The sequence below is a fragment of the Phragmites australis genome, chromosome 7 (assembly GCF_958298935.1).
Source record: "Phragmites australis chromosome 7, lpPhrAust1.1, whole genome shotgun sequence".
In the NCBI taxonomy this organism is placed as follows: Eukaryota; Viridiplantae; Streptophyta; class Magnoliopsida; order Poales; family Poaceae; genus Phragmites; species Phragmites australis.
In genome coordinates, this window is record NC_084927.1 from 34,345,716 (window position 1) to 34,412,519 (window position 66,804).

Genomic DNA, 66,804 nt, shown 5'->3' on the forward strand with positions numbered 1-66,804 from the left:
AAAATTCTTGATCCCGCCACTCCGCAGGAACTGCAGCATTACCCTCCTCATCAGAAGAATCCCCATCGGCAAGGCCTTCCTCTAACTCTTCATCCTCCAAATCCATATCTTCAATGATGCTAGGGATGTGCTCCCCTTCATCAGCTACACCCATCGGCTCCAGGTCTGGAGCATCACCAACCTCCTCTCTGGACCCTACATTAGCCGCCTCTGACTCATCTTCCACTGCCTCACTTGGTCATGCTACTGCTTCTTCAGAATTCACCTCATTTTGATCTTCCAGGTACGCCGCAGCTAATAAAACAAGCAGCATGCCACGTTCACAGCATATATCTACATACTGCCTCCAAGTTGATGTGGCTTTGATGGGAACAAGCTCACCAAAGTATCCATGACTAGCACGGCTCAGAACACCTTTCAACTTCAGCTCATATTGCTGCGGATCCAGTTGGAAAAACCGCATGAGCCATTTGCAAACCCCCACAATAGTCCTCTCATTAGCCTTACTAAGCCCCTTCATAACATGGCGAAATCCAGAGAGATCTACACCGTTGGGACCGTACATAATTTCACCCTCACCATAATATATCTGAAAAATTAATTTATCTCTCATTCCTGGAAACACCCGCAAACATAACACATGTTAAGACAACAAACTATATTTCTGATTATCGGATAAAATGGTTTTTAAATGCTACTCTAGGTTCGCAAATTATCATCTACTGTTCACTCATACGTCTGCATGTACAAGTAATATACTATAAACTATATACTACAAACAACATACTGAAAATAATATACTACAAATAATATACTACAGGTAACAAATTGAAAATAATGTACTAAAAATAATATTCTATATTCAACTATTATCGTGCAATTTTCTAACTAAATTTTACAATTTTCTAAACCCTAGATCTAACTATCTAAAATCTATGTCATATACTACTACTGCACTAATTAACAACAATAAAAAGGATAAAAAGATTGACCTGAATTTTTTTTCCAAATCCGCAGCCCAAATGCAGCAGGGCTTCGCCGATCTCTCTTCCTCCCCTCTCCTCTCCTCTCTTCTCCTCTCTCTTCTCAACTTTTCTTTTTTTCCGAATTTTCTGATTTTTTCTCTAATTTTCGGGGTTTTTATAGACTCAGGGCGCAGGGGGGCCGGCGCGGGGCGGCGGGCGGGAGGAGCTCTTACCGCCCCCTCAGGACCTCTACCCGCCCCCTGAGGGGGCGGTAAGCAGGGGGGCCCGGGCGGGAAGGCCTACCGCCCTCTCAGGGGGCGGTTAGCCCCGTACCCGCCCTCTGAGAGGACGGTGAGCGCCTACTTTTGCAAATCTTTTCGCCGGAAATCTATTTATTTAAATTTAAACTCGAAAAAATATAAAAATAAAAAAAACTCCGTGAAAACAGGCGTAGAGCCGTAGACCGCCCCCCACGGCCCGGCCTCGGCCTTCTCTTCCCTAGCTAGCTACCTCTCGCTTTATATCCCTGCCCGTTTCAGTTCCCGGCGGCGGTTAGTTGTTCCATCCCCTGGGCCGGCCGGCTAAATTCCTCAGGCGGCGATGGACGTTGGCGGCGTGGGGTCGATCGCCAAGGTCGTCAAGCTGACCGGTTCACTCACGGTGAATGCCTGCTGCCACTTGGGCGGCCACCGCCTCACCTCGTCGCCTTTCGGGACGATGCCGACGCAACTGATCAGAGCCTCGCGCCCTAGGGTGGACAGAGGTACAGTCTTGTCACCCTGTTGCTCCCATTTCCTGTTCTGTTTCCTTATTAAGAAAAAAAGACACAACGGAGGGGAGGGGACGACGTCCTTCGTATTTCATTGACTAACCACGACTGGCCAGGTGGAACCTTCATTCCGTAATCATTGTACCTCTTGCATTTCCTCGAAAAAAATATACCGTTTTATTATGTTTATATACATTTTTTACCCTCTATTTTACAATATAGTCTGTCAGGAAGAATGTCCTAAGATATTTATCGACGTGCGGTGATAATCTGTAGTGATTATAGTATCCTAATTATCATATCACATGTAAATAGGTGAAAGACTCAAAGTATTCTCCTGTATACCTGACTGTTACATTATATCTTAGAGGCAGATTGGTAATTTTTCTCTCCATACGACACAGACTCTTTCTCCCTTCCTCTCCTAAAGCTATACACCATCTTCAAGCTTGAGTAATCCTTAGTGAGTATGAATCTGGTTGTATTCTATTCGGAGCATATTTCTCGTGCGCCAATAGTGATTTCGTCTGTCGGGATCCTGATAAAAAAGCCACGAGGGAAAAGTAGTTGAGAAACATCAAGAGAGCAGAACATGTTCTCGGATTGGCTCGTACTTGTGCTGCTTGAAGGAGACATCGGCGACGGCAACAACGCGGGCTCCGCAAAATCTGCGTGTCGCCCAGGACGTCTCCAGACCCTGAGGCACGCCAAGAATGAATCCATTATTGACTTCGCGTAACCCGCGCATGAGGAGCCCATCATCGTGCAGGCGGCATCCAAGAGGCCAGCGCCGCCGTCGGTCGCCAAGTCGTCGCCACACCCCAAGCGGATGCGATGTGCGTGCCGCTCTTCGCTGCCTCGACAATGGATACGGGAAAGCGGCAACAAGCGCAGCTCCACGCATGTGACCCACGCAGGGAGCCGTTGTGGTCTCGTCGGTCCCGTCGCTAGGCACGGCAGACCCAGGTGAGCTCCCTCACAGAGCACTTTCTTATCATCTGCTGGGCAGCGCGCGGGTCTGCAGGCTGAGACGACGGCCAGGGTCGCAAACAAGCATAGAACTGTACGTATGTCCAAGGTCCTACCCATATCTCACGAGATTCTTTCCTAGTTCGGTTACTAGCTAGAGCAAGAGCAGCAACCCTAAACGGTATAACTACTAGCTGCGAGACAGCCCTGCCATGCCTATCTGGATGAGATTCGTCAACACATGCCTCGATCGTCGGTGCGTTCGTTCCGGCGATTGGTTTTGGTTCCGCGACGCCCGCGCGTTCCTTTCATCCGAACATGTGGAGGCACGACGCGACAGCATAACGTGCGTAGCAGTGCCATGAATTGTCCCACCCTTTTTCTTCTGTGTAACCGTGCCATGCATTGCCCCACCGACATGCGTGCAGCGTGCTCGCGTAGTCCAGGACCGTACCGCAGTATATAGGGCCCTGTGCAAAATTGAAATTACACTCTCAGAAAAGAAGACATCTTTTCTCGAATACAATTGTACGTGTACCGTTAAAAATAGAATTAATATTATATGTGGTCAATATTTATAATAAAAGAGGAATATTTGAGAAATTCATAAAAATATAATAATGTCCAATCTAGGAGAGTTGTGATTTGTGAAGAGTCTATTTATATTCTATATGCTATACATAGCGTTCAATTTGAACGGGTGATTAAATTTCAGTTGCACCTAAAGGCTAAAACATGCTTAGTACTAGTCGTATAGTTCTATTTAATCTTCACACAAAAATTCATAAGACGTAGCTGTTCGCAGTGAGATAAATGGCCAAGTTAATATGATGTTGACCTAATTAATAATCTAAAATTATAGAAATTAATTTTAGTAAGGTAGGATTGATAGTCACATAAGGCCCCTTGCAGGGTGGAGGCCCTGTGCGGTCGTCCACCCTGCACTTGCTAATAGACAGCCCTGGCGTAGTCCGATCCGGCGAATAGCCAGGTCTAAACATGGCCGGGAGTGCACCGGACACGACGGACAGCTCGCCCGCGCGCGGACCCCTCTCGCGGGGCTGCCGGGAATGGCGTCCTGGAATCATCCCCTCGACCTACGCTGCTGGAAACCGAGTGCGGCAATCCCCTCCTTCACTCGGGTTAGGGTTAGAGATGGGTTGGCCTGGATTTAGAGGGATAGACGAGGCCGGCGACCGAACCGATGTTGGCAGCGGCATAGCGGTGTGGCGGTGTGGCGAGGCGGCGACGGTGACGCTAGAGCCACCAGAGGAAGGAGGACGGTGAGTGATGCCAGCAGCGGGGGAGTCAAGGAAACGGCCTGATAGCAACCCCAGGTTAGCGCGACAACGGGCGGCAGAAGATCCAGTGGTGGAACGAAGGAAGGGGGCGGCAGAGCGATGATTAGCTCGCCGGGGACGATGGCCAAGGAGGCATGTCGCAAAGGGGCTTGCCGGAGGGAGAGAGGGCGGGAAGGAGGATGGGGAAGAAGGTGAGAGGGGGTGTGCGGCGGCAGAATAGAGAAGGCCCAGCGGGCCCTAACAGGCCAGTGGCGTCACCTAGCACAGCACAGAAGACTCACATGCATCACACGTGAACTTCCATTGCTAGCATTCGTCCAAAAAAATTCATTATTACTAGATTGGTAAGTTCTTTGAGTGAGAGAGAATCTAGATTCGGAAATTGGAACAGAGACAGCACAGCAGCGCTAGCCTCCCAATATAGCAAAGCAACACGTACCAGCGGGCAGCGGCAGTCTGCCACTACAGCGCGTGGAGGCGTGGCCAGCTAGCTTCTCAGTTTACCCGCCGCCACCGTCTCCTCGGCTCGTCGACGTCGTCTCCCTGTTTCGAACGTCCCCGGACGGCTAAATTGCTCCAGCGACCCACTGATGGCGGCGGCCTCTACTCCCCGCAGCTTGGGATGGCCAAGCTGTCCGGTTCCCTTCCACCAAATGCTTGCTGCTACTCGGGCTGCCAACACTTTCACCTCGTTGCCTTGCGGTGTGATGTCGACGCAGTTGAGCCGAGCCTCGCATCTAGGGGTCACTAGAGGTACACTGGCAATCGGCATCATCGTCTAGCTTGGTTCCATTATGTCATCCTGTGTTTTTTGGGGGAAATGATGTCCTTTGTTCTTCTGTCCCATTAACAAAATCTGCCTGTCCATCTGTATTCTCTCCATTTCACAGTGCAAGTCTGACAAATATTTCTTGAAAATGGTTGTTTCACGATGTTTTAGTCTTCCACAGGAAATCCTTCTCTCTCTTGTTCACAGTATAAGTGCATTCCTATTGACTGGTGACACGTGACACCCATCTTGTTTTCTTTTCTTAAAGTTGCACAAGTTCAGAAGACGTTGGAAGTAGGAGAATGTGCAACCAAGCCTGCAAAGCGTGGTACAAATCTCTTGCTGATCATTGGAGTAGTTTCCTGTGATAAAATTTCAAACCCATGTCATGAAGCTCTTGTTTCAGTTAGCCATAGCAGTGGCATGCAGCATAAGAAGGGAGAAGAGACTAGATTAATAAGGAAGCAGCTCCAGGGCGTCGAATTACCGCCATCTTACTACGACACGGCATGGGTGGCCATGGTGGCCTTACAAGGTTCCCCCCATGTTCCGCGCTTCCCACAATGCGTTGAATGGATACTACAACACCAAGAGGAGGATGGATCCTGGGGACGTCGCGACCAATTCGACTCCTCGGTCAGCAAGGATGTCCTCTCATCCACGTTGGCTTGTGTTCTTGCACTTGGGAGATGGAATGTTGGCAGGGAGCATATCATGAGAGGTATAAACATACATAGATGCATTTACCTGTCAATAGTGTTTTAGTTTTTTGGGGCTATAATTTAGGTTTGAAATGGTTTGAGATGACAAAGGTGATGGTGATGACAGGGCTGCATTTTATTGGAAGGAATTTATCTATTGTTATGGATGATCAGATAGTTGCTCCTATTGGTTTCAACATCACATTTCCCGGTATGCTTAGCTCCGCAATTGAGATGGGTTTGGAAGTTCCAATTCTTCAAACCGACATCGATAGGATCCTTCGCCTCCAGGAAATGGAGTTGACAAGGTTTACAAAATTACATTCTGTTTCGGCATTTTATTAATTTTAGTAGTTCATCAAAATAGTCATTCTTTTAGCAACCATGATTTCTTGTATTTTGTTCACCAAATGAATCCGGAAGTCTCAATTTATTTTGTATCTCTAAGTTGACAAACCAAAAAACAACTTGATATTTTACAGAGACACTGGGATCAGCTCGTATGGAAGAAAAGCATATCTAGCGTATGTCACGGAAGGATTAGGAAATAAGCAGGACTGGAGTGAAGTTATGAAGTTCCAAAGGAAGAACGGATCGCTGTTCAACTCGCCTTCCGCTACTGCTGCTGCACTATTACACAACCATGACACTAAAGCCCTCCAGTACATAGATTTTCTCATAGACAAGTTTGGCAGTGCAGGTCAGTTCGCAAATTTTCCCTGATAAGAAATTCATGTAGTATATACTGCTATTGATAAATGATAAGTACCTAATTCCTGCTTTAAAACACCTAATGCTATCTCATTTCTGCAGTACCAACGGCATATCCGAAAAATATCCACAGCCAACTTTCCATGGTGGATGTGCTTGAGAATATGGGAATTTCTCGGCATTTCACTGGTGAGATCAAGTGTATCCTGGACATGACGTACAGGTATTAATCTTGAGTAAATATTAGCCGTCCATTATTCTCTTTAAAATTCATGTACCTGACAGCAGCCATTTTACAGCTGCTGGTTACGGAGAGATGAGGAAATTATTCTGGATGCGACAACCTGTGCTATAGCATTTCGTATTCTACGGATGAACGGATACAATGTTTCTTCAGGTATTTTCCAGTGCTGGAAATTTCTGCATTGTTAACTCATAATGTTTTTTTTTTTGAGTGAACAGTAGGATCGTCCCCTACTGGTTAACTCATAATGTTTGATTCCTCTGGCCCTCATTCAACACACTGATCCACCTGAAAACTTTGTTCAGATGAGCTGTCTCATGTTGCTGAAGCTTCTGGTTTCCATAATTCACTTGAAGGATATTTGAATGATACCAGATCCTTATTAGAATTACACAAGGCTTCTAAAGTCAGTATCTCAGAAGACGAGTTTATCCTGGATAGCATAGGCTCCTGGTCAGGTTGCTTACTGAAGGAACAGCTGAGATCTGGTGCACTGCAGAGAACTCCACTCTTTAGAGAGGTATATTCGTGACTTTGTGAGTGTACTATCCCTGTCACATTTGACATTTGGGAATTTGCTTATGCTTAATGCGATGTTGTGTATTTTCAGGTGGAACATGCTCTGAACTGTCCCTTCTACACCACATTGGATCGTCTAGACCACAGAAGGAACATCGAAAATTTTGACGTTACAAGGCACCAGATGCTAAAAACATCATACTTGTAGGTTTCTAATTCCAAAAGGTACGGTTAATTCCATGAAATCATTGTAATGTAGATACTTGATGTCAACGTTAAATATTTTGCCGAAACAGGTCTTGTCATACCAACCAAGATATTCTAGCGTTGGGTGTCAGAGATTTCAGTTCCTCTCAGTTTACTTACCAGCAAGAACTTCAGCATCTCGACAGGTATATCCGACTGTCATCCTCCCTTGTGTCATGAGCAAACCAACAACCTTCAGCAGTTCAGCTTATTTGTGGGTTGCAAAATTTGTTGCTGTAGCTGGGTGAAAGAGAGCAGGCTGGACCAGTTACCATTCGCACGGCAGAAGTTGGCATATTTCTACCTTTCTGCTGCTGGCACTATATTCCCTCCGGAACTGTCTGATGCTCGCATTTTATGGGCCATAAATGGTGTGCTCACAACCGTTGTCGATGACTTCTTCGATGTCGGAGGATCAAAGGAAGAACTGGAAAACCTTGTCACATTAGTCGAGATGTATGATCCTCAACCTTTACACTTTTTAGGGGATCCGCATCCTTTACAGTGATGTCTTATGCTTGCTCTTTCTTTCTTAAGCAATGGTGGTTTCTTCTGCTAGTTCAACACTTCAACTTTCCCTTTTTTTCGATGGTTTCGACAGGTGGGACGAGCATCACAAAATTGAGTTCTACTCTGAACAAGTAGAGATTGTGTTTTCTGCAATTTACACTTCAGTTAACCAACTTGGAGCAAAGGCTTCTGCGGTACAAGAACGCAATATTACCAAACATCTAGTAGAAACAGTAAGTTTCATGCAGGATCGCATCTGCAGATTTTTTTTTCTCTCTTCAGTTTTGAGTATTGACATATTAAATGGCCTTTGTAGTGGTTGGATTTGCTGAGGTCTATGATGACCGAGGTAGAATGGCGGGTAAGCAAATACGTACCGACAGCAGAGGAATACATGAAAAATGCGTTCATGACATTTGGATTAGGCCCCATTGTTCTCCCAGCGTTGTATTTTGTTGGACCAAAGATCTCGGAGTCTGTTGTTAGAGATCCAGAATACAACGAGTTGTTCAGGCTGATGAGCACATGTGGCCGTCTCCTGAATGATGCTCAAACCTACGAGGTATGTTGCTGTCTACCAACTCTTAAGAGATGTCGCACTTTAAAATTTGAACTTCTGCGACCATCCCTTGAAAAAAAAAGTAAACCAATGAAAAAAATGTGCTATTATTAGGTAAAAAGAAGTCTATATCAATCTCTTGAATTTTCATGACAAGTTTTGGCACACTCATGAAAATAAGTAAATAACAGTGTCATAGACTCATAGGTGAAAAGAATGGGTTTCATTCTCCAAATGTTGCAGTTATTTGAACAGAGAATGGTAAATTTCATTTGCAGAGAGAGAGAGAGAGAGAGAGAGAGAGAGAGAGAGAATGGTAAATAGTAAGCTTTTATTGAAAGATGGCGGCAGTTGACACACTAACGATGCAGAGGGAGGACAGCGAGGGCAAGGTGAACAGCGTTTCTCTCCTCGTTCTTCACAGTGGCGGCTCCATGTCCATAGAAGAGGCTAGAAGGGAGATGCAGAAGTCCATCGACACCTGCAGGAGAGACCTGCTAAGATTGGTTCTCAAGGAAGAAAGTGCTGTTCCTAAGCCCTGCAAGGAGCTGTTCTGGAAGATGTGCAAGGTGTGTCACTTCTTCTACTTCCAGAGTGATGGGTTTAGCTCATCGGAGGAGAAGGCCGGAGAAGTAGATGCGGTGATCAATGAGCCGCTACAGCTCAAAGGGAGTAGCGCACATGTTTCTGTTTGGTGACAAAAATCGAGCAATGATACAATGCTAGTACTCAATTGGTTCTGGTGTTACTGCGGTTGTGTCATCAGCATAGGTGTAAAAATAGTAGGGTAAATAGGGAACATTGTTTTACGGATGAAGTGATCCAGGCCCAAGGTTTTTACAGAGTAGTGTTGTTCGAGTGAAAATTTGTCCTACTATTTTGATGTCTTGATCGAATTCTGAACCTATTGGACCGCAGTGTTCATTCTGTGGTGCTGCAAGCTTCATTCCTCTGTCGCCGGAACGAAGAGGAAACAAGAAATACACAACGGAACTGAAGATAATCAGGCACTGCTTCATGCCCGAAATGAGGTAGAAAAAAGAAGAACTGAAGATATACAGGTGACCTCCCCTTTATCCCTCGGTGGGAGTCGGCGGCTCCATTCCTACTCATTCCGGTTTGTCGTCAGGTTCGCGAGCTGCCTTGGGAAAGAGAAGGAGGCTAGCCGCAGAGCATCCAGGACGCTGCCCGCAAGTGGGAGTGGTGGATCTACGGCCAACGGCCGCGGCGGCAGTAGTGGAGCCGTCGTGCCACGCTGCGACAAATAGGCCCGGTCTGAACCGCGGCGGCGCGCACGGCGGGAGGAGGTCCTCGCCATCGTCGTTCCTCAGTTCTCCACCCCCTCGCCCTGGTCGTTATTTCATTCACCCACCGCCCCGATCACATCTGTGCGGCGTGACTTCGTGAGTTGAACAGGTGGAGAGATCGGAGGTGCGTTTTTGCGTGGCCCTGGGCTTACTCGTTGTCATCTGTTTGCACTCCGGATTTGAGCCGAGGTTGGAATCCATACTGATTGCACGGCCCATACTGATTGTTTAATCCAATGTCCAAACAGTAATTTTGGGCCTCAAAGCCAGCCTAAAGGTCTGATGGGTTGCCCATATGGATGTCTCTAGGCCTGATAGTCCGACGGATGTAAATATACGTCTGCAGTCTGATCCGATAAATACAGACTCCTGCATCTGTTCCTCCAAACGGACCTACTTATTAATGTCACAAAATTACATTCATACAAACAACCAGTCACAATCTTAACTCTTATATCCGCTCATACGACCTCAGGTTGGATCAACTAAATAGAAACCCAGCTCAATATATTCAGACAGATACAACCAACTAAACACTTTTCTTTTTAACAAATATAATTTCACTCAATATGCTTTCTCTCAATCTGTATATATAATCCATACGAAAGGGCAACCAATCACACCCAAATGGACCGGAACCGCAGCCGCCATCTTCTCCGTTTCCGGTGCTCGCTCACACAGTTCGGCAAGTTGAGCTTCACCTAGAGACACACCACCACAGCTTGATCAGAGCTCGCAACCTTTCAAGCATTGCAAGCATAACTGGCCGCCTGGAGATATCTGGAAAAAAAAAGACCAATTGCCCATCTAGATGCATATTCCAATTTTACCGGTCCTGCGCATGACGATGATGGTGCATGCATGCCGTCATATTAAGGGTCTGTTTGTTTCGGATTCTGGATTCTATATTATGTTCCACATTCAGATTATGCAAATAAATGTACGGATTCTAGAAGTAGATTATAGCAATCTAGACTTAGATTATAACACAATTCATAATTTATCTCAAAATAACTTCTACAATCCACACTCCAAAATCTAAATTATCACAATCCACATAAAAAAAACAAACAGACTCTAACTACATGACAAACGGCAGCCTTGAAGGATCCCCCAACCGAGGCCGTCAAATGCTACATTCCCACGAACCGATCGACTGCAACATCACATGCCGTCTGATGGAGCGAGCCGCCTACAGGGACGAATCGTACAGATCGGTGCAGATAAGAGTATCTACAATATCTTAAACCTTCTGAGTTTAAGCATGTGAGCCACGTCCCAGCTCGCTGTCAGCTACGTCGTCTATTCCATTTCGCCTGTACGGAAGAGAGGGACATATATGCTCTCTTTTTTAACGAAAAGGACAGGAGTGATAAAGAAAGAAAAAAATGAGTTTATGATATAGAAGATGGGCTGAACCACACCATCAACCTAAAGGGGCAAATATGCTAAAAGTGATAGAGAGGGATAATATATAGACTCCGAGCCTCAGAGGTAAAGAAAAGTCCAGAGGTGAATCTCGATCGGTGAAAAACTTCGGAGGATGTGCCGAGATATATGTGATATGAGATAAATGGTATAGATCGAAGCCATTGTAGCACTACCGGGAAACAGTTTTTCCCTGACGGGTACAAACCGTCAGAAAGGCCAACAAAACAGTCAGGAATAGGCTATTCCTGTCGATTTCCGAGCGTCGGGAATGAAAGGGGGTGATATCTGGTGTGTTGGGATTGCTTGTATAAAAACTTTTGGTTGATGCGCTAGTTTCTACACGGGCATTGTTCCATGCCATGTATGTAATTTTTCCGTACATATATGTATTAGTTTGTGGAATGCCAAGAACCTACACACAATCGATCATTTTATATCAAGTTTGGCAGTTGGCACGTTGAGGCACACACATGGAACGTGATTGCGTGGGTGCTCATGTGTACATCCAATTAAGAAGACATTATACTATTGTAGTTCCATATAAACATTGATTACTTTTCAAATGTACTATTTCCTCTTGTTCTACATTTCCAAACACTAGCTAGTTCGTCGTGCACGTGTAATACATGTCTATTAATTTTGCGTTCTTTAAAAAAAAAATCAATTAGGTCATGCTTCATCTAGTCACAAACACTTATAGCTAGCCATGCATAGTGAACACTAAGATTTTTTTTTCAAATACTATAATTTTATTATGATTTAGTACTGTACTATGATAGAAGATACAGAGGCCGGAATATTTTTTTCCATTATTTAAAAAGAAAATTGATCGTAGAAGTTTCATTATGTGTTTGTATGCTTGAGAGTAATGTTTCATCCACGACCGATTTCCTAATCGATTGATGTCTGATTCTGGTACCTAACTCCATCCTTCCTTAGAACAGCGAAAGATGGGAAGAGTAGTGTTGGCAGCATAAAGAAACCCTAATTAGTATATTGCAATCCTGCAAAACGTGGTGCGGGTCCCTGTCTCCGTGATTACTTACTTTTTTTTTTTGATTACTTACTTTATTTGAGCACCAGAAAGCAGCTTCCCTGCCTCCGACGCCTTCCCTATATAGATATAGCAGCACATCACACGGTGAGGCAGGCAGCATGCAGCAGCCAGTAGCAGCACTAGGCACTAGCTAGCTTTTGCAACCGGCTCCATGCACGGACGTACGTGAAGGCGTCGGCGGCCCTCGGCCGGCAGTCTCTCGATCGTCCTCTTCTCTTCCCGCCTCTCCGGCTCCGCCATTTTCAGCTCCTCCCCTGATACTCCCCGCAGCGTGCACGGGAACGATGGCCAATGCCGTCAAGCCGACCGGCTCCCTCCCGCCGAACGCTCGCTGCTACTCCGGCGGCCAACACTTCAGCTTGTTACCTTGCCGGATGATGTCGACGCGACCGAGCAGAGCCTCGCGCTTGCGCCTTGGGGTCGCCAGAGGTACACTCTTGTTGTCGATCGATGATCGTCGTCTTCGTGCATGGCCCCATTCAATCTGTTTTTCTGTTTGGTCGTGAGATCAACCATGCCATATGTTTCATGCATGCTCTTGTTTCAGCTAGCCGTTGCAGCAGCATGCAGCATGAGAAGGGAAGAGAGACTAGGTCAGTTGGAAGCCGCTTTTGTTCGAAGTAGTTTTTCTTCTTTCAGGAGCCGTAATTTTCAGCAAAACAGATAGTATTATTATGTTCTCATTTCTTCACTAAAATGAGCCTAGAAATCTTAATTTACTAGCATCACACAAGTTTCTTTTTGGACTAAAAATCCTTGATATTTGACAGAGATGCTGGGAGCAACTCCAGTATAAGAAAAGCATATATGGTGTATAGTTCAGAAGGACTAGGAAGCACGCAGGACCGGAGTGTAGACAAGTCTGGCAGTGCAGGTCAGTTTGCAACTTTCTCCTGACCAAAACTTCATACACTAGTATATACTACTGCTGCAGGTAAGTACCTAATTCTAGCTGATATTTGCAGTACCAGAGGCATACACGAGAAATCTGCACTGCCAACTTTCCACGGTCGATGTGCTTCAGAATATGGGGATTTCTCGGCATTTCGCCGGTGACATCAAGAGAATCCTGGACATGGCATACAGGTACTTATCTTGATTCTTGAGTAATCCATTTTTCCCTTTAGCAGCTGCAGCTCACATCCCTGACACCAGCCAGTTTGCAGCCGCTGGTTACAGAGAGACGAGGAAATTATGCTGGACGTGGCAACATGTGCCATGGCATTTCGTATTTTTCGGATGAATGGATATGATGTTTCTTCCGGTATTCTCTACTGCTGCAGATTTCTGCATTGCTGACTCCCCCAACCTTCGGAGAAGTTCTCTGGTGCTCCTCTTAATAAAAAAAAATTGAGAATCTCAAAGCAAAGTACTTGTTAGTGATTAGGGGTAAACCGGTACTAATAACAAAAATTCATTAACGAAATACTCGTTACGAGTAAATACTTATCGCTTTAATCAAGATCCCATCAAACTTTTAGAACTTTAACTATCAATAGCTTCCAAAATATTTAGTTTGAAAACATAAAAATCACACGTATAGATTTATCTTTAAAAATATTTTCATAGTATTATATTTTTATTATATACTATAACTATATTCTAATAAAAAATAATAGTCAAAGTTTCACGTTGAAGACCATAAAAAATAAAAAATGATAAGTATTTATGATCAAAGTGAGTATCTCTTGGTACCATGTTTTTGTTATGTATAGAATCAAACTGTGCGACTGCACAAGCTAGAAATTTAGCTTACAGCTGACTTATAGATATTTGTGTTAATAATAGTTGTAGGCTAAGATACATCAGCTATCTTATATTTACTAATTGGAGGCTCCTTTTGGTGCCTCCACATTAATCCTAAAAAAATCCTAAAAATTCTCATAAAAAAGCAAAATATCTAACCGTCAAATTGATTGATTGACTAACTATAACTATGGATCAACAAACAGACGAAATAACATAGAAGATTAAAAACAAATCATAGAGTCCAGCCCTAAGATTACTTCTTACCTTTCCTTTCCTTCTTTTTTTTGTTATAAATACCCTTTGTCAATAAGGTTACGTTAGCAAACTCCAACTTAGTTACGTTAGCAATCAACACATTTTTCCAAATCAATTAAAATATGCCAATTAAATATGCGTGTAATCAAATATTACAAAATTAAAATAACAGAATGTAAACATATTACGGATTATCACATAAAAATAATATCAAAGAATTTATAATGTAAAAATAATATGAGATACGGTGATGACATTAAAAATAATAATAATTTCAAAAAATCAAGAAACAAATAAAAATCAATTTGCATAACACATAAAATGAAAATTATAAATTAGATCTATTCACAAATAATAAACATGATTCCAATATTATGAAAAAAAATTACATTTATATTTTACATTCTAATATTTAAATATAAATAGCTGACGTATCTTAGCATACAACCATTATTAATATAAATATCTACAATTCAGCTGTAAACTAAATTTCTAGCCTGTGCAGTCGCACGGGTTGATGCGCTAGTTTATATTTAAGTATTAGAATGTAAAATATAAATATAATTTTTGTTCATAATATTGGAATCATGTTTATTATTTGTGAATGGCTAATTTATAATTTTCATTTTATGTGTTATGCAAATTGATTTTTATTTGTTTCTTAATTTTTTTGAAATTATTATATTTTTTTATGTCGTCACCGTATCTTTCATTTTATGTGTTATGCAAATTGATTTTTATTTTTTTCTTGATTTTTTGAAATTATTATTATTTTTTATGTCATCACCGTATCTCATATTATTATTTTTGAAAATACATTATAAATTCTTTAATATTATTTTTATGTGATAATCTGTAATATGTTTGCGTTCTATTATTTTAATTTTGTAATATTTGATTACACGTATATTTTAATTGATTTGGAAAAGTGTGTTTATTACTAACGTAACTAAGTTGGTGTTTGCTAACGTAATCTTGTTGCACAAATGGTATGTATAACAAAAAAAGAAGGAAATGTAAGGCAAGGAGTAGTTTCGAGGGACTCTATGATTTGTTTTTTTAATCTTCTATATTATTTTGTCTGATTGTTGATTTATGGTTATAGTTAGTCAATCAATCAATTTGATTGTTAGATATTTTACTTTTTTATGAGAATTTTTAGAATTTTTCTAGAATTAACGTGGAGTACCAAAAGAAACCTCTAATCAGTAAATATAAGATCCTTAGAATCAAGGGATCAGAGCCATGCATGCAAACTAAGTTCGTTTATTTATATATCCTCTCGTTGACAATCTGCCATGGCCTCTACTCTCGGACGTGCCAAAGCATGAGTCTAGAATTGATGACACGGCAATAACGAAGACGAAGCCAATTCATCATTGCCGACTTGTCGTTTTGCCTAGAACACAACATTGCCCTTTTGGATATATCTGTCGTAGGATTGGTGACTTGGTGGGGACTTTTGCTATATTCAGACGATTTTCAGTATTTGGAGGAACAGTCGTGGGATTTAGAAGAAATCGGGGAGAGCTAGTACACCAGCAAGCTTCACTGAGGGAAACCCATGAAGAAATTTCGTTAATTAATTTTGGTTAATTACTAAGTACACATTCACCCCTAATCACTAGTAAGTATTTTTGCTTTGAGATTCACAAAAAAAAAAATATTAAGAGGACTACCGGAGCAGTTCTCTAATCTTTAACTCTCTTTTGGCTCTCGCTTTCAACACACTGATCCACCTGAAAAATAAAAAATTGTGGCGCAGATGAGCTGTCTCATTTTGCTGAAGCCTCTGCCTTCCATAATTCACTTGAAGGATATTTGAGTGATACAAGATCTTTACTAGAATTACACAAGGCTTCAAAGGTCACTATCTCAGAAGATGAGTTTATCTTGGATAGTATAGGCTCCTGGTCAGGTTTCTTACTGAAGGAACAGCTGATATCCAGTGATGCGCAAACAACTCCACTCCTCAGAGAGGTATACTGGCACTTGTGCGAATGTGAATGTACTATATATTCATGTGTCTCCATATTCATAATTCTGCTTATGCCTAATTCTATGCTGTGTGTATTTGTAGGTGGAGTATGCTCTAAACTATCCCTTCTACACCACATTGGATCGTCTAGACCACAGGAGGAACATCGAAAATTTTGACGTTACAGGCCATCAGATGCTAATAACATCATTATTGTAAGTTTTTTGTCTCCCAAAGTATAGTCCTATCAAATCCGAGTAATGTACGTACTTGATTCCAATGCCTAACATGTTGCTGAAACAGGCCTTTTCATACCAATGAAGATATATTAGCTTTGGCTGTCAGAGACTTCAGTAGCTCTCAATCCATTTACCGGGAAGAACTTCAGCATCGTAGCAGGTATATTTGAGACGGTCATGCTCTCCTTTTTCTTTGCAAACCAACAACAACATTCAGCAGTTCATCTTATTTGGGTGGGTTGCGGAATTTGTTGCTACAGATGGGTGAAAGACAGCAGGTTGGATCAGTTTTTGAGTATTGACAAGTTGTATGGGCTCTGCAGTGGCTGGATTTGCTGAGGTCTATGATGACCGAGGTACAATGGCGGATGAGCGAATATGTGCCAACGGCAGAGGAATACATGACAAATGCTGCTTTGACATTTGCGTTAGGCCCCATTGTACTGCCTGCATTGTATTTTGTTGGGCCAAAGATACCGGAGTCTGTTGTCAGAGATCCAGAATACTGCGAGTTGTTCAGGCTGATGAGCACATGTGGCCGTCTCCTGAATGATGTTCAAAGCTACGAGGTACATTTGCCGTCTGCCAAATCTTAAGAGAAATGTTGGTCTTCAAATTTATTTATGGTTCACGGTATACCGCTATATATATAGTTAATACTAGTTTTTTAATGCCAACAAGTAGTATGTGTCAACCTCTTTGATTTTCATGATAATTTCCGGTTTGTTACACCGATTAAAATAGCTGTGTGATATCTGAAAGACAAGTGGTCATTCTCAGTCTCCAATGTTGCTCCCCTGCCATCTTATATTTACTAATTAGAGTTTCCTTTTAATGTCTGCATATTAATCTTAGAAAAATTCTTATAAAAAAATAATATATCCAACCGTTGAATTGATTGATTGACTAACTGTAAGCAGTAGGGGACGATCCTACTGTTTCATCAAAAAAAAAAACTAACTATAAGCATAGATCAACAAAGAAACAATATAGAAGATTAAAAAATAAATCATAGAGTCCAACCTTAAGACTACTTCTTGCCTTGCATTTCTTTCTTTTTTTTATAGATACCTTTTGCCTAACAAGGTTACATTAGCAAACTTGAACTTAGTTACGTTAGCTATCAACATATTTTTCCAAATCAATTAAAATATAACAATTAAATATGCGTGTAATCAAATATTACAAAATTAAAACAACAGAATGCAAACATATTATGGATTATCACATAAAAATAATATCAAAGAATTTATAATGTATTTCCAAAAGTAATATGAGATACGGTGAAGACATTAAAAATAATAATATTTTCAAAAAATCAAGAAACAAATAAAAATCAATTTGCATAACACATAAAATGAAAATTATAAATTAGATCTATTCACAAATAATAAACATGATTCCAATATTATGAACAAAAATTACATTTATATTTTACATTCTAATATCTAAATATAAATAGCTGATGTATTTTAGCATACAACTATTATTAACACAAATATCTACAATTCAGCTGTAAGCTAAATTTCTAGCCTGTGTAGTCGCACGAGTTGATGCGCTAGTTTGACAAGAGCATAATAAATACCATTTTATCCTTGATTGCAAGCTTTGTTATTGGCGGGTGATGACAATTGACACACCGGTCTCCTGATCCAGAGGGAAGACAGCCAGGGCAAGCTGAACAGTGTCTCTCTGCTTGTTCTTCACAAGGGCGGCTCCATGTCCACAGAGGAGGCCAGAAGGGAGATACAGAAGCCCATAGACACCTGCAGGAGAGACCTGCTAAGATTGGTTCTCAAGGAAGAAAGTGCTGTTCCTAGGCCCTGCAGGGAGCTGTTCTGGAAGATGTGCAAGGTGTGCTTCTTCTTCTACTCCCGGACTGATGGGTTTAGCTCATCGGTGGAAAAGGCCAGCGAGGTGAACGCAGTGATCAACGAGCCGCTGCAACTCGATGGAAGCAATGGATCTCTGTCTCTGTCACTATAAGGTGGTGTAACTGCGTCGATGCCTCACCAGAGGTGGTAGGAATGTCAGGGGAAATACGGAATATTGTTGTACGGACGGGCTGATCGAGGCTCAAGGTTTTTTTTAAAGAAAGTTCATATTACTCTCTGAACTATTTTTTATGTATGAATAATCCTCTAAATTTTAAAACTGTTTATTTAATCTTTAAATTTTAAATATTGAATCACATAACCTATTAGAGTGGTTTTTCTTAGTAATTTTGCTGAGGTAATAGTAATGATGTCATTTTCGTTGATATGATAGTGCATACATAGTAAACAGGCACGTATGCCGCCATCTCCATTCCCGGCCCATCGCCTTCTTAATTTCAGCTGAAATTCATCTGAAACGCCAGGCAGACAGCTCCACGCCTCCACCTAAACTGCTAGCGGTCGCAACCTTGGGAGCACCAGCAGTCCAAGCGTGGCCGTAGAGAACAGTCGAAAAGACGGCACTGCTGTTGGTGTTGCTTGATGGCGTGCTACTGTTCACCTGTTGCCTACCGAGCTTTCTTTGACACTGCACATGATGCACGCCCCACAGGATAAGTTTCAGGTGGGAAGGACCTTCCAGCTGACACCGTCAGATGTTACATTTCTATATGCTCCGAGAGGGACGACGCGAACGTGAAATCCGTTTGCGCTCCCCTGCACCAAACTGCCGCATGCCTCGTGCCTGAATGAATCGATCTTCGTACTGGTGTGATGCTTTGTCATGCGGCTCCGGGGGTTCAGTGCTGAATGTTAGGTGGCGCTCCACGCTGATGTGAAAAGGATGGATCGTTACTGGTGCCGCGTGCTGGCCGGTGAGCAGGCAGGGGCGAGCGCGCTTTGGTGCTCTCTCCGGCAGGGCCGAGCGTTACGGTCTTCTTTTGTTATTTGCATTTGGGGTAAAGCTTATCTTCTAGCCGCTGAGATCGCCGAGACTAGAGTTTGTGAAGGTGACCTTACTGGGGAAAATTTTGGTGCAAATCAAAATGACGAGCAACTATAGCTAGCAAACGATGAAAAAGGTATGGGAAGGTTTATTTTTGTGTGATGCGTTTTAGAGACCGGAGTGTTTGAAGAGGAGGAGGAGGAGCCGTGAGCGCAGGACTTCGAGTAGGACCCTCCCGAGGTCGTCAGCGGAGGCAAGTCTCAATCTGTTTTCCCTCGTTGATTATATTATACCTAACTTTTATCACCACAACATGTAACAGTCGTTTCTCATGAAATAATTGCATAAAATATTATTTGTCGGTATAATTTAAATTGTTGATATAGTAATGCCCTAATTGTAGATTGGCCAGACTGATTGCTAACGACTTGAATATTAATTTGATAACCCTAGAATTATCATCTCGGTAATATTAACTACGCTAAGACGAATCTCTTGTTACTAGTATGCTTAGAACTTTGTATTACTCTGTTATTTCATGCTTAATCATAATTAGTTTTATGAAATGTGTGAAACTCGATGCTTAGTATTTTGTGGGTTATCAGGATGGGAAGCCTCGTTAGAGAGATATTAACAAAAGAGAACATGTTAGAGCTAGAGCAAATCAGGATTCCCACCGGGAATGCCTCGGAAGTCTAAGTGTTGCCTGTGTGGCAGACTTAATATAGAGATATTTACCTTGGTTCGATTAAGCACCGAGTTGATATGATATCTTACCTAGTCTTTATAGTACATCCGCACGACCCTACATATGGCAAGGCTTAGTCTAAACCCCGTTAGCTAGTCTTGTAGTCGTTCGGAGGTAGGAGTGTAATGGGAGACTATGGAGCAGGTGTAGACTTGTCGAGCCGATCGGAGGCCTGGCTTGTAGACCATGAACCATTGGTTAGTGCTTGTAGGCAACTAGTGGGATAATGCTATAGTGGGTAATGTCTTTATTGAGTCGTACTGTCACGATGGTGGTATGCTACCAAACTAAATTTATGGGTAAAGTGTACCACTCTGTAGAGGTAAAATTATTTGAATAGTTGTGTCCATGATCACAGATGAACTATGATTCAGTCACAACGACTAATATATGTTGTGTGTGTTTTCTTGGGGTCTAAGTCAGCAAGGTGTGCCTATTTTTAGGAAATATGTTTGGTAGTATGTCGTTGGTTGCTATGGACGGAGTGTTCGACAGCATTAAAACTTAGGCCCTGTGACCTTCCACCATGGCCGAACACTCCTTCATTTAATAATGATGTTATGGTTTTTCACAAAATCCGCTTTATGAAAATAAATCATTTCATATGTAAACTTGGTATTTCTGCAAAATTCAACTTATAGCCATGTCCTTATCAATATTATATGCATGTATTTATATCCCCTTGATGTAGGACTAGGATTGAAATTTGTTGAGTAAGTTTGTATTCACCCTTGCTTATGATTTCAGAGGAAGATTCAGACTTCACTGACATCGACGGTGAGACTGACGAATAAATCTTGATTGTGTTCACACCTGAGTTGCCTGGCATGTTCTCATGTTGATCCTGTTGTGTCTTCTGGTGTTGTGGACTACGTTGCTCATGAGCCTTTGTGAAATCTTTTATGTATTGTTAGCTTGATGGATTTATTTTATCATTCCTTTTGTTGTATGACTATGATATCATATGTTGTAAGACTTGTATTTATTTGCGATTGATTCAGGGACTGGTATAATAAAATTTTAAGCACCGAGGATGACCTGGCGTGCTTCACCTTGAGATATCCTTTATGCATCTATCAACACCTTGAAGTAGTATAGACTTGTTGAGTAACTTTCGTACTCATTATTGCTATCACTCAGATGAAAAAGCAGATGCCGACTTCGCTAGAGATGAAAGCAAAGATGAGGTGTAGATTAGTGGTCGCGTTCACACCCTAGATGTCTATAGCTTTGGGTTGTTGTTTTGTTAGCTTATTGGTCAGGCTTGTAATACTCTATGGTTTAAGACATTTGTATTATTGTAACCTTAATACTTTTATATATTATGTATGATTGTGATGCTATAATTATTGTACTATGATTGTGATGCTATAATTATTGTACTATGCGTATTAGGTATTTGATTCAGAGACTGGTATAGGAGGCATAGGAGATCTCGAGAATTGGGTCTTACACCACCTACACCTGACATCTCGACTAACTTGGAAGATGTAATCTGCCTGTTGTCCAAGTCAACCACTTAATTTCCTGTAATTCAAAGCGCCTATCAGAGGGAGCAGAATTCCTAGTAAAAAAAATCCTTGATCGTTCCACTTAGATGAAAATGAATTTTTCCAATAGAGTCATCAAATCCTGAGTGGTTATGGTTGTACCTCCTCTTCCTATTCCTAAGGCTATAACTAGAAGTTAGTTGTAAGGGACTATAGATCAAGTAAGAGTGGGCTATATGAAAATGTTAGGGCAAGGAAGCAAGAGGGAGGGCAATCTTTCCATTCAAAACATGAGTTTAGAAAGTTGGAGTATGTTAAGCAAGTTCTTTTGTCAAAATGAATGAAATCCTAATTCCGTACCTGCCGCAAAGCCAGTTTTTTCTCCCTAAATTGATAGATCAGGGCATTTTGTCAACTTGAAGAGTTGCCATTAGTATTTCTTGAATCTTTTTTTTAATCAAGAGAAAAAATAATGCCTAAATTATAAACGAAAGTAGAAGTTCAAGGTTTGTTGTCGAAGTCAACCACTTGAGGTGCGTTTGATTGGAGGGTACGGTTGGATGGGATAGAACCATCTCTGTTTTTTAGATATAATAATCTAATTTTCTATTTGGTTGAATAGATGAGATAAATCAGTTTTCTGTTTGGTTAGTGAGATTAAAATTGATAGGTTGAGCCAATTTTCTATTTGATTGGATGAATTGGATTATCTGAGTTGATTATGATGATTGCAATTTTGCGCATGTTTGAATTTGGTTGAATTCAAATTAAATTAAAAAGAGAATATCATATGAATTGATAAAAATACATATAAATAGATCATTACAAATGAACTTATTTTTTCACTAAATAACCTAGAGTTAGAATTATTTTTATAAAGTAGTACATCACGTGAGAAGAATATTAGTGATTTTTCTAGATATTTAAGGAATTTATTTGAGGAATTAAAAATTCCTAACATTTATAAAAGGAGACTTCTTTGGAGAATTTTAAATAAATATTAGCTTAGGTTTTTAAATAAAACCAATTAATGAGCTACTAGTGAGTTCTAATTTACTCATAAAAATATTTTAAAAAAATTAATCATTTATATACTTTTAGATAAAATCAAGAGTTAAATAGAAAATATGAACATACTTACAAAGCTACTAGAGCAAGCAGCTTCGTTGAGAGAGCACGCTGCTGCCTAGTCACGGACGGAACGGAACACGGACTGCCTCATCCGGCTTTTTTAGAGGGATGGACTCGTCCCGAATGAAACCATATATTCTCCGATCCTTGGATGCCCCATCCAGTCTCATCCGCAAACCAAACATCGGATGAGCTCAAAATCATGGATGGAGCGATCCCATCCAGGTTCGTACGTCTAAACACTGCCTTAATTTCCTGTAATTTATTAAGGGTCCGTCTTGGTGGGTTCGCTCCATCCGGGAGACCGTGGTATTTGATTCGCCGCTCGGGTGGATGGAGCGGTCAGCTTCGTAGAATATTTGATGTAGATGCTGGATGGCTTGATTCTGTCTAATCGGTCGCGGATCGCTCCATTCACATTCGTGCTTGTCCCGTGCTCGTATGTGTGTACGTGTGTATTGTGACTTTTTATTTAACTCATGATTTTATTTAAAAGTATAAAAGTGGTCTAACAACTTTAAATGTTTTATAAGTAAACTATAGCATACTAGTAACTCATTTTAAAATGGTTTGATAAAAAACATGACGTAATATTTAATTAAAATTCTTAAAAAGTCTACTTTTGTAACTTAAAGTAATTTTTAATATCTTAAATAATTTTCTAAAAATATGAGAAAATTCACTAATTTTTTTCCTTATGTGATATACTATAAATATGAATAGATTATCATATCCACTCTAACCCCACCCATCAAACAAAAAACTGACCCATCGTATCCACTCATCCCACCAACTAAACAAAAAACTAGCTTATCTCATCCATCCTAACCAAATAAAAAAATAATAATTCATCACATAAAAAACATAAATAATTTTATCCTATCTAATCTTACCTTTCAATCAAACACACACTAATACACTTATCAGAAAGTTGCGGCAAGGGACAACCCACCCATATACAGACAGATTCTCGGAGTTGGCGTGGGCATGAAGTTAGCACAATTGACTTAAATAATTGGACAACGAAAGTTGAAAGTTAAAAAGAGGACAAGGAAAACCCTGCCTAAGATCTTGTATAACAAATGTGTCAAGGAATCACCTTTCGGCTTCGTACAGTATTAGACTTACGAGAATCCAAAATCATGATGCTACCGAAGAGCTAGTTACAAAATCTGCAGTTGTGTGGCCTAGAAGCAAATAATGGAATAACCCCGAACAAACTTTGGAAAATTTTGGACATCTGCAGTCTGTTCTGCTGCACATCCCCGTAGGCCCGTACCCTCATAGAAGGTTGAATTTGCACTTCTCATAGCCTGCAGAGATGAGATGGAATACTATGATTAGAATCCAAATCAAATAGAAATTAGAGGAAAAGTGCAGTAGGGTTCAGTGTTGTCGTGCTGAAGTTACACCTACACAACAAGAATACCAATGAATTTCAAAGGAAACAATTCGATTCCTAAGGAATCTGGAAAAATACCCACGTTCTAAAATAGGGCCTAAGCCAATATTGGGAAGGCAAGAATCTAACTGAAGTTCAGTCAGAAGCTCAGAGCAACGCACTAGACTAGTCGCATAAAGCACTGTAGTTTGACCAAAGCCAAGTGCCTGTTTCCTTTCTTTTCTTTACCTGTTTTAGCAGGTAGTACTATATACCTACAGACTACAGCATGCACCATGTATGCAAGGCAATCTGAACTCCAGGAACACTAACAGATAGCTCTATCTTGATCACTGATCAGTAAAGGCTAAACAACATCCTAGAGAAAAATTCATCAAGCAGAATAAAAAGGAGAATATGAAGGAAAAACCATGTACATTTGCAGTAAGAAGAAGAAATGCATCCAAATTCGAAAAGAGGTGGGCAAAAACCAGGTACTTTTGCAGTAAGTAGAAGAAACGCTCCCCAATTTATTTATCTGACATAGAACATGGAAGCCGAGTCGATGCTTACTTGGGTCTCTGGTGACAATAGTGGCGGTGCCGCCGAAGTCGCAGGTGCCTCCGGCCGCCCTGGTCTGCTGCCAGTAGCTGTTGAATGCGAAGGAAGCGTGCGCGAGCACGGTGTCGGGCTGGTAGCACGCGCCGCTGGGCTGGATGGACCCGCACTCGGCGCCCGAGCCGCACGCGTAGTCCATCGCCTCCTGGATGATCGGGTCCGGCACCGTCGGCTTCGCCACGCACCACAGCGGCTGCCCGGCTCCCGGCAGCAGCGGCGGCGCCAGCGGAGGCGGGTACACGATCGGCGGCAGGAACGTGCCGCCGGAACCCGAGCCGGAGCCGGAGCCGGGCGGGCTCGGCACCACGACGATGGGGCTCGGCGGCACCATTCCGAATGGCGTGTTTGGGCTGTTCTGCGGCGGGTTCGGCGTCGTGGTCGCTGGTGGACCTTCTTGACCTCCCTGTCCTCCCGGGGTGCTGCTGTCCGGCGGGCTCGGCTCGAAGGACGGCGGCACGGGGGTGATCGGCGGCAGCGGCGGGGGCTGATCCGGGATGGAAGGGGTGGACGGTGTCGAGGAGAAGGGAGGCGTCGTCGTTGATGGAGGGTCTGGGGGATTGACGCAGAACGGCGTGTTGCTGCCATCGCCGCCGTCGGCAGCGGCGAGGCTCGCGGCGTCGGCTTTGCCGGTAGGAGGGGGCAGGTGCGATGGCTCCACTGTCCTGATGAAGTTGAGCTTGAACAGCGCGTTGAGCAGCGGGTTGCTTTTGGTTTGCAATCGCCTCATGGATCTTGCTTCTGCTCCATGCATGAACAACAAGACTCTTAATCAATCCGTGTACATTGCAAGCAAAATCAAATTGGAATTTGTGGCTGTAAATCTCAGTTTTCTTAACAAGAAAACTGATGGATTGTACAAAACTAGATTAATTGGCGATATAGTATGATACATGGGAAAATGGCGTCAGAATTAGTCATGCATGGGAGCGCGTGAGCTTCACTTACCACAGCGAATGGTGCAGACCAGGAGCAGCAGCGTCACCGCCACCAACCTGATGATCGCTCTGTTCTCGCGTGCCATGGCTGCCTCTGCCCTGCTCTCCGATCGACACTGGCGCCAGCGCCCGGTGCAGCAGCAGCAGCAGCAAGGGCTGTTATATATGTGGCTTCCGCGAGGCTAAAGGAGTAGCAGCAGTGTAAATCGGCCATGGATCTCCAAAGCGAGTTGGGGAAAGAGAAAGCAAACGTACGTGCTCTTCGTTCGAGCGTGACGATGTGGTGCGCTGGGTTGTTACAGGAGCCAGTGTGGCCACCGGCAGATGCAGAGCCATCAAATAGGTACGCTTCTTCTTTTCTTCTTTATTTCCTTCTTCTATATCAAAACAAAAATTAAAAGAGGCTTTCGTCTCAACGATGGATCCAGAAATAAATTCTTTATGATTTGATCCTACAAAAAATTATCTCTTCTACGATGATACGTATTTACTCACTCTCTTATCTTCAATCCAATCATTAAATCATATAATAGATGATATAGATAAGATTTTACGAGAATCTTTTTAGATAAAATCTTATAAAATTTATTTTCCATGAATCCACCCCTTGTAGCCGTAGATGGATAGACGGATGCCGTCTTTCTTGTTGTTTAATTTTGGTATCTATGCTTGCTTGCCACTAGGGAAAATACTACTGCAAGATGGGCGGCGCTGGAGAACGTGTGACGTGTCTGGATTTTGCGCTTGCTTTGTGCTCAAGGAAGGCACTATACTGGTACGGGGATGCTCAAGCAGCATGCAACTCTGCAGCTGCGGAGTGACCCGTCACTAGCAAGTGACTGTTCTGGCCTTGAGAAGCTGCAGTGGAGAAAGCGAAAACTCGGTGAAAGTTGGCGATCGATAGCAACTTGCCATGGTGGTGCCGTGATGTACTTGTTGGGTTATCAAATGCGCAGTGCTTCCTTTTCATCGTCTGAGCTTAGATCATCTAACCATATTCTGTCTGTTTCTCTTTCCTATTATTTTTTTATTTTCTCTTATCTTTAATAACTTCTCTTAAAAAAGTTCATAAAAAATAAGAAAAAAATAACATCATGAAGAGAATAACCTTAATAATACCTTTTTCATGACAAAAATTATAAAAAAAATATTAAAATACTGAAGAAAATAAAATTTCTTTTATAAAAAAATTCTCATCCGTGAAGAAAATATCTAGATACCCTTAGGTTCACCAAAGTTGAGGTCCGTTTCGTACATGGGACAAGAGAGTCTATTATATTAAAATATGTGGTTTTTTATTCGTCCGAATTTTTTTTTATTTTCTTATGGAATCCCTATATTCCAAACAAGACTCATCTATGTTGTTTCGCATAAAAAAATTTTAGAGGTTGCATAGGTTTTCTTAGCATACCGAAGTAGAGCACAGCAGCCAAACGAGCTGGACTTGCCGTAACAGGCAGTAACGCTCACGTATTAGACCGTCTGGGATTGGCGAGAAGGCCGGGACACGCGAAAAAACGCGTTCGCCTTGGTTCTTTCGGCCCGTGCTTATGCCGGAGCAGCGGGATTGCGGCACGCGGCCCGTGCCGCTTTGCTTACGGAGCAGCCGACCAGGTGGGAGTCTTTTTTTACTTTCTATTTTTATTTTTTAATATTTACAAAAGTATATGTCTATTTTAAAATATTGCTACCGTCATCTATTAAGTTAAGAGACAGCGAGGTGTCACTCATATCTTAAAAAACTAAAAGAAAAGAATATTGCGTTCAATACTATCGAAATAGTTATAAAAAATTAAATAAATTTCGTAAAACTACACTGCAATAGTTAAAACTATCACATTCTTTCATATCATAAAACTACGCATACTTAAAAAACTATCTGAAAACTATACTTTTATATGACCTTATCGAAAAACTACACTATTTTTGCTCTATGTTATCGTAGAGCTACACTTCTATTTCTCATATCTATTCTAACATTTAGACCTCACTTGGCATACTCAGTGGCGTGTGACAGTTTGTTCGTTGATGTGGCATTCCTTGCCACAAGTCTAGCTTCAAGTCGAGCTAGACTTGGTGAAGACGCGATCGGGAGCAGTTTGAACAGTAAAATTGTCGCACTGTTAAAATCTACCTTTGTATTTCCATATGGTACTTCTTGGATATCTTTTAGTGACACAACACTTACTCCGAAGCTTATTTTCATGCAACACATACACGCAGTCGGAGGATGAACTCCACAAGCGGGGATCCGGAGGGACCCCTTTAAGATTTGACGGGGGGATGATTCTGAATCTACCTCGTACGTGAAATAAATGAGAGTAAATAAGATATAGTTGGGATGTATGATCGAATGCTAGTGGAAATAAATGCTCAGGGGATTTTAGACAGGTTTGGACCGCACGGAGCGTAATATCATACTCCTGTGTGTATGCTATAAGCGCTCTGGAAATGCCTCTCTGAGGATCTCTTGTATTATAAGGGTTTTTGTCTAAGTCTAGAGCTTTGCGCTTCTTGTTCTTCGTCAGCTGAGCTTGTTCTGCCTCTGTCTTTTCGAGCCTCTGAGATCTATCCACTCCGTCGGGACGCATCGCCTCCTTTTATACCGTCAGGGGGAGGGGGACTTGGCGTGCCCAGAAAGGAGGGCGCGAGTTCCAAGACGCAATAAATGAAAAGCAACCATCATGGGCTGCAGTTTGATGTTACGGGGGGGGTGAAAACGCGCTCTAGTCTGGTCCTATCGTCATCATCCTACTTTCCAGCGGGTGTAGCGGGGAGAGCCCACCGGGCAGCCACCGAGCAACCCCGCGTGCCCGCCCGGTCAGAACGGTAGGCGATATGCCTCGAGCCCTGCGACGATATCCCGAGACGCGCCGGATGACACGCGATGGGACCCGCCGTATTAAATGTCCCCACGTAACAGCAGGCGTGGGGGGAGTGGTTGAAAGTGACAAGCCACGCTCCCTCTTAAATGCAGCATCGTACCTCTCATCAATTGACACCTCATCGCTGAGCCCTTGTGGGGTCCACCGGCAAGGGGCTTCTCAAGTCCTCGGGGAGCTCTGGGTGCTCTGGGACTACTGTTCATATCCCCGAACGCTCTCTCCCGGATATGCCTTTTCTTAGTCCGCGGGGAACTCGGGTGCTCGGGGGCTACTGTTCATAGCCATGAGCACTTTCTCCCGGAACTGTGTCTGCTCGGGTCATCGAGGAACTCGGGTACTTGGGGATCACTGTACATGGTCCAGAACGTCCTATCCCGGAACTTGTATTTCTTGAGTCCTTGGGGACTCGGGTACTCGGGGACCACTGTTCATGACCCCGAGCACTCTCTTTCGGAACTTGGTCTTCTCGGATCTCGGGAAAAAGTCCCCGAGGGAAGGCGCCACGTGGCACTCTGTTGTCCTAGCCTCGGGACTCGAGGACCCCCGGTTCCCATGTCACCGACACATGCTCTTTATGATGATTGTCTTTTTTAAAAAAAAACACTACTACAACTCATAGATGTACGTACATATTCACATCATCATACTTACTTACTCACATAGTGGTTATTGATAATGAAGATATGAAATTTAAAGATTAATAAAATTATCATATATATCTCGCTATCGAGAGACACGATATCTACCATTAAAAAAATAATCAGGCTCGGTGGCCTACGACTGCGATCATGCACTGTAGATGCCCCTTGTTACTGGGCACACACCCATCAGCATTCAGCTTGCTCGATGCTCGGATCGCGGTGAGTTGACAAAGCCGCGTGTGGGTGGGACCTATGCCTGCACTGGTCGCCGCCGCGCGGTCGGGTCCAAAATACACGCGCGGCCCGCAGTCCGGCCCGTCAGCCACCACACATCCTGTGGCGATGATGCGTACTACAGGGGAAAAAATTATAAGATCTGTCTCTTCCAAAAGATCCGTAGGCTCAGCGTGACATGTGTTTTTTGTTCTCTCTTCCTTGCATGTGTAGCTATTAGATTAGGAGAGAAAAGCCGTAGATTAAAATACTACGAGAGTTTTTCACAAAAGTTCTGATAAGAATTTACTTCCGGAGACTTGCTGCTGCTGAATGCATGCTGATCACCGGTGTCCCGATCGATCGGTCAATCGATCTAGCTAGCTAGGCTGCTGCGTGGACGGTCAATGGATATACATACGTAGGCATGATCGATGTGAGGTGCATGCATGGCGCCGCGCGTTCCCTCGTGCCCAGGGCAGGCAGGCATGCAGCCAGGAATTTGTCTCGCACGGAAGTACAAGTGGTGTGCCGTGTACGTAGTGCTTGCCTCTCAGCAAGCAGTGACGGACAAAGCATGCAGGGGCCAAGAAGTCGAGCTTGCGAACAAGCTGTGGATCGAGTACTATGACTTAGCATATATAGGCATGCAAAAGATGCACAGATGCATTCTGGCACAAGAATATTATGGTTCATCAGATGCGTGCGTGCATGCATGTGTGCACTATCATTTCGCAAGGATTGTTCGGACTTGTTCTTACAACATTCACCACTGTTCCTATCCCTCTGTTCATAGCCAGGACAACGCATTACACTATTCTGACCACTATCAGTACAGAGCTATAAGATCCCGGCCGCATCTTCTCCAATTTGCAGGATATACATTGTTCGTTTCCAATCAATTTCAGTAGATAGCCACTGCTTGCGTAATCTCATCCGACCAATGAAAGAAAGCTAAAATAATTTCCTCATATGCGTCTGGTGAGAATTGAGATACAGGGTAACACATCACATTCAAAAAGGTCAGAGGCAACAAATTCATCACATATATATTACTGTTTTCAACTCTCCATATTCAACGAATTAGTGATGTTTACAAAACACCTCTCTGATTCAGTTTGCGTACCCTTTAGGAGAGTTTAAGCTTCTAGCAGATTTAGACTGAAGCTGGATCCCCTCACAAACAGGGCAACGGCAAAAAAATTTGGGCAAAATCTTAATTTCTACAAGTAGTAAATAAGTGGTACTAGCCAGTATACATAGATTTCTGGAACGAAAGCAACTAGGCCCAAAGAATCGCAAGCCGGAGCCGGACGACAGGAAGAAATTAAGAGTTGATTTCTCTTTGTGTTGGACAAGGGGGGGAAAATTTCAGTGCAAACCAATTCTTCGGTGCAAACCGTGAAAACTCTCTAAAAAACATGTTTAGATGCACCCAAAAAATCGGAAAAAAAATCACACATGTACATAAGGGGGTGACACACATGCATATAAAAATTAAAGGCTAAACTCTTTTTAGTTCATGAGATATAAAAATGACAAATCGGAAAGAAATTGACAAAAATGACAAAAATCAGTATCACCCCCTCATGTAAATCCGATTTGTCATTTTTATATCTCATGAACTAAAAAGAGTTTAGCCTTGAATTTTTATATGCATGTGTGTCACCCCCTTATGTACATGTGTGATTTTTTTTCGATTTTTTGGGTGCATCTAAACATGTTTTTTAGAGAGTTTTCACGGTTTGCACCGAAGAATTGGTTTGCACTGAAATTTTCCCCGGACAAGGGGCCAACACAACTGTAATGCAATGCAATGCATGCAAGGACGGGAGGCCTTGTGGCATCTAGAGAAGAGAGGAAGAAATGATCACAAGCTCAGTCCAAGTTCCAGCAGTATCATACATGCATGCATTGTGTTCAGACAGATCGAGGAAGAAAAACAGTGCTGATGAAGAAGAGATGGCTGGATGATAGGCATGCGCGATGTCGGCACGGGAAGGCGCCAAGCCGTGCGCGCCACGCCCTTCCAACGGATTTGCAATGCTTGATGTCGCCCTTCTTGGATCATTCCGTATCCATCCATTTCCATCTAATTCCTAACGCCATCTCCAACGAAGACGACATTTTTACCTTTTTAAGTGCTACAGTAGAATATGTTTGATCTCTGCACTTTCGAGTGCTACAGTAAAATAAGGATGGATGAGGGACACGGTAAATTTGTAGCAAATAGCTCTCGCAACACTGTTTACAGTGTATGCGTGTGGATTTGAAGGAGCAGAAGAGTAATGGAAGATAGTAAATATAGTGTCGGTTGGAAATGAAAAAACAGAAAATACTATAATAGTAATAGAGGTTACTGTAATAGTAAAAAAAACTATGACCCTGGTGGATACAGTTGTGGAGATACGTGCACCCCAAGCACACGGTACAGAGCTGGTAGTCTCTCTCAATCGAAGAGACAATATACTATTATTGAAGGTTACTAGCTAGCTAAACGTCTGAAAAATATATCTGAAGACAGTGCCAATGGAGTAGGGGCCCATGCAAGCATAGATGGTGCATGTGTGCATGTTGGAAAGAAGGCAAATATATAGAATGATGCACATACCGTGCACAATTTACCGGACAATTCTAAATACAGCTGTGTATTTTACTTGTGAATGTAACTGGTCTGTGTGTGGAGCATGTTTCTTTCATGTAGCCTGTATGGCTGTATGCATCAACAGGTAAGTTTGGAGCCCGTTGTAACTAAGACGTCCATACTGTGCTAGCCTCGCAAAGTTACCTTATTGAAGAAGATGAACTTACTCAAAAGCTACAACACAACAACCATGCAAGTACGGCACGAAGTACCCAACGAGCGACAGTTAAAAACCGGCTCGTCTCTGCCAGTTGCCTCAGTCTGTCGATTCAACCGCGACAGGCAAACCCCCACGTCCTCACGCGCGCGCGCCTCCAAGAACCAGAGGACAAATCGCCATGACTTCGTCGCTGAAGCAGCGACCCAGCTCGATCGACGCCAGCCACAACCTTGGCCACTGGGAAAGTGAGACATGGCACCAGCTCTGCCATTGCCATGGAGTGCCATACACCAAGAAACCAATGTCATTTCACGGCCTCACGTACGCCTATATAATCGCGCGCGGTCCAGCTCGTCTGTTCCACTCGCCCCACCTAAGTTAAGCTCGAAGGGTAGCCGCGCACCATGGCCGCCGCAAAGAACCACCGCATTGTGCCCCTCCTCCTTGTTGTCGCGGCCACACTGATCGCGCAGCTCGCGCCGGCCACGGCCTGCCCGTACTGCCCGACTCCGAAGCCTTCGCCGCCGCCTCCTTCACCACCCCCGCCGCCGCCCCCGACGGTGAAGCCGCCGCCGACGCCCGTGCCGTGCCCGCCGCCGCCGTCTACTCCCACCCCGTCCCCGCCGTACACGCCGTCGCCGACTGGCAAGTGTCCCGTGAACACGCTGAAGCTGCTGGCGTGCGTGGACGCGCTCAACGGCCTGGTGCACGCGGTGGTCGGGGCCAAGGCCAGCGAGGCGTGCTGCCCGCTGCTCTCCGGCGTTGCCGACCTCGACGCCGCGCTCTGCCTCTGCACCGCCATCAAGGCCAAGGCGCTCAGCGTCAGCCTCGTGCTGCCCATCGCCATCGAGGTTCTCGTCAACGAGTGCGACAAGCACGTGCCTTCAAGCTTCCAGTGCCCGTAATTTATTTCGCTAATTACTCCATATGTGTATGGATTAAGTTATTATAGTACGTAAATGATGGTGAATCTGTCATGTCACATCCATGCATCTCTCTCTCACACACACACATATAGCTTTTATAAGCATATAGCTTTTATACATGAGCTCTGACTTGTGCTGTGGAGCTGTGGCTTGTCCATTTTGTAATTGTATACCAATATTGTATCATGAACCCGTGAGATTTGTGGTCTTAGGGCTTGTAGTGACTAAAAAAACTTATGAATAAAGTGTGTGTAATCTAGTACATATATTAAAGGGATAAGATCTAAAGGGATTCTAAGAGTTAAGTTACTGGAACTACTATTCATATAAGTTGCTTTATGTTTACGTACGTGTGTGTATATATATATGTATATGTATATGTATATGTATATGTATATGTAGGTTTATGTACACATATTTTTTTTCGAAATTGTAGAAAAATAACAAAAGAAATAAAAGTAATATTGATAAATCAGCTAAAATAATCTAAAATGCATAGAAAAATATCTAAAACTCAGAAAATATGAAAGAAAAATTATTTAGGTTCTTATTACTGTTGTCTACATGTTAAAATTATGTGTATACATGAAAGTACCATTGTTTTCCCCATAGTTAAATAAATGTATTAAATATTGATAAATTCATAAATAAATATTTAGATGCCAAAAATTGGTGAACCCAATTTTTTAGTCTTTTTTATCATGCTCTGTGCAACAAAATAAATAGGTGCGGCATAGACACGCCAATCCACCTAGCATATATGAACCTTCCGGTGTATTTTTTTACTCGCTTCCGGTGTTGGTTGACATAACATGTCAGTCGAATTTTCTGTCAAATATGTCGATTTTTCCCTCTACTTGTAATGTGCTTATTTTAACAGTCGTTTGATGTTCATTTTTCCCTCTACTTGTAATGTGCTTATTTTAACAGTCGTTTGATGTTCATTCATTCGTCGATGAAAGTGTCATGTTTTGTTTGTTTGTTTGTTTTCATATTCGTATTACATAAAGGGTCCCACGGTTTCTTCAGGGCCATTGGAAATAATAGAAAGTTTTCCTTCGACAACTGATGGAAAGGAAAAGATTGAGCCGCATGGGCAGTTTGATATTTTCAGTTTTGATCGCAGGGATTGGATGTTCCCTCTTCTTGTGCTGGAAAAATTTTGTACTAGAAAGAAAAGTATTTTTGACAATTCTATAAGTTTGATGACTTTTGTCTGGCCAGGTTTAGTTCCTCATCTCGAAGCTGGTTTATATCCTCAGGTAGCTATGCTGATGAGAAGGTGTCACATTTAGGCTAGACGCTATAGTTTAAGATCATGTTTGGTTCAGTTTTTATGCTGATAAGAAGGTGTCACATCTAGGTTAGGCTGAAAGGTGTCGCATACTCACATCTAGGCTAGACGCTATAGTTTTTATCGGTTTTTTTACTTAGAAGTAGAAAGCTGAATCAAATATTTATTTATATGAGCTTTTGTAGTTTCTGAAGTAAAAGTGAGTAAAAACTATCATTATTACTAGAAACCATAAAGTGGTTTGAATGAGCTTTTGGTAGTTTCTAAAGGATAATGTTCTAATAGGTATTATATATATTATACATTTCATCTACATTAAAAGTCAATGTAAAAGTAATTTTTTATAAATAACTTTTCAACAGTATCATTCAAAACAGCTTTTGAAAAAAGCTCAACCCAAACAAATAGACACTAAATCGTCTTGCTTTCAACTAAACAATCCAAGCAACCTCAAAGGATGCTTTCAGCGCTGTATTTTGTCTCCAGGACTCTATTGCTTTCAACCAAACAACCTCAAAGGATGCTTCCGTCGAGGTACGTTCTTTCCAAGACACAATCCAAACAGGCCCTTGTTACACTGCTGCAAGTAAAAATCTGAAATCATCTAGACGCTCTAGATGATTAGCTCGAAAGGGCTCAGTAATAAGCAGCAACAGCCACGATAAATTTCAACAAATCCATGATGTAATATCCACTCGATTGCCAAACACTCACAGAACACAACGAAGAGGCTCTTTTTCTCCAGCGACAAACGTCCAGCAGACAAGCTTGAGCATACAAGCATAAGCACACCCCACCGCATAAAAACGTCAGATTTCATGGAGAGTACACGAAATCAACGTGAGGTCCAGCAGGCGTCACGAGCAACTTGTTTGCATGATTCTAAGAACGTCGCCCGCAACAAGAATTGACAATATTACTAATCCGTGAAAACATAACAAAGTGCTGATGTTGACAACAAACGTCACCATTTGAGATTCTACAAATTCGTTTATACAGAAGGTGGTTCTAGTACAAGATCGGCTGAGTAACTTTACCACTGAGGAAATTAGACAACCAAAACCACCATACTTCACTGTGTTAACACACTCGAAATGGAGAACGCGATCAATGTGCTGCTTTCTGCAATCTGGCAGGGGTTTGTCGAGCTCAAGCGACAGCTTGGAGGGCCTTCTCGAAGTTGCTTTCTGACGATGCTACGCTCTTAACTAGCACATGATCAGGATGCGACAGCTTCAGCTGGCTGCAAAGGGAAAGAAAGTTAGAAGCAAACTACGCTTGCTTTGGCTAATCTAGTTAAACATTGTGTTAGCCACCGAACAGGTGCTAAACACCAAAACAAAGAAAGGGACATTCTATGAATAATGTTGAACGTGTACCAGAAAATGGTAAATTCAATTTATCCATGCTACCTATAGTCTTGATTTTACCCTCAACTTTTCAACATACCAGAAAATAGTTAATTTGATGAAGTTTAGTATGTCTCAAGTGTTTTATTTTATATGCTATCAATATAGCACACTATATTGGTACCATATAAAACAAGTAGAGCTGTCTTGAATAAACGTAACTAAAAGTTGGACTGGTAACACAGCCAACATAGGTCAGTTTCAAGTAGCTGCGGAGACCTGTCAGGATATATGAGATCAGGAAGAAGTGGCTATAAAATGTTAATCCCAGATATGCAAAATCAGGATCAGAGCCCCAAAAACACAGCTGTGCTGCACGAGGCTACAACATATGTATCCATCCACTGAAATAAGAGAAATAGATTTGCTAGTTCAAATGGGAAAATATCTCAGTTCTCATGACAATGTCCCTGTGGTCCTACTCCCAACACGTTGCAACACCCCACATCAACATGTTTCTTTAACAGCTGAGGCCCATCCTACAATTGCTAGAACTTGAATAAAATAGTTTGAGTGGCTGCTGTTTACAAAGGCTGCGAAGTGGGAACAATATACTAATATTGCTCCAAGGTTTTATGCCAAAAAATATTGCCCAAGGTGGTGGCACTTTTTTTTAGATCCCAAGGTGGCGGAGCACAAGATAATTGCACTAGAATGCTAGTTTCTGATGCCTAATTGTATTATCAATTTAATTGCTAGTCTTAAAGACATAGGCCCCTAAACATTAAGCTTAATATACTGGTTGATGAACGTACATGGACTTGCACATATCGTATATTCAATATGTACTTGGAGGAACAATTATTAGCAAACAATGTTTCTTGAATATAATTGCACTAGAATGCTAGTTTCTGATGCCTAATTGTATTATCAATTTAATTGCTAGTCTTAAATACATAGGCCCCTAAACATTAAGCTTAATACAAGTTGCTGGAAACATCAATTCTACAGCGTCTTTGTTCGCCTTGCGAGTTATTTATATTCAAGAAACATTGTTTGCTAATAATTGTTCCTCCAAGTACATATTGAATATACGATATGTGCAAGTCCATGTACGTTCATCAACCAGTATATTCTATAATCACTAAATCAGTTTGGCATGTATTTACCAAATTAGTTCATATTCATAAGAGAAGCCTTACACAATCACCCAATGAGCAGCAGAACAGCAGCAGAGAATACAAACTGTGTAGGTCTTTTGGGCTACACTTCATACCTGAGGAATCGTGATGATGGTTTGCCAAGGTGCAGATTACATACAATAAGATTGGCAAGAGTTTCAGGATCTTTTGCATCCTACAAGAATAAAAACACAGTTTGAGTATTGTATTGAACATTACATCCTCATGCATTTCAAATAAAAATACCAAATTTCACATGTTTTGCTGGTTTTTCATTGCTGAATAGGTGGGCATCAGTGCTAACCTTGTTCAATGCTTCAAGCAATAGAGTCTCAGCCTCCTCAAAGCTTCCCATGTGCATACAGCAAACTGCCTTTCCATTTAGAACCATTCCTGTCATTGGGTACTTCTCAGCGAAGTCTTGGAATATAAGATAAGCTTCACGAATCTTAGAACCTCCCTGCACCATAGATTAAAATTATGTTAGGCACATTTTTCAAATAAAGACCAACACAGTGCTGAAACTTCAGTATTTCATAACATTGGAGTGTGAAATTACTTACAACAGCAATGTCCAGCCATGCGGTTGCAAGTTGTGTCAGAGTATGGTCTTCATCAATTTGTTGCATGATCTTCAATTGCTTCTCAGCATAGTCTGACCGATACATCTTAATGAAGATCTGGACATTCAATGCATGCCTGTAACCAAGTGAGCGTTCATCAACCATGAGTGTTAAGTTTGATCGATGCCGGACACACTAAAACATGAGGTTCAAAGCACCAAGTTTCACAGTGAATTTACAGATCAGCAATGTCAAAAAAAAAAAAAAAACTGTGAAGCGATATCATATATGTAATATCAGACTTGCAATACAGTACATCCAAAAATAGACATCTATCGACTTGCAATACAGTACATCCAAAAAATAGACATCTATTGATGATACTGGAACCAAATAACACATTTTAAGATAAACATCCCAAAAATGAACATCTATCAATGACCCAACTCTAGAACATCACATGTTCAACATGTAAACATAAAGAGCATATGGTCATGGAAGGCTGGCAACAAAGCCCAGGAAATGCATTCAACTACATCATCGAGGTAATGAGAAATGTGAAGGAAACTGCAGCCTTTGAAGTTACTTTTCCAGAAATAGGATTTTGAGTCTTTATACTGTACAGCAAATAAATCTGTACACCATTGTCATAAGGCGGCAAATATTCATAGAGTACTTGCTGCTGTTCAGTCTCATCCATGGTTACGTGACAATCAATTCAATACTGAAAGTCTAAACCATCTAAAGATGGATGGAAAAAGAAGCTTACAGATCCAGAGTTCCTCCAGAGTGTGTGTGCTTCAAAGCCTCATTGTAGTCTTGCTCGTGCATAAATATAATTCCAGCAATCAATCGCAGAACAGGATTGCTTCCGATTGCTGAATCACTCAACCATTCTTTGAGACTGGAGATTGCACCTTCCTTCGAAATTGCCCAAGGAATAACACAAAGAAAGAATTTCAGATAATCTCGATGGTCAGGACAAAATACTAATGCAAAACATCTACATTAGTCTGCTTTTGGTGCATATTATACTAGAGTTTACATGCACACACACACACACACACACACAAGTGTGCCATCTGAGCTACTATCTCATTACTAGAACCAAAATGAAGAAAGCCAAACAATAGAGCACAATATTGATCTGAGGGTGCCTCAAATAATCAAATGAGTTATCACCAGCTATCAATTTCGCATGTGTCATTACTTCTGGTGTGGGCAAGACATATATTCTATGGTAATAGCCACCTCCAGAAATATTACGATGAACTAATGTTGTTTATATGATATTGTTATGGGTTTTCGCAAAGAAGAGAATGTTTATGATTTTTCTTTCGTAGCGTCACATCGACTTTTAAAATTTTATCAAGACTCAGAGCTAAAATTGTGTCTTTATTTCCCAAATATTACACAAAGCATGTGCATGTCTGTATTTTGTCATTAAAATGGCACAGATTAGATTTTTTGCGAGAATAAGATTAGCTGCACTTGACACTGTTGTAGCCTTACACAGAACATATCATCAGAGTTCATAAATGTCAACACAAGTTGCACCAACAATTTGAAAATAAGGCAAGTTGCACGTCCTACACCAAAAACCTGCCTGATAGTGTTGAGTGCTACTATTACTGAATCGAATTTTCAATGCTATCTTTGTGTCACATCATTGCATGCCTGATACATTACTGAATGTTGATAAATGCGCGATGCATAGTCGGTCTCACGGAGAATGCTCTCAGAACACGACTGAAATGGGCAAATGGCACTAGCAATAAAGTATCAACAAATTCGTCAGTCCTCAGCCTCTGGCAGCGCAAATGATGCACATGATCTAACCCCAGATCACATCACTCACTATTGCAGCGACGGATCTAGCCCTACGATCACAAAAATCCCCACCTCAACAACCCAGATCCAAAACCCCGCACATCCCAATCAGGAACAGGTCAGAGGCAACAGATTAGATCCAGCACACTAACCTTGTCGCCGGAGAGGTAGAGAGCGAGCAGCTTCACGGCCTGCAGCGATGTCGCGGCCGACGCGTCGATCTCGCTGATCACCAACTGCGCACACAGAGAGACACGCGCGCAAGCCCACCAATCAGAGCCAGAGCCAATTGCATCGAGCTAGGAGGGAGTCAGACGCCAATTCAATTCGAACCTGGTAGGATCCGAGGGCGATGTACGAGCGGAAGACGATGGCGTCGCGCTCGGCGGCGGCGTCGGCGTCGAGGCCCGGGACGTCGCTGCTGTTGATGGCCGCCTGGTAGGCGCCGAGGTAGAAGAGGTTGCGCAGGTTGAAGAGCAGGTCTGGGGTGGCCATCGGTGGCGCACGGTGTCGCTGGCGGGGCAACTCTGCGGGGGCGGTTCGACGGCGAGCGGGAGATCCGAGAGGGTGCTCACGCCTCTTGGTTTGGTGATTCGACTATTCGAGGGGAGGGGGAGGGGGGGGGGGGGAGGGAAGAGAATGGAGAATGGGGGTGCATTTATAACTGGGCTCTAGTTGGGCTGTGAATGGAGGCCTGTGGGCCCGAGGAAGTTGGTTTTGGACTGTCTTCGTACTGGGATGAGGATTACACAGAGCTTTTTTATTTTTATATTTTTTCGATTAAAAAATTAAATAAATAGATTTCTGATGAAAAAAATTACAAAACTGGGGCGGAGCCCTCTGAAACGTGAACAGTAATCCCGCGATTAACAGTGCTTTGAAGTTTAATTTCTACTACTAACTTCTCTATTCAAAATAGTGATGTTATGTTGCTCCAAAAATTCTAAAACTTTTTATACGTGTTCCATAATTCATGTGCAACCTATTATAATTAAATTCACCAAAAAATCAGGTGTAGAATTTTAACTAAAATTCTCCAAAAAAAGGCTAATTTTATAACTTCTAGCAATTGTTAGGGCCTCAAATAAAAATTTAAAAATCTGGTAAAATTTACTAATATTCTTCTTATATGATGTGATAATTTCTAAAATTATTTTTAGCCCTATATTATATGGTAAAAAAGTGGATTCCTTTGTAATGCACCATTTATATGTATTTTTATAATTTCATGTGATATTCTTCTTTTAAGTTAATTTGAATTCAAACATATATAAACCTACTACTAAAAATAATTTTAGAAATTATCTCATTACATAAAAAGAATATTAGTGGATTTTAACAGTTTTTTAGAAATTTATTTGAGGCCCTAACAATTACTAGAAGTTATAAAAGTAGCCTTTTTTGGAGAATTTTAGTTTAAATTCTACACTGAATTTTTTGATGAATTCAATTAAAATGGGTTGCACATGAATTATCGAACACATATAATTTTTTTTAGAATTTTTGGACTAACAGAACATTATTATTTTAAATAGAGAAGGTAGTGGGAGAAATTGAACTTCAAAGCACTGTTCATCGCGGATTCCTTAGAGTCTCTATTAGAGAGCGGTAGGTATCAAGTTTTATAAAAAAAAATTATTAAAAATCTATTTATTTAATTTTTTTAATTAAAAAAATATATTAAAAAAAACTCGATTACGGAGGTCTGTGCTAGATTGAATTTATTCACACGTTCTTTTCTGAATTTTTTGTTTCTATATTTTTTATTTAAAAATTATAAAACTATACAGCTATTTCTAATTTACAGTAATAGACTTCTACAACTCGTTTAAAGGGCGGGAAGTAAAAAACGTCTATTGAATAAGCGAAAGGTGGAATGTTGTTGTGGATGCCAATAAAAATGATCAACTAGGCTGTGTTTATTGGGTCGGTTCGAGGCACGGTACTGTAGGCACGATCCAGGCACGAGTATAGACGGGCCGGGCCGGGCCGGTATAGCATGGCCAGTCGGGTCATGTCTTGGTCGATGCCTCGGCACGGTGGGCCGGCACAGGCACGACTCAGGCATAGGCACGACCCATCTCACCCCACACTGGTCGCCCGCCCTACGCCACCTCGTCGCCCCGCCCCGCACCAGCTGCCCACGCCGCCCACCTCCGCCACGGCCACACCCCGGCCGCCCGCCCCCGCCCTAGCTCGACCGGCCCCGCATCTCCTCGCGCGCCAGCCCCACCCCTGCATCGCCTCACCGCCTCACCCTACCCCGCCGCTTGGTCGCACCGCCCCCGTGCACGCCTCGGCCACCGACCCAGTCCCGTCCCGGCTGCCAGCCGGCCCCGCCCCGCCACCCGGTCGCGCCGGCCCCGCCCAGCCGCCCGGCCCCACCGCATAACGGCCCGGCATGACCCGTCGTGCCGCAACCGTGCCCGGGTCGTGTTTGGACCGGCCCGACACGGTACTATGCTTCACGACCCGTGCCGTACGCCGAGAGTGCTGCACGCGGGTCGGTACGGCACGACCTATTATAATACCAGAACCTATTAGATCGTACCGAGCCGACATAACTGATCTATTTGACCATCTCGAGATGTCAACATGAAGAGAGAGCAGCAGGGCACTTGCCTTGGTAAAGCTGCAGCACGAAAAAGGTACTATCTCCGTTTGTTTTTATTTGTCACTATTTTTTATTATAGTAAATTTGGTTATTTGTTTTTAAAAAAATATAGATATTTAAAAAAATTATATTATTAGATTTATTATGAAATGAACTTTTTTAATATTGTATATTTTTAATATCTTTATATTTTTTAAGAAAAACCGGATAATCAAATTTACTACACTAAAAATAGTGATAAGTAAAAGTAGGACGACCTTTTTATGTCTTGTCTCTTGTGCTGTCTGACTTTTGATTGTGAGGTGACTAGACTATAGGGTTGAAAAAGGGGCTTGTTTTTTTTTTTTCACCATCTGATCGTAGTATCGATGCTAATTTAATCTCAGATATCGTATCAGCCTTTTTTTGCCGTCTGTTCTTCGAACCGTTTTAGTTGCTAATCAAATTTTAGATATCAAATTAGATCTTAGATAATTATATTAGAGTTAGATGTAAAAAGTTAAGATATCTATCAGATATCAGATATATAAGAATAAAATTAGACATATTTAAAGACTATTCAATAACTTTTTAAAGCAATCTTTCAAAATTTATAACTTTTTTATACGGAGTGAGATGAACATAATTTTTATAAAAAATTATAGCAAGAGAGAAAAATCTCTCCTTCCAATTTTAAGGGCTTTAACATGAAAAAAAAGGTCCAACACCAACGAACGCGAGTGTTTCATCACCATCCCACGGAAAGTTCTGCTCTCATCACCTTCGTCACAATATTCACTAAGAGAGTTTGCAACAAGAAATTAAAATGTGTGCAACTTCAAAAGTAAACACCCGCAACAAGTGATATTTAAAAATAAATTCAGCATCCCCTTAAATGTTATTGCAACACCCAGCTAGATATGACACTGTCAACATCTCCCATACACAACATTTCAAGATCGAGAAATGCAAAAAAGTAAAAAAGAAAATAGTTATGCAATATTTGGAAAACACTCTCCCAACATCTTAAGTAACCTATTGCAACATTTGAAATAAACAGTCGCAACACATTTTCGTTTTGTATGCGTAACTCAAATAGTAACATCAAGAAATTCTTCAGAAAAAAAATCCATTTTAACATTTTACCATTGCAACATTCTAGTATATAGTCTCCAACATTTTGAATTATACATTGCAACAGATCTCTCAGCGAAAAGAAAAAAAATCATTCCATGGTTTTCTTGCAACATTTCACAATATAGCTTACAAGATCCCTAATCACCTATTGATGCGTCCCTAAACACCAAACACCTGCTGCAACATCGAAAGGAAAAGCTAATCTCAACCAAATCACATGTTGCGGCATAAAAAAAAAAGTTGTTGCAACATTCCAAGTCAAATGGATCATCTAGAAATACTAATCCTAACATCCAAATTACGTGCTGCAACATGGAAAAAAATCTATGCAGTGTAGAGAGAGATGGGAGGGAGGGAGAGGGAGGTGGACAGCAACCTCACTGGTTGCCAATCTAGTCCAAGGCGTGTGTATTTGTGCGGGCGTGTAGAGAGAGACGAGGGAGGGAGAGGGAGGCATGGTGACACCCTCACGTGGTACCGGGAGCAGGTTCACAAATTGGATACACACTCGAAAACTGATCGGAATCGATAACCTTGGTAACCACAGTAACCCTCGGTAGAATTTGATAGAAACTAGTTAAATTTTATCTAATTTTTGAAATTTTTGAATTTCTAATTTGAGTTTGATCGGTAACCGTTCGGTTTCTAACTACAGTGAGGACTGAATTGACCGATAATCTCGATGACCGAGCGGTTATTGTCGCATTTTGAACCCTACTTGGGAGGCGTAATGGCGTCCTCACCAACTAGCGATAGAGATGGTCATGGGGAGGAACGGGACCTTGGCTCCCGATTCAGCCGATGGTAGCTTGTCGGAGCCCCAACGCCACACGTGGAGGAGGGAGATGGGATTTTTTTTCGGGTGAGAGAGAGAGTTGAGTTGCCTGTGTCACCTCAGATGAGCAAAAGTGAGAGACAAGGGAGGGGAAGACGTTTGAAAATTGGAAATGCATGTGGGCCATAGGTGCCACATTGGAGTGGACAATGGGAGGAAACACATGAGCTGGTCCAGGGCGTTCCACGCATCGGACGTAAGGCAGGGAACATTACCGAATATAATAATTATTTAGGATATTAACACGATCTTTTAACGTAACGTTTTTATTTTTTTTAAATACATTATTCTGTGAATAATTAAATATACTATGAAAATATTTTTAACGGTAAAGTTCATTCTTCCTAGCCCCGATTTCTTACAATAAAGACAAATTTTCTATTGGTTTATGACATAGTAGAATCGTGGTTTTGTGTAGGACACTACGCGAGCGGGAGAACCACGGCGCGCCAACACGTTTGGGACCCAACGCCGCGGCGGTCTCGCGCCATAAAGGGAGCGGCAGCTCTAGAAGCGGTCTCGCCGCCACTCGCAACAGCTCGACAGCTCCTCCGCCACCCCCACGGCTAATCAAACCGTCGCGGCACCCTTCCCCAGAGGAGAGGCTCCCCCCTGCCCGGGCCGCGATGGCGCCAGCGGAGTCGGAGCAGCACCCGCGGAAGGCGCTGGCGCTCGCAGCGCACGACGCCTCCGGCCGCGTCACACCCATCCGCATCTCGCGAAGGTACGCGCGCGCTCGTAGACGGCGGCGAACGCCGCCGCCGAACGCTCATTACTCCCTAGTGCAACTGTACCCTAGTGCCTCGTCCAACTGCGGTTGCCGGTTGTTTCCTCCGGTCGAGAAAGGGTGGTGCTTGCCTTGGCTTGGATTTCAGGTGCAATGTAGGATTGGCAAGACGATGGCGCGAGTAGAATCTTACGGCCTTGTCACGCGTGGAAATAACTCGGCAAATTTCGCTTCCAATTCCAGCGCGACCTTGAGGTTCTGGATTCCTGTTAGCATCCGCGCTAGGGCCTGTTTTGGCTGAGCGTATTTCATTGGGAACTTTTAGAATCAAAATCTCAAAATTCCTAAAAATATGCCCCTCGTTCAACAGCCCCTTAGTTTGTCATCTTTTATGTTGTTTTCTCAGTTCAAATTAAATTTGAGCATCAGTGTGCAGTGCACATCTGCAAACGAACAAAATTTAATGTTCAGTTGTAGATATTTCAGCTCAGCCCTTCTGTTCGAAATTGTCCACAGTTAAATCTTGAATGACTCCAGTAAAATCCTTGTAGGTTGCACACCTGACAATACAATCTTTCCTGAACTGCAAACAACCCCATGCATGGATTGCGGTGACTGGTAAATTGGTGATAGCTAATGCATCACCTTCAGCCATCCATCCATAAACAGTGTGCATCCGGTACCAGATCTGGTCAGATCTCAACTGCACGTCCCTGCAGAAATTTATTGAGGCCACTACCTGCTCCTGCCCTTGCAGTTACCCTACCTTCCTCTCTTCATTGTGCAACCTTTCTGGTTCCGGGTTGCCACTATCACACTCACCATTCCCTTCTGGAGTCTGGACCTCCTCGCAAGAAAATAAATGTTCATCACGAGCGTTGGTCCGTGGATCGGTGGATGCATGGATCGTGCGTTTCTACCGGTAGGCCCTGATGCACATGGAGAGTTTATGTGGCTGCGTGTTCATATTTAGATATGCATTTTCCCTCCCTTGGACAGGCGTACCTTCGCGGCCTACGAACCGAAAATGGAGAATGAAGATGAACATGTCGAAAATGGATAGATATGTTGGTTGCATCCGTGAGACTGTGACACCGGTGTTGAAGACGCTGCCAGATTTTGTGTGTGCACTGGCCTTTTCCAATTTCCACAACCATGCAACCATCCAGTGGCGGACCAGCTAAAATTTTTAGTTAGGGCAAACTCGAACGACAAACTAAATTAAAAGTAAAAATACACCATATACATACCACATTCGTATATTGCAATCACACATGTAATGATAAATGAACGACGTAGAAGAAGATTTCAGATGATACCTCTAATATGAAGAAATAAATAATAGTTCTTGCACCAACACCATATAATTCAAAATACACCAAAAGATAATGGATCAAATCAACCTATCGATTTAATAAAGATCATTTAGTTAGTGATAATGAAGCGATTATATACCTTAAAATTGGTGAAAATTATGAGAATATACACACCACTAGTAAAGCACTAAGCACGTCTACATCATTTAGATTTCCTTGGCAAGTCCATTTTTCGGTCTTTAATGACTTGAAACCTCTTGTTAATTTTATCATAATCAAGTCCTTTAAAAATATCCTTCTCAATGTAGCACAACATTAAATAATTGAGCCAATCATCGGACATCTTATTGCGCAAATCTGTCTTGATTAAGTGCATAGCCTAGAATGCTCTTTCAACTGATATTGTTGCCATTGGTAGGATCAATACTAACTCAATGAGGCGATAGACTAATGGAAAAATAATATGCTTTTCAGTTTCAACCATCTTCACGGTCAAACTTCCAAGATCATGACAAGTAGTGAAATCATCAGTTCTTCTCACACGGATAATGACGGTCTCAAGTTGATCCTTTATAAGAGGATGATCAACAATTGTGAAATCTTCGTCATAAATCTCTGTTAGTTGAGCAATCTTATCAACATCAAACTTAGAGAAGGAATTTCTTGGATCAAAACAAGAAAAGCAAACAAGCAACTCCAATGATATCTCATTGAAGTGATGATCCATTTCTGTGATGATAGCATCAAGTGTAACAAAGAATGTATCAACACGGTAATCATGCTCTTGAGTGATTAAGTTCCCATCAAGCCTTATCGACCCCATCTTGATATTGCCTCATCCATATTTGGTATTGGAATATGTTTTGCAACACAAAATGATTTAACTTCTTTCAATAACGGCTCCCAACCTTCATTTCGGAAGGTGATCAAATGTGCTTTGACATCAACAAGCAATGACATGGCTTGAACAATATTTTGATCTTTTTTTTGCATCAGGAGAGATAAATCATATGTGATACGAAACACTTTCAACATCAACTTCACATTTAAAACAAAGAAAAAACTCTCCATTTTACACACCAAACCTCCATTTTCCACAATAAGATCAATACCTTCTTGTTCATTTTCTTCTTGTTGTGGTTGTGGCTGTGCATCATCAATGATAATCTCAATTTGTGCTATATTAGATACTACGACTTCAATGTTAGCATAGTTTTCAACAACTTCTCCGGCTGTGGAATCGGTGGCATTGCGATTTTCATAGATGCTTGGGTGGTTGGAGCTCGAGGAGCCACCACTCAAACTTGTAAAATAGTTCTTCAAATCTACACAATAAGACAATAAATCAATAAGTACATGTTACACTAAGCTAATTACTAAATCACTGAAATTTTCAATCAAACAATAACAAATTTTATAATTATTTTAGTCTTCTTGCCGATTCCTTTGTTGTTGTTCCTGGTGAGGTTCATGCTGGTGGCACAGTGAAAGAGCCTAGAGGGGGGGGGGGGTGAATAGGCTTTTTCTGAAAATTAAAACAAAAAAAACAGCGGATTAAACTGCCGGATATTCCGGTGAAGTCCGGATACTCCGGTATGGTCCGGAGTATCCGGTCTAGTCCGGAGTATCCGGCCTGACAGGGATTTTCAGAATAAATTTGAACTAAAGACCACAGCTAGAATATAAGAGTTGCACTAGGTCAAGTAGATATTACAAAGCTAGAATAACACTTAAAACTAGCAAGGTTGACACTATAGCAATTTAAATGACAAATTACCAAATGCACACGATAAAGTAAGTTTCGCAAATAAGAACACAAGAATATATCTCGGAGTTCGGCCACCTCACAAAGAAGTACCTACGTCTCCGTTGAGGAGCTCACAAAGAGCCGGGTCTTCTCCAATCCTATCCTCTTCTAGCGACCACAAAGATCAAGCTAGAAATTCTTACTCAATATGAAGTTGCTTACAAACTTCCCGAGACACACCACAAGTTTCGGGCGCTCTTCGGGCGACTCCTTTTCTTCTAGAAGCCCAAAACTTCAAGGGAGATGTTCACAGTAGAAGCTTGATGAAGAAATCAATGCCCAAGTGGCTTGAACCCTCTCCAAACACACACTCTCAATTTGTGCAAATTTTGCTCTAGAAATGATTGGAGGGGCTTTGAATGCTCTTAAAGTGCTCAAGAGGTCTCAAGAAAACCAGCCACAGCAAGCTCTGAATGCTATGGAGAGAGGGGGCATTTATAGCCCTCTCTCACAGACTAGCCGTTACTGTTTTTGTCAGAGCTTACCGGAGTATCCGGTGTACACCGGAGTCTCCGGTCCTAATTCTAAAAACGGCGTCAGAACGGTCACGAACGTGTCAGAACTAGCCGTTATAGCTCTGTTTAATTACCGGAGTCTCCGGTGAACACCGGAGTCTCCGGTCCTGACAGATTTTCCAAAACAGACTAAGTCCGGAGACTAGCCGGATCCTCCGGCATCTCCAGGTACCGGAGTATCCGGTGAATACCGGAGACTCCGGTCTTTATTTCTTTTTATCAAAAAGATTAAATGCTAACCGAGAGCCTCTGCCGGAGTCTACCTCGGAGACTCTGACTGCACACTAAACATTTTACCGGAGTATCCGGTGAACACCGGAGACTCCGGTCTTTTTCTTAAAAAGATTAAACCGTAACCGAGACTCTCTGCCGGAGGCTCTCTCGGAGACTCCGGCTGAACGCTGAGTACCGGAGTATCTGGTGAACACCGGAGACTCCGGACTCTGAAGTTTTTCAGAAAGAGTTTCGTGTCCGTGAGTGAATGTGTCTCTCAACTGGGTGGTTCTAAAGAATCTCTTGAGCATTGAGACACATTCAAGCAATTAAATCCATCCATCTATGAAAAAATCTATCCTAGACTCAATTTCAAAAGTAAAATGAATGTAAGCCCTATCTTGTGCCCTTCGTTGATTCTTCAATTGTTTCGGCGGGCGTCAAACGTTATTTACCTTCACAACTAATGCTTATACCTGTTCAATACTCGCAAAGCATGTTAGTTCTTTAATCGTTTTGTCATCAATAAGCCAAAATTCACTTAGGGGGCCTAGATGCACTTTCACACAGCGGCCTCAGCTAATACCAACTCCCGCCAGAATCGCTGTTATAGCTGAAGTAGTAGGGAGGCTACGGCCATGACCGTGCCCGGCAGCGCCAGCAGGCGGGGCACCTCTGGCCTCCTCTTCCTCCATCAAGACATCAAGGCTCCAGCGTTGCTGCGTTGGTGACATGGGGAAGCCACACTCCTTTGAGTCTCCAATTTGGGGGCTTCGGGTCACTGGCTGTCTGGTTGCTGAGGCACGTCGCGCCGTTGCCGCAAGTGCAGACACGCCGCAGCAAGACCAGGACTCTTGAGTTCAGATGGTGGGATTGAGATGGGGATCAATGGGGTCTGAGAGCTGCCGAGCTGGGACCGTGCACCTCTGGGCTACCCCTTCCAAGCTTCCAGCAGGCATCACGGATTCATGGCCCAGTGGCCCACGGCCCACCAAGCTACCCTTCGTTTCTTTTCTCCCCAGCAGACATCAACAGAGGCACAGAGCAATAGTCAACAACGGTTGACGAGCTCGTGGGAAAAAACAGCTTCGTTTCTTCTCCACCACCGGCCGGCTGGACGCAGCCACACAGCCACGCAGGGCAGGAGCGTAAGGCTCGACGGAGGGGGGGTACAGCTGTCCGCCGATAACTGGGGCGGCCACCCCACCTCACTTATAGGGAGGGTCTGCCCCTGCAACCATCTATTTGATGGTAAAATTGCTGCCTGCCTCTTCCTCTATGCCAGGTCTCCTGCTAGTATTATGGCGATGAGTTTTCTTTCAGCAATAACTATAAAATCCTATGCGGGAAGTAGGTCATACCGACAGCAATTTAAATGATTTGAAGGGTCGCACTTAAATTCTAACACAACCTATTCCAAAAATGTAAATGCCAATACAAGACGTAAAAGTGAAACAGTGGTTTCCGGGTTTGGACTGGTAAAAGTTATTTAGTGTGAAGATGAATTGGCCACTTCATTGCCCGCATCTCGGTCTGGAAAGATAGCAAGGAAACGTTTTCAGTTGAACCATGATTAAGTAGTCTCTTGCAACTATGCGACAAGCTAATTGGTGAACCGAAAGATAGTTGTGTTTACACTTAAATACTATTCTGGATGTATATTATTTTGGTGTAACGATAAGAGTCAATAAAACTTTTTTTATTAAAAAAACGCTTGAGCCTTCAAACATATCGAACAGATAAGCAGATTTGGCTGGTGATGATGCTTAATACTTTGCCAATTTGCAGGGACACTGGAGATGACGATGTCGCTATACAGATACTGTACTGCGGGATATGTCACTCTGACCTGCACACCATCAAGAATGAGTGGAGGAACGCCATCTACCCAGTTATTGCCGGGTACTTCATCAATTATTGTTATTGTCCCATCACTACATACTTGCATCGAACCAGTCCGAATTAACGAACTGTTAATGGTATCCTCTCTGAATCTGATAATACTACGCCTAACATGCGGCCATCTCAAATTCTCTATGATCTCACCTTCAACACAGAGGCAACTCTGCCTCGCTGCTCTGAAGTCTGAACACACAGATAATGCTTGTGGATGGATGCAGACACGAGATCGCCGGACTGGTCACCGAGGTTGGCAAGAACGTGCAGAAGTTCAGCGTTGGCGACAAGGTTGGCGTCGGGTGCATGGTCAACACTTGCCAGTCCTGCGAGAGCTGCAATGAAGGGTTGGAGAACTACTGCTCCAAGATCATCTTCACGTACAACTCCCGTGACAGGGATGGCACCGTCACCTGCGGTGGCTACTCCGACATGGTCGTCGTGAATGAGAACTTCGTCATCCGGTTCCCTGACAGCATGCCCCTCGACAAAGGCGCACCTCTGCTCTGCGCTGGGATAACCGTGTACACTCCCATGAAGTACCACGGGCTGAACGAGCCGGGGAAGCATATAGGCGTGCTCGGCCTTGGTGGGCTTGGGCATGTCGCTGTGAAGTTCGCAAAGGCGTTCGGGATGAGAGTGACCGTGATCAGCACATCGCCGGACAAGAAGGAGGAGGCTATGGAGAGGCTTGGCGCGGATGCCTTTGTTGTCAGCAGCGATGCTAATCAGATGAAGGTAAGAAATGTTTGGTTGGGTTCATGGGGCCTCAAGCAGTTCAATTAATAGATAAATTGAATGAATAAGTCGCAGATTTAAAACTCCTGCACTAGTGCTAGCTTAGTTAATAAGGGGCCACCTTGCATTGCATTAGTTAATAATCGAATTGTTTCTTGTTTGTTGCTTACTCAAACTTCATTCAACTCACATGGCGGGACCTGCCTGCCTATCTATCAATCTATTGTAGTTAGGGTACTAGCATCCTTGGTGAAATTCTGTTGCCTGATTACCAAACATCCAAAGTTCTATGGACTCAACTTCTGATCAGGTTATTGTAGATCATATTATCTTATTTGCCTCGGTATTTACTCCTGTACTTGGATCTATGTTTTACAGTCTGCTATGGGCACCATGCATGGCATTATAAACACGGCCTCTGCAAGCGTGTCCATGTACCCTTACTTGGGGCTCCTCAAGCCCCAGGGCAAGATGATCTTGCTTGGCCTGCCTGAGAAGCCTCTGCAGATCTCTGCCTTCGCTTTGGTTGGCGGTAAGTCAGTCTCTGAATTCTGATAAACCGTGTATACAGGGACCATTTCAATAGTTGCACGCGGCACAGCATTTCGCTGTGTTCGATTTCTCAGAAAAATTGCAACGCATATATATATTTATATATATATATTGTGCAATGCTACTCTGATGATCTTCCATGGTGATGACTGATGAGAATTGTTGCGACAATCTGTGCACACAGGCGGCAAAACTCTGGCCGGAAGCTGCATGGGGAGCATCAGGGACACGCAGGAGATGATCGACTTCGCCGCTGAGCACGGGTTGACGGCCGACATCGAGCTGGTCGGCGCTGAGGACGTGAACTGGGCCATGGAGCGCCTCGCCAAAGGCGAGGTCAGGTACCGCTTCGTCATCGACGTCGGTAACACCCTCGTAGCGGCATGACTAGCGAGCTCACCGGTCTCAGCTCTGTAGTATCTATACAATCTAGCTACGACACCTGATTCCTACTTGAATCAATAAATGTACTGAGAGTGGTATATTGCCTAAACATACTGTGTTGTGCGCTATATATTGTGTGATATGGGAAGGAATTATATCTGGACTATGAAGCCATGCATTATGCAATTGTACTGTTTGTCTTAATACATCATATACCCATACTATATGCTGACGCTCTTAAGCAGCCGAACAGAATCTGACACGCAGAGAGAAGTGCCATTTGCATCCTTCCATTCTCTCTCTTGCTCCCAAGATGATCCAACCATTTAAAAACTTTATATTATTGTACTTGTGCACACAGAGAAACGGATGGACATGCTCATGGTTTGATGAAAGCTTTAGTATACAAATACATTTCAGCTAGGGGATAGTGTTCAAGCTACATCATACGCCATCACATCACCTGGGCATGCCAAGGGATCTGGGGAGGGCAAGCGACCGGACCTCCGGCGCCGAGCTCGGGAACATCACGTTGAGCCTGTGCATGAGGACGTCGGCCTTGGAAGGTATCTCGTTCAGCAGGAACTGCTGGACGATCGGCTTCTTGAACCACTCCAGCACGGAGTCGCCCGGCGCCCGCAGGACGACCTTGCTCACCTCGAACGGGGATTCCAGCGATGCCAGCACCTGCGCCACCACCATCTTGAGCGTTGGGCCCGTCACCAGCTTGATGCGCCGCGGTACCACCCCGTAGTAGAGCATCCGCTTCCTGAACCGGTGCAGCGTGTGCACCGTCGCCACGAGCGCCGCACCCACAGACAGGTTCCGGACGTCCAGGGACCAGGCGATGTGCTGGTCGAAGACGATCGCCTTGGCGAACAGCTTGTTCTCATAGGCAACCTTCCACACGCAGCGGGCACGGTTCATCTGCCCCATGAGCACCAGGTAGTTAAGGAGGACGTTCACGAAGTACCTGGCCGCGCTCTCCTCGTTGTCGTAGTCGATGCCCTGGAAAAACTCGCGCACGAACGAGAGCACTGGCTTCTTGCGCTGCTCTGGCCCGGTGAATAGCCCGCACATGAAGTCATGCGCCTTGTGCTTGCTGGCGCTCAGGATGTCCATGATCGCTCGCTCGCTGCCCTCGTCCTGGCACCGCACCAAATGTGCAAGGATGGATGTGTAGAGAATCAAGTCCACCTTTGCTGCCCCAGCGACATATGTCTTGAGCAGTGGCCGCGCCGAGTCATACAGCCCTGTCTTCATACAAGACTCGAATAGCTGCCTTATGATGAAGTTGTTGGTCCTTATGCCGGCCGAGCCCATGAACCGTAGCCACCGGAGTGCGAGGTCAGTCGATCCATCCTTGATGTAGATCATCAGCAGGTCACTCGCAGTCACCTCAATCGGGAACCCTGACGCCTTCATCTCCAGCAGCACCTTCGCAGCCAAATCCAGCAGCCTCTTATTCGCCAGCATAGTCAGCAAGGCTGAAAACATGCTTAGCCCCGGCCTTGTCCCTGCATTCGCCATGGAGTGATACAACCGCATCGCTGCATCCACCTGCCCTGCCGAAGCATGCATTTCCACCAGACATGCATATGTGGCCGGTGTGGGGAAGAAACCAGCCTTCTCCATGTCACCGAACAACCTGGTGGCGACATCCAGCCTCCCAGACCGCGCATTAGCCTCAACCACCATGGTGTACAACCCGAAGCTCGGCCGGAGCCCTCCCCGCCTCATCTCCTCCCAAAGCTCCATCCCAGCATCAAGCTTCCCTGACCTCACCAGCCCCTCCACCATGGCGGTGCTTACTGACGTGCTCACTCGGTGCCCCACTGCCACCATCTCTCTGTACATCCCCATGGCCGTGTCAAGCCTCCCTGCCTTGGCCAGCACGTCCACCATCACTGAATACACCCCAGCTGGCGCCCGGCCAACTCCCTCCCTCTGCTTCATTTCATCGAACATCTTGCGTGCGGCGTCGATCCTCCCGGAGCGCGCCAGCGCAGGCACCGCGAGCTCGTACGTGCCCTCGTCGAGCGCGCAGCCCGAGGCCGCCATTTCGTCGAGCACCTCGAAGGCCTTGAATGCGAGGCCCCTGGTGAGCAGCAGCGAGAGGAGGGCGTTGTAGGCGGGCGTCTCGAGGCCCCTGAAGCCGGCGTCGCGGAGGCGCTTGAAGCAGTAGAAGCCCGGCTCGAGGAGACCGTGAGTGGCGAGTGCGGAGACGACGGCGTTGAGCGTCTTGGGGAATGCGGCGGGGTCGGGGAGCGCGAGGGTGTCGTCGAAGAGGGCGAGGAGGTCGGAGGAGTGGGTGGCCGGCGGGAGGCGCGCCGCGAGGAGGGAGGAGAGGTCGTCGGAGGGGACGAACCAGGGCTGAAGGCGCGCCCAGGCGACGAGGGAGATGAGCGGGGTGGGGTCGGAGGCCGGGAGGGAGGCGGCGGCGAGGAGGAGGAGGGCCGGGTCGGGCGCGGAGGGGAGCGCGGAGAGCGCGGCGGAGAGGGGCGCGCCTGAGCGGTGGCGGAGCGCGAGAGCCGCAAGTCGGGCGGCCGCGGTGGGGCGCGGGAGCGGATGCGCGGAGGCGCCGGAGAGGATGGTGGGGTCGGCGCCCGGCACGGCCGGCCGGGCGCCGGGCGCCGAGGAGAGCAGCGTGCCCGACTCGTCCAGGTACTCCACCGTGTCCGTCCACTCGGGCGGCGGCGGCTCGGACGAGAGGCCGCGCCGGCGCCGCGCGAGGGGCAGTGAGGCGGCGCCGCCGCGGATGCGGGTGCTGCGCGCGAGGCCGACGCGGAGCAGCATCGCGTGGGTCTCTGCGCTTCGGCTCGGCGTCGGCGGTTTGGGGCTAACTAGTCGCCGCAGGTGAACAAGGAATTTTTTTTTACATATTTTTTTCTTTAATAATTTCAAAATACACGTGTGTTTCAAAAAACCTATATCTAACCTATCGTCGCCCGTTCAACGGTCGAGAATAAGGTCTCACCCGTTGAACGGGTGAGATGTTGTGGGTCTAGGTGTCTGTGGCTTTTATGCGATTTAATTAATCGGAGAGAGAGGTAGATCTCGCCCATTCATTCGGCGAGATGAAGTTCTCGCCCGCTGAACGGACGAGACCTTGATCTCGCCCGTTCAGTGGATGACATCTTGTACTCGCCCACTGAATAAGCGATATGTGCATATATATAGGAAATTTTATTTGTAATCTGTGTATATAAATTTGTTTAGACGAAAATTTAAAAAATAGTGCATATTTAGTATAGAACCCGGTACGAAGGTAACATACGCTGACAAACATTTTATGGGACATGGAGTTTATCGCAACAACAAACATTGGCATGTACGGTACGTCTGAAGACTAACCTAATAACGTGCCGCTACTATACCTAACATGTCTTAGGGAATGAAAATAGACCTGTCGGTGTATTTAGAACCAGGGGTCCCTAAGTCCCGAGGCCAGGCCGGCCATCCACCACATGTCACCACCCTGCAAGGTAGGTAGAAGCTAAGTCCCGGGAGAAGGTGCTCGGGGTCGCCGCTTCTGGTTCCCGAGCACCCTAGTTCCCCGATGATCCGCAGAGCCCAAATACCAAAAAGGAAGTGCTCGGGAGAGAGTGCTCGGGGCTGCACGTGGCAGCCCCCGAGGACTCGGTGCCCCGAAGGTCCCACCGAAGTGCTCGGGAGAGAGTGCTCGGGGCTGCACGTGGCAGCCCCCGAGGACTCAGGTGCCCCGAAGGTCTCACCGAAGTGCTCGGGAGAGAGTGCTCGGGGCTGCACGTGGCAGCCCCCGAGGACTCGGTGCCCCGAAGGTCCCACCGAAGTACTCGGGAGAGAGTGCTCGGGGCTGCACGTGGCAGCCCCCGAGGACTCGGTGCCCCGAAGGTCCCACCGAAGTGCTCGGGAGAGAGTGCTCGGGGCTGCACGTGGCAGCCCCCGAGGACTCGGTGCCCCGAAGGTCCCACCGAAGTGCTCGGGAGGGAGTGCTCGGGGCTGCAAGTGGCAGCCCCCGAGGACTCGGTGCCCCGAAGGTCCCACCGAAGTGCTCGGGAGGGAGTGCTCGGGGCTGCAAGTGGCAGCCCCCGAGGACTCGGTGCCCCGAAGGTTCGCGCAAGATCATTCAACGACCCGAAGGGTCCCGTCGTTAGGGTGTCATCCAGTCAAAGGCCCAATACCGCATTTAATAGGCACGCGCGGTCTGACATCCTGACATCCTGACATTCTCAGCTGCCCACGCCCCAGTGTCAGACCCTGCCATGCACTAGCAGGGGGCCGTGGGTCCATTAAATGCATGGGTCCCGTCCCGTTTCATCCAGGTGCCTCGGGATAACGTTGCCAGAATCGAAGCGCTCCGCCTGCCACCCTGCCCTGGCAGAAGAACAAGACAGGGTGGGCGCACTGGGCACCTCTGAGGCTGACCGGTGGGCCCCTTTTAGGGCGCCCCGAGGCTTCCGCAGCGGCTGGTGGTCGAATGCGCGCCGCATTTCTCCACGGCCCCTGTCACTTCGCCAAGATGAAATGATTACGCCTTTCTCCGTGGCACCTTGGCATTCGCGTCCCCTCTTTCCCATTCAGGATATGTTGAGGTCGGCGCGCCTATAAAAGGAAAGGATGGAGAACACTAAAAGGAGAGAGCAAGAGCCCCCGACCACCAGACAACCAACAATCTCCGACGAACCAGGCAAAAGATAGATCGACGGACATTCGAACCAGCTCAAGTTAAGTTAGAACATAAGAGCCTCAAGCTCTTTGTAAACAGTTCTCCCTTTAGAACCAGATACCCCCTTGAAGAATCTCCTTCAAGGATAAATATAGCACTCATACAGGAGTAGGGTGTTACGCCTCCGTGTGGCCCGAACCTGTCTAACACCCGGCGTACCCCCTTTTTTCTTGCATTAGGGTGATCGTCTCCCACTAGCCATCGCATTTATTTCCGTTCCTGCTTATTTCCCAAACAAGCTTTCCCAGGATCATCCCCCCGGCCGAATCTCTAAAAAGGGGTCTCTCGGGATCCCTGCGATAGGAGTTCACTCTCCGACAAGACCAGTTACAGTAGATGCTCTCTACTGAGTGCACCTAGGATATTTTCCCTTTCTCAGGGTATCGGGGCCCTGCTCCTTAGCCCGACGAGCTCTCTCCCGCTTCCTTTCTCTCTCTGCTTCGCGTGCTTCAGCCTTGGCGCACTTCACCGCTGCATGTCTCATGCGCTCCTCCTCTTGACGTTTTAGCTAGAGTTCCTCCTGCTATTGCTCGTACTCCCGGCGTTTGTACGCTTCCCTCCTCTAACACATGCTCATGTTGACCCACCGCTTCTGGTGCTCATCTTGCTCTATGTCTAGCCATTTCATGAAGTCACAGATAGGTGGAGGCGACTTGACAAACAAAAGAAGATGAGAGATTAGTAAGACATTGCATGAAATCAAATGAAAAGTGCCACATGAGTGATCTATGCCGCTCTACCGGTGGGTACTCGTACGGTCCATGTCGAGGCTTGTCGTACTGGTAGTTGGCACACATGAAGAAGCGTAGGCCATAGGTGTAGGAGATGTTCGGAGACTCGCGAAGCCTACAAAGGTCGCCACAGAAGCACCGAAGAACGAGTGTCTCGCCGTAGTAGGGGTCGAAGAGGAACTCGGGGCCGAAGACGTCCTCGACGGGTCGGCGCCAAGCGTCGGAGGTACCGGTGCGTGAGGCGGCACGGTGAAGCTGCCGGACGGTCGTGGCGGCATCTGAGCCGACGCTCGTGGTCTCGTAGAAATGTCTGAGGACGAACTGCAGCTCATCAATCTGAAGGCCTTGGCCACGCTCTGGATAATCCGGTCAAACGCCGCGCTCATCTCAGCCCTGGGGACCTCACCGCCACTGTCGAGCCGCAGCTTGGACGCACGTGCCTCCGCATCAATCTGGTGCAGTATGTATCTCTGCAAAGAAAAGTTTCATTTCATCTCACAATTTTTGAACTACGAATTGAAGTAAATGAGGACTCACGTACAGTTATTAGTACCTCAAGCGAACACGCCTGGTCCCTGTGCGTAGGGTACGTGTCGCGCACATCAGGCACATGGTGTGGAAACTCGGCTGGTGTGTACGTCACCCGGATCCGCGTCCGACGCACGAACCACGAGAGGTACTCTGCGTACTCCTCCTCCGAGTGTGGCCGCTCCTCGTCCACGATGTGCTTGACAGCTGTGTCCCATTCTTCAACCCACCTCTGCACACGCGACACAAACACGCTCGTGGAATGAGCCCCCCTCCGCGTCAACCTACAGAAACATAAGTCCGTGAATACAAGGTGTACACGTGGGTCGTTGGAAAATGTAATTACAACGATACGCACCTGTGTATGTTGATAGGCACTGACCTACTGAACGGTAGCGGGCACGCCTGGAACTTCCCAAACTGCCGCATCACGCGATGCGGTGAGTACTCCTCGACGTAGATGTCGAAGACGAGGGTGCGAGTCATGAGCCAGTACTCCCGGTCACGTACGCAGAGCACCGAAAGGCCAAGCGGAGCGCGTTGAAGAACCTCGGCCTCCGTGTACGGCGACCAGCGCACACAGTCCACCGTCAGCTCATCGAAACAAAGTTAGAGAATTAATTGAAGTAATCAACATAAACGTACACAAATAGCATAGCACTTACCCTACGTCTGCACCACAAGGACCCCATGGTCGGGCCGTCAACCCCGTCCGCAGGAAACTGGTACGAGCTAAGGTCGACAACGGGCCTACCGATGGCGATGGGCTCATACGACCACATTTGAAGCAGTAGAGGACACCCGGTGAGGATCGCGTTGTTGTCGGTCTTCGTGCACCCGTTGCACAGGCCGCTGTACGTCGCGGCCAGCACAGCTGAAGCCCAGCTGTACTATGGGACCTCCGTCGGGTCGACATCCGCAACCTCTCTGGCGTAGGGGATCATGCTCCTAGAGACCGTGTTGCCGTGGGTCTCGGTGAACATGACCCATCTAAACAAACACATGAGTTACGTCTCCAGGTGCCGGGAGACGTCCTCGTCGCCTGCCAGTGGGTGGATGGTGTCGGCCTATCAAACAAGGAAGAAGTACAGATATCAGCATCCCTTAATAACGTAAAGGAGATGACAAACCATTAAAAGACGTACGTACCACAAACTGAACGAGAAAGACCTTCGTAGGATCGTGCTTCTCTGTCTCTCCATTCAACGACGGAGAAGCGGCCCAGCATCTCGTCACGCCAGCCCACGCCCACGTCCCTAGCCCCAACAGCGGCACCCGCGCAAGGCAGGCCCATCAGGAGCGAGATGTCCTCGAGCGTGGGCGCTATCTCGCCGCACGGTAAGTGGAACGTGTGCGTCTTCGGACGCCACCTATCAACAAGGGCCGCCAGGAGGGCCTTGTCGTAGCTGAACAGCGTCGCCGCCTACGAGGCCCACGCCAACGTGTCCACCTCCACAAGGCGACACAGCAGAAGTAGACCAGCAGCACGCAACCTGCAAACATACTATAGTTAGCAACCAATATCGTGTCTAAATCCATATGGAAGTGTAAATTCACAATTAACAAACCGCGGGATCCAGTGCTCGTCAATCCTCATGAGCTCATCCGGCACACGAGGTCGAAGTACCGGGAGGTCCTCACCCTGCACCGCGATGCGGTACGAACGGTGCCTGACGTCGATCTGGGGGTCGAGCAGCTACAGCTGTGCCATACCTGTATGTTCAAAAGATATTTACATTTTTATATGAATAACAAAAAAGAGATGGAAATAAACTGTTCTAAAGTGGTCTATACTAGTATTTATTTGTGCGAACTGAACAAGTAAGCATCCAACATATAACATGATATAATAGATTGTTCAAATCGTACACAAATATGTGAACAATTATCATAAAAATAAACGTTACAACCTCGCACATAGTGACAGTCATAGTACTACCACAGCAAAGTATAATGGTGTGCACATGAATATCCTTCACACCACAAATTACAACATTAATCAATCTCAATGAGCCGAGGATGTCGACAATCGACGACCACGAGGACGTCTCCCATCTGCACCTGACCCGGAAGGACCTGCTTCTGCGGGGTTCACATTTGGGACACCAGCGGTGCATTTCTTGTAAGTGTGTCCTATTCCGTTGCACTTGCTGCACCATTTCACGCGACGTCCAGTTTCTGCTTCATCCATGTCATTACGGAGCCTCATAATCCTGCGCCGCCCCTTCTTCTGCTTCATCTTGTCGGGATCAGGTGTGAACATAGCATTGGGCCCATGTTCCTTCGTGAAAGATCCATAAATCCTGAAACCATAGACCTCATGGTTTCAGGTGTCGAACAGAGCTTCCTTCTTGAAGTAGTCGGAGATGTACCTCCGAGTCCTATGCCCCGTCACAGCACACACGGTAATCACATGGGAGCATGGCTTATGCAGTAGCATTGGCTTGTAGCAGGTGCAAACACACCTTTCATCGAAGATGGTGCACTCATGGATAACTCTCTCACGCTTGCCCCCTCTTCTTCCTTTGTCCCTGCATAGAATTTTGTATCTGTGCTGCGCAGTTCCTATGGGCTTCACCCTGTGCATCTTTGCTTTCTCCGCCTTATCTTCCATGTACTTAGACATCTTCGTCCCATAAATCAGACGAGCATCATTTAGCGCCGTGTGCGCTACTGCATAGCGGTCCCTGAAATACTTGCATGTCCCTTGCAGTATGAACTCTACAATCCCCACCAGCGGTATCCTCCTCACACCTTTCATGACTCAGTTGTAAATCTCTGCTAAATTTGTAGTCATAATACCGTACCTAGCCCCATTTGTGTCGTAGAGAAGAGCCCACTTCTCCTTGGGCTCATTCTCAATCCACTCGCTAAATGATATAGTGGATGACCCGCTCCTCCGCATGATGCTAGCTTCATTGTCATTTACCAGGGGCTCAAGAGGTACTGTTTCGTCCTCCGGTCCACTCATGGGCCTCCCTGCATGCTCCTGTGTTTGCTTCTTCGTCAGCTCATCCAGTGTCTTCCAAAGAGCATCAAACTTTCACTGCTGATTCTGACCGCATAGCCTCTTGAACATGTTCATGAGGTTCTTGTTCTTGAATTGGCGGAAGAAGTTTGCACCTTAATGCCTCATACACCACCTACTCTGGAGATCTGGTCACACAGGTTTGATTAAGCCATCGTCGGATCCATTTTGCAGATCCATAATTGCCGCGAGCAGCCCAGCATGCTGGTCATGTATAAGGCACATGTTTGGTCGAGCACCAATAATTATCATCCTCACACGGTACAGGAACCAGTACCAACTGTTGGTGTTCTCACTCTCCACAAATGCAAAGGCCAAAGGCAAAACTTGATTATTCCCATCAACCCCAATAGCAGTCAGGATCTGTCCTGTGAACTTGCCGGTAAGGAAAGTACCATCGATGCACAGGATATGCCGACATTGCTTGAAAGCTTTGATACATGCCCCTAATGCGAAGAAACATCACTTCAGGACGTACTTGCCAGGTTTGGACAGCAATGAGTACTTATCAATGTCGTAATACGTCCCCGGGTTCCTTCGAGCAATGGTCTGCAGCAAATGTGGCAGATTGTCATACGACGCTTCGCAGGTCCCGAACCTCATCTCAATTGCCTTCCTCTTCGCCCTCCATGCCTTGTTGTAGCTGATAGTATACTTATAATCCTCCTCGATTTGCCTAATTATTGACCCGGGTTCGTAGTTCAAGTTGTTCACAATTTGGGCATACATTACATTGGCGACAAAGGCTGAGGTGATGTTCCTGTGGTTGAGCTCAAGTTCATCCATCATGCAAGTGTGCTCGACAACAATCGACACCTCCCAATAGTTAACCCACTTTCCCTTGAAGCCGTGCACCCTCCACTGGCAACCCTCATTGGCGCACTTCACATCATATTCCTTCTTGCTTGACTTCACAACATAAAACTGCTGTCGTAGCGATGTCGACCATTAAATCACAGCATCCTTCATGGCTTGACTGGTAGGATACCTAGCACCTTGGGTCACCTTATTCTGCGTATACTCCCAGGTCACTTGATTCCCCTCATTCACCACAAGGTTGTTGAAGTTTGGATTGTTCCAGTCTGTGGGAACCGGAGCATCGTCCTCATCATCTGAGATGTCATACTCAGGAGACTCATCAGCCTGAAGATCATCCCACTGCATCTGTTCAATTAGAGAAGGAATTCGCTCCCCCTCATCTGCCTCATCGGTCGGTTCAGTCGGATAATCCGATGAACGTGCACCATCCGGATCGACATCCTCCTCATTGTCTTCCTCATCATCCTTCTCCTCCGCGTACTCCACACCCTGCATCTCCCCAGCTGTCTCCTTATTCTTCCATTGCACAAGAAACATCGGAGGCCAACCTCTTTGCATAACATCCTGCAAATATCTCTTCCACACATGATCTTCCCTGAGCGGGAACACCTCCCAGTACACACCTTCTCTGATACGGTTGCCCACAATACTAATGGTCATCTGTTGAACCTCGGGGTCTATTTTGAAACCCCACATCAACCACGCATACAAGTGTCCGACACTTTTGTGCATAGGTCTTGAGATACCCTTGTCTATTGACTGAAATACGGACAGTACTACCTCTTCCGGACCATATAATATTTCACTGTCCCCGTAAAAAAATCCTAAACTGCCACATATCCGACATACTTGGTAACCATCGACAAAAAATCTAACATTATTGCAACCGAACAAAAATAAGTATGTAAAACTACATCTACAATGAAAAATTCAGTTACGACTACACTATATCTAAAACCTACATCTAATACCTAACATATGTCTAAATACTACATATAATTGCTAAGATATATGTTTAAACAGTATCTAATTACTAAACTATATCTAACCCTAATTCAAAAACCAGATCTACATTCTAACATAAATCTTGTGACTATCCTACCAAGTTTGTAAAAAAAATTCTAGATCTCGTATCTTATCTATATCAACATCTAACACTACTGGCTATCCTACCAGGTTTATAAAATAATCTGAGAAAAAAAAATATACCTCTTCTCTCCGGTAGGGCTTCGCTGCAATTTTCCCCTCTCCCCTCCCCTCTCCTCTCTTCTCCTCTCCTCTTCTCTTGGCTCGGGTGTGGGAGGAAATGAGTGCTGACGTCGGCAGGGCCGGCGCGGCCGGGCTAAATAGCCAGAAGATCTCGCCCACTCAACGAACGATACCTTTTGGGTGGGGCCGCGCGGCGCCGCATCCACGAAACTTCATCTTGCCCAGTGAACGGGCGAGATCTACCTCTCTCCGATTAATTAAATCGTATAAAAACCGCAGACGCCTGGGCCCACAACATCTCGCCCGTTCAACGGGCGAGACCTTGTTCTCGCCCGTTGAACGGACGACGGTAGGTTAGATATGGGGTTTTTGGAAACAGACGTGTATTCTTGAAATTATTAAAGAAAAAATATATATAAAAAATCGGTGAACAAGCGGTCAGTTTGTACCACGAATGGGTCGGCCCATCCGAATTCGGCCTTCTGGGCTCGCGTTCGTCTCCATCCCCTCGTGGCGGCTCCAAATCTGGGATTCCTGTCAGGCTTCATTTGGTTACTCGAATTGAATTGGTTCGCTAGAATTGGAGAATCAATTCTTCTTTTTCTGAACCGTTCTGCTTTAAATAGCCCCTCCTCCTCCTTGGTATGTTCCCATGAAAGAACAACTTAGTGCATTCCGCATGCAAAATACAAATTCGATTATGAGTACAAAATCGCGAAGCATAGTTTTGCATTGGGCTGGGGCTCTCCGCTCTTTTTTCTGTGTGGGACGATGCCGGGGAATGTATCGAGGATGTCTATTGTTACAATTTTTTGATGGATAATATAGTGAAGCAGGCCCAGGGGTGGATCCATAGCCCGTGCTAGGGGTTGTAGCACGGGGGATGCCAATTGATTTTTTTCCACTATTAAAATATAGCTTCGTTTATTTGCCACTCTGATCTACAGTATTGAATTAGATAGTCCCACATTTCATTATCATAGGAGGCATCATATAAAGGGTCAATCTTTTTGGTGCAAATCATCAATTTATTTCCTTCCTCTCGATCTCGGTCGGCTTCCCATCGTCTGGATCCCCTCCGTCTCCGCTCCTCACCCAGCGCGTCTCATCCGGATCCCTCGCACTTGCGGCTTCCTGTCGGCGCGCCGGGTCCAGATCCCGTCGGCCTCCCCTGCATCCCGGCTCCCCTCCGCCTCGACGCCGAATAGTGAAGCCTCCTCTTCTTCTCCCTGGCCGAGCAGCCCCTTCGAGCCGACTCCGCGCCTCTTCTTCTCTACGGGCCTGCGGCCGTCAGGACCTGCAAACGAGCCTAGGCTGGCTTGTGCTGAGGAGTGACCGGTGAGGTGACCAAGGGACCTCTCCGATACGGCCACACCGACCGTCGCCGGCGGTTCGCTCGTGTCTGCGATTCCCCAGCGTGCACAACTCAACTCAAGTTGCCTTCCACGCAAAAACGAATTTGGTGGGCTCATTTCTTCCTCACCTTTAAGAACTGGAGGCAACTTGAGTAGTGTGGAATCATTTCACAATGATTGGTAGATTTTTGTAACATCTCAAATTCTTAAAAATATCATTAAGCACTCATGAGCATCATTAGCATCATGTTTAATTATTTTGAGAAATTTTTGACATGCATTTTAAATTAAACATAAATTGTTAAAATTAATATTAAGTGATGCATTGTGAAGGAACTCACAAATTTGCTATGCAAAATAGGGTTGGAAATAATTCTAGAAATTAGTCTGTGGCATGAAAAGAATATTAGTGTTTTTCCCAAATTTTTAGGAATTATTTTGAAGCTTTAAAAGTCTGTGCAAGTTAGAAAAAAAAATTCATTTTTGAAGAATTTTAATTCAATTTTGGCTTAGGCTTTTTTGGTCAAATAAGTTAAAATGGGTTGCGCATGAATTATAGTTTCACACAAAAGTTCTTCCACAAATTTTGGAACTTGGGAAGGTTTTCTTCTGGATTAGAGAGGAGGAGGGGATATTTTTCTTTTAGTCGATCACTGTTCATAGACCACTGTCATCCTCTCCCTCTCTCTACCTCAAGTCGCCCGCCGTCATTGTTGACTATGAGGTTGACCACTGAGCCACATCTTCGGCCACCGAGCTGCTTCCAGGGGCTTCGGACGAAGCCCTTATCTCTCCCCGTCTACAGCTCTCGCTCTCGCTCTCTCCCCTTCACTTCTCTCTCTCCCTTAGCCGAGCTTATCAGAGCAAAGTAGCACAGCACGGCAGCGCCACCAAGCTCCAATATGCCACGCCTGAGCTCCATTTAGCCTCAGCCTGGCCATGTGAAGTCTCGGGGAGAATCACCCGACGCCCTCCACCGTTCTCCCTGCCGAATCCCCACCTCTCTTGGCCGAATTTGGCGTGCCGGCCTTCTCTTCCCCAACTTCGGAGTGTGTTGCTGCCACTCCGTCGTCAACGCACCGCCACACCGCATCTCCGGCCCAACCGAAACCTTGGTAAGCTCCCCTGCTCTCTTCTCTACTTTGTGCGCGCGCCACTTCAGCTTCGGCTCGACACCGGTGCGGGTCTCCGCGTGAGCCACCCGTTGCCGCCGCCTCTGTGCACGTCGCCAGCCGTGCTCCGGCCGAGCCTGTCGGACGGGACCGCACCTAATAGCTTCCCTAGGTTGCGCTGAAGCTCCTTCTACTCTCTGTTGGTCAAGTCACCGCCGTCTTCAATAACCCCGGCGTGCAACTGAGCCACTATAGTCCGGCCGCCGCCGTACGCCATCGATGGCCGCTTTTGGGTCATCGTCGTCGTCCACTCGTGCCTCATACGGGACCGCATGCTTACGCTGATCCTGTTGCTGCCCTCCGCTCGTCGTCCACTGTTGCTGCCCTCCGCTGCCCTCCACCGGCGAGTGCCAGCCGAGCCAGCTGGCCGTGGCAGCACAGTGCCGCTATGGCTCAAGGTCCATTTGGACCGGGTCAACAGCCCGGCCCCACCAAATATCCAAATATGGTAAAGATGAGCTGAATACCTTTTGTAGTCGTGACCTTTTAGCTTAAACATCTACAGTGTTGTTGGCTAATGGGCTTGTAAGAGGTATCTAGGTTGCTCTGGGAGTGGACCTAGTTGACCTTCGCACCATTAGGCGCATGCTCCAAACAGTCAGGGCTTATTTGGGAAAGGTTGTCACGGGTACCTCTTGTGTATCTGGCAAGTTGCACAAGCTGAATGGTCTCGTGTCATGTGGGTAAAGAAGTACTCCCCTGCAGGTTATAAGATCAATTCGAATTGTCGCGCTCTCGGTTATGGAGCACGCTTAATATCCATTGGGCAACATTATAGAGTTACATTCAGTTTGGGAAACATGGATGGAATATACGTGGGTTGATGAGAAGCATCTACTGATGCTTGTTTGAGTTGAGCGAGTTTACTTTCTTGGAGATTATGATTATTTTCAGTTAATGCTAGATGTTCAAGTCATTATGTTGGTTAAAGTGTTTTTCGCTAAATCAACTTAACTTTGTAGCTATTTCTTGATATTCAACCAAATACATCATCTTTGGAGTCGGGAATATATGTATCCATATTGTGTAAATCTTGCGAGTACCTTCATACTCAGGGTGTTACCCTTAAGTTGATGCAGGTAATGACGAGCTAGTTTATTGATATTTTTATCCCGCTGATGTCGGCGATGGGCAGGAGTAGAGGAGGAATGTCTGAGCTAATTCTAATGGTGCATATGGCCAATGGTGCCACTGACCTTTTGTTTTATAAAAATCATTCCACTGTGTATAAAAAACTCTGCTTTTAAATAGACACGGTACTTGTGAACAATGTCTGTAATAAAAGTTAAAACTTTTATACTCTGTTCATATCTTGTGATGAAACAATGTTATAAATGGTATATGCTGTGATCTTAAGTTTTGTTGAGCATATATCGGGACTGTCGGAATTACT

The 66,804-nt window shown here is 44.8% G+C and overlaps 7 protein-coding genes across 12 annotated transcripts; 4 read left to right on the forward strand and 3 right to left on the reverse strand.

Moving 5' to 3' along the window:
- Positions 1 to 1,405: 1,405 nt before the first annotated feature.
- LOC133924952 (ent-kaur-16-ene synthase, chloroplastic-like) lies at positions 1,406 to 9,870 on the forward strand. Of its 5 annotated transcripts, XM_062370713.1 has the most exons (15): positions 1,406 to 1,728; positions 5,042 to 5,101; positions 5,180 to 5,494; positions 5,602 to 5,782; positions 5,957 to 6,174; positions 6,288 to 6,408; positions 6,485 to 6,582; positions 6,735 to 6,949; positions 7,040 to 7,152; positions 7,245 to 7,340; positions 7,435 to 7,650; positions 7,796 to 7,937; positions 8,021 to 8,266; positions 9,182 to 9,294; positions 9,393 to 9,870. In XM_062370713.1, the coding sequence occupies exons 1-15, from the start codon at positions 1,566 to 1,568 to the stop codon at positions 9,529 to 9,531; spliced, it is 2,436 nt and encodes an 811-aa protein (XP_062226697.1). In that variant the 5' UTR covers positions 1,406 to 1,565; the 3' UTR covers positions 9,532 to 9,870. The 5 variants fall into 5 exon arrangements, with proteins under 5 accessions (XP_062226697.1, XP_062226694.1, XP_062226698.1 ...); XM_062370710.1 differs by lacking the exons at positions 9,182 to 9,294; positions 9,393 to 9,870 and adding an exon at positions 8,635 to 9,168; XM_062370714.1 differs by lacking the exons at positions 9,182 to 9,294; positions 9,393 to 9,870 and adding an exon at positions 8,471 to 8,602.
- A 2,472-nt stretch (positions 9,871 to 12,342) lies between these two features.
- LOC133925609 (ent-kaurene synthase-like 2) lies at positions 12,343 to 18,339 on the forward strand. Its single transcript, XM_062371477.1, has 10 exons — positions 12,343 to 12,487; positions 12,606 to 12,651; positions 12,829 to 12,932; positions 13,024 to 13,144; positions 13,225 to 13,322; positions 15,828 to 16,042; positions 16,143 to 16,255; positions 16,344 to 16,432; positions 16,586 to 16,848; positions 17,936 to 18,339. Exons 1-10 carry the CDS (start codon positions 12,343 to 12,345, stop codon positions 18,263 to 18,265), a joined length of 1,524 nt encoding a protein of 507 aa, XP_062227461.1. The 3' UTR covers positions 18,266 to 18,339.
- Positions 18,340 to 23,615: 5,276 nt separating this feature from the next.
- LOC133924954 (leucine-rich repeat extensin-like protein 5) lies at positions 23,616 to 25,848 on the reverse strand. Of its 2 annotated transcripts, XM_062370717.1 has the most exons (4): positions 25,718 to 25,848; positions 25,473 to 25,644; positions 24,483 to 25,265; positions 23,616 to 23,841 (listed from the first exon to the last, which is right to left on the reverse strand). In XM_062370717.1, exons 1-4 carry the CDS (start codon positions 25,796 to 25,798, stop codon positions 23,810 to 23,812), a joined length of 1,068 nt encoding a protein of 355 aa, XP_062226701.1. In that variant the 5' UTR covers positions 25,799 to 25,848; the 3' UTR covers positions 23,616 to 23,809. The 2 variants fall into 2 exon arrangements, with proteins under 2 accessions (XP_062226701.1, XP_062226702.1); XM_062370718.1 differs by having other exon boundaries at positions 25,473 to 25,788.
- A 6,496-nt stretch (positions 25,849 to 32,344) lies between these two features.
- LOC133924955 (36.4 kDa proline-rich protein-like) lies at positions 32,345 to 33,236 on the forward strand. Its single transcript, XM_062370719.1, has one exon. The coding sequence runs from the start codon at positions 32,410 to 32,412 to the stop codon at positions 32,908 to 32,910; it is 501 nt and encodes a 166-aa protein (XP_062226703.1). The 5' UTR covers positions 32,345 to 32,409; the 3' UTR covers positions 32,911 to 33,236.
- Positions 33,237 to 35,116: 1,880 nt separating this feature from the next.
- LOC133924956 (coatomer subunit epsilon-1-like) lies at positions 35,117 to 39,757 on the reverse strand. Its single transcript, XM_062370720.1, has 7 exons — positions 39,482 to 39,757; positions 39,301 to 39,384; positions 38,088 to 38,239; positions 37,319 to 37,454; positions 37,060 to 37,215; positions 36,851 to 36,930; positions 35,117 to 35,468 (listed from the first exon to the last, which is right to left on the reverse strand). The coding sequence occupies exons 1-7, from the start codon at positions 39,641 to 39,643 to the stop codon at positions 35,375 to 35,377; spliced, it is 864 nt and encodes a 287-aa protein (XP_062226704.1). The 5' UTR covers positions 39,644 to 39,757; the 3' UTR covers positions 35,117 to 35,374.
- A 4,409-nt stretch (positions 39,758 to 44,166) lies between these two features.
- LOC133924958 (cinnamyl alcohol dehydrogenase 7-like) lies at positions 44,167 to 52,090 on the forward strand. The gene is made up of 5 exons (XM_062370723.1): positions 44,167 to 44,437; positions 50,080 to 50,193; positions 50,412 to 50,925; positions 51,304 to 51,457; positions 51,662 to 52,090. The coding sequence occupies exons 1-5, from the start codon at positions 44,340 to 44,342 to the stop codon at positions 51,862 to 51,864; spliced, it is 1,083 nt and encodes a 360-aa protein (XP_062226707.1). The 5' UTR covers positions 44,167 to 44,339; the 3' UTR covers positions 51,865 to 52,090.
- An 85-nt stretch (positions 52,091 to 52,175) lies between these two features.
- On the reverse strand, positions 52,176 to 54,700 carry LOC133924957 (pentatricopeptide repeat-containing protein At1g79490, mitochondrial-like). Its single transcript, XM_062370722.1, has one exon. It carries the CDS (start codon positions 54,655 to 54,657, stop codon positions 52,321 to 52,323), a length of 2,337 nt encoding a protein of 778 aa, XP_062226706.1. The 5' UTR covers positions 54,658 to 54,700; the 3' UTR covers positions 52,176 to 52,320.
- Positions 54,701 to 66,804: the final 12,104 nt, after the last annotated feature.

Excerpts from the sequence above, each read along its gene's own strand:
- LOC133924955 (XM_062370719.1), top strand. The coding sequence starts at position 32,410 with ATGGCCGCCGCAAAGAACCACCGCATTGTGCCCCTCCTCCTTGTTGTC.
- LOC133924957 (XM_062370722.1), bottom strand. The coding sequence starts at position 54,657 with ATGCTGCTCCGCGTCGGCCTCGCGCGCAGCACCCGCATCCGCGGCGGC.
- LOC133924958 (XM_062370723.1), top strand. The coding sequence starts at position 44,340 with ATGGCGCCAGCGGAGTCGGAGCAGCACCCGCGGAAGGCGCTGGCGCTC. Across the intron at positions 44,438-50,079 it reads CCCATCCGCATCTCGCGAAG|GGACACTGGAGATGACGATG; the intron begins GTACGCGCGCGC and ends GCCAATTTGCAG. Across the intron at positions 51,458-51,661 it reads TGCCTTCGCTTTGGTTGGCG|GCGGCAAAACTCTGGCCGGA; the intron begins GTAAGTCAGTCT and ends CTGTGCACACAG.
- LOC133924954 (XM_062370717.1), bottom strand. The coding sequence starts at position 25,798 with ATGGCTCTGCATCTGCCGGTGGCCACACTGGCTCCTGTAACAACCCAG. Across the intron at positions 25,645-25,717 it reads CACGCTCGAACGAAGAGCAC|CCTCGCGGAAGCCACATATA; the intron begins GTACGTTTGCTT and ends CTACTCCTTTAG. Across the intron at positions 23,842-24,482 it reads TATTGTCACCAGAGACCCAA|GCTATGAGAAGTGCAAATTC; the intron begins GTAAGCATCGAC and ends TCATCTCTGCAG.
- LOC133924956 (XM_062370720.1), bottom strand. The coding sequence starts at position 39,643 with ATGGCCACCCCAGACCTGCTCTTCAACCTGCGCAACCTCTTCTACCTC. Across the intron at positions 36,931-37,059 it reads TGCTTGAAGCATTGAACAAG|GATGCAAAAGATCCTGAAAC; the intron begins GTTAGCACTGAT and ends TTATTCTTGTAG. Across the intron at positions 35,469-36,850 it reads CCATCATCACGATTCCTCAG|CCAGCTGAAGCTGTCGCATC; the intron begins GTATGAAGTGTA and ends TTCCCTTTGCAG.
- LOC133925609 (XM_062371477.1), top strand. The coding sequence starts at position 12,343 with ATGGCCAATGCCGTCAAGCCGACCGGCTCCCTCCCGCCGAACGCTCGC. Across the intron at positions 12,933-13,023 it reads AGACAAGTCTGGCAGTGCAG|TACCAGAGGCATACACGAGA; the intron begins GTCAGTTTGCAA and ends TGATATTTGCAG. Across the intron at positions 16,433-16,585 it reads CCGGGAAGAACTTCAGCATC|TTGTATGGGCTCTGCAGTGG; the intron begins GTAGCAGGTATA and ends AGTATTGACAAG.
- LOC133924952 (XM_062370710.1), top strand. The coding sequence starts at position 1,566 with ATGGACGTTGGCGGCGTGGGGTCGATCGCCAAGGTCGTCAAGCTGACC. Across the intron at positions 7,938-8,020 it reads CCAAACATCTAGTAGAAACA|TGGTTGGATTTGCTGAGGTC; the intron begins GTAAGTTTCATG and ends TGGCCTTTGTAG. Across the intron at positions 8,267-8,634 it reads ATGATGCTCAAACCTACGAG|AGGGAGGACAGCGAGGGCAA; the intron begins GTATGTTGCTGT and ends CTAACGATGCAG.